Below are 72,089 nucleotides of genomic sequence, written 5' to 3' on the forward strand. Positions count from 1 at the left end.
AAGGCCAAATCTCTTTGGAAGGAAGACAATGCTCTGTGTTTGGTGGGATCAGGAAGGTGTGGTGGCATTATGCACTTCTAAAACCAGGTGAAACCATTAATACTGATCGCTACCAACAACAACTAATCTGTTTGTACCAGGCTTTGATCATGAAACGACCAGAATGTTTCAGAAGACACGGCAAAGTAATTTTGCTTCATGATGAAGCACCATCACACACTTCAAAAGCAGTTAAATACACGTTAAAAGATCTTGCCTGGGAAGTATTAACCCACCCGCCATATTCACCAGACCTTGCTCCTTCAGATTACCACTTGTTCTGATCGATGGCACAGCCACTTTCTGAGCAGCACTTCAAAACATACGAAAAAGTAGAAAAGTGGGTCTCTGAATGGTTTGCCTCAAAACAAGAAAAGTTCTATTGGGAAGGTATCCACAAATTACCTGAAAGATGGGGATATGTGTAGGTAGCAATGGACATTACTTTGAATAAAGCACTTTTGATGTTTCTCTTGAAATTATCATGGGTTTTTTTTATTACAAAATCTGGCATTATTAACTGCTACACCTAGTAGAAATAAAATACAGAAAAACTGCCTTAATAATCAATGGAAGACTCGCTAGAGAGAACCCTGATAATGGAGGACCAAAACTGGAGACTGCATAGAGACTGGTAGGAGGGGCAGAGTGGGGAAAGGGCTGGCCGGGCATCCACAGACAGCAACTGGAGTTCCCGAGAGATATCTCTGCTGTGGGGTTTGCCAATGAGAGCTCTGGGGTCTAATCACCAGGCTGTCTGCCCCCCTCCCTGTAAAGAGCACCAGAACTGAGAAGGGTACCCACATAACATCTGGGTTAAAAGCACTGGAGTTGCTGTCTGCCAGGAAGACATGCTGGAAATTCAGGCACCCTCTTAAAGGGCCAACACACAAAATTCCCTTTGGAGCCACCCACTTTGTGCTCAGGCAGAGGGAGGGCAGAGTGGACTGGAGCTGTGGGAGCAGAAGCCAGGATTGGGGGCTCTGGGGTTAGAGCTCAGAAGGCAGACACCATGGTTTCCTGTGCTGAGTCAGTCCCCTATGCAGCAGAGGACATCTTTCCTACACAGACATTTGCTGTACAGCAGGCTTTGCCTGGGGGCAAGACAGTTGACCCACCCTATTGGAAAACACCTTACCCCACAGTGCTGAGTTCCTGAGGTCACTTAAGAGGCTAAAAATAACAGTTAGCCTCCAAGTAGAAGCATCTGCCCCATCCCATTGAAAAAAACCTCTTGCCAAACCTGAGGACGATTGCCTGAGGGAAATTCAAGTCAGAATCCTTTCAGTCTGCAGGCAGAGGCAGTCTCTGGAGGCTTTAAGTCTTTGCCTGATCTAACTAGTCAGAAAAAGCATTTGACACAGTTCTGCACTAGAAGTTGAGAGGCGTAGCAGATGTACTTAATACACAGTGACAAACCCAAACACACAACCAAAAGGAGGAGACAAAGAAACCACCTCCCAAAGAAAGAACATGAGACTTCTTCAAAAGAAGAGATAAATGAAGCACAGATAAGAAATTTATCTGAAACAGTTCAGGGTAATGATGGTAAAGGAGCTGAACACCATGAAAAAAAAGATACAGTAACTCTGACTCTGAAAACAGAAATAATGAATGACATAGTACAAATAAATAACACCTTGGAAGGAACACACAGCAGATTTGGGGAAGCTGAGGATGGAATAGTGAATTAGAAGACAGAGTTGGAAAAAAAAATCACTCAATAAGAGAACCAATAAGAAAAACAATTAAAAAAACAATAGAACAGCTTAAGGGAACAGTGGGACAACATGAAACTGAAGCATAGTGGTCCCTCCTTTGGAGAAACTGCTGTTATTCTTAGTCTCTTATTCTGTTTGTCAACTCTGTTATTTTTAGACTGTAGAATAACTTTTTTTTGCTTGAATAATAGAAAAGATAAACTTAACTGTCTGACCTTGCAAGCTAGCCATCTGAAGGGACTGATACACTGATACTGATAATAATTCCCATATTCTCATGCCAAGTGTTTGTTCATCCAAGGTTACAGGTGTCTATATAGATATGTACTCAAGGTTACAAAATTGTCTGTACAGATATGACAGGTGTTTGTTAGATATGATATGTATTCAAGGTTACAAAATTGTCTGTACAGATATGACAGGTGTTTGTTAGATATGATATGTGCTCAAGGTTACAAATTGTCTGTGAAAATAACTTACACAAGGACCTAAAAGAATATAAAAAGAAAATGCTTCCTCCTTTGGGTGTTTAGAATTTGACAGAGGTAATCTGCTCTGAACCTGAGTGCAATAAAGATGCCTTCTAATTAATTGGCTTATTAAGGCATCTTGTCCAACTCACTATTTGCAATACAGCAAAATGTAGCAATGTTCACATAGTACGTGTGCCAGAAGAGGCAGAGAGGGAGGAAGGGATGGAGAACATGTTTGAAGAAATAATGGCAGACAACTTCCCTAACCTGGTAAAGGAAAAAATCACGCAAGTCCAGGAGGCACAGAGAACCCCAAGCAAGAAGAACCCAAACAGGCCCAAGACCAGACACATCATCATTAAAGTGTCAAAAATTAAAGACCAAGATAGAATCTTAAAGGCAGCAAGAGAAAACTGTTACCTACAAAGGAGTTCCAGTCAGGCTGACACCTGATTTCTCATCAGAAACTCTACAGGCCACACGGGAATGTCATGAAGTACTAAAGGTAATGGAAAGCTAGGATCTGAGACCAAGATTACTATATCCAGCAAAGGTTTTCATTCAAAATAGATGGTTAAATGAAGAGCTTCCCAGTGGGGGTCGGGGGGAGGCTGAAGGACTACATCACCCCTAAGCAGTACCTGTACATTTTGCTGTGAGTGTGTGTGTCTGTGCCCTCTTGCAAAGGGCTTTAGAGGGGATCTCCCTAAGAGTGACTCCCAGGAGTGAGGGAAAAGGAGACAATATGTGCTTCTTACCCACCCCCAGGCTGAGCCCCTTCTTCCCCTGCTCCTCCCAGCCTATGATGTGCCCCTGGGGGCCTGATCCGAAGGATGGATGAAGTGAAGGGTCAGTTCATAGAACCTCAGGACCAGGATTGGGGAGGGGGTGGGGAAGACTCTGGTGGCAGAAAGAACTTAAAGAATGTGGAGGGGGAGTTTATAGGGAGGACTCTGGGCCCTGGGAGAAGGGCTGGAAGACCCTGGATCCCTGGGAAGTAATGCGTGGGTGGGTGCACATGGGGGGAAGCTGAGGGGTACGACCTCTAGGCCCCTGGTCCCTCCTAGGAATGAGGATTGGGACACCTCTTGAGAAGTTGGGAGAGTCCTGTGGAACCCGGTCCCTGGAGAGCTGGTCACTCACTTGCCCACCCCGGGCCTAGGCTGGGACCCAGCTGAGGCAGGTGCCTGGGCTGCTCGGAGCATCACTCCCGGAACTCTGGGTCCTGGACATCTACTGGACGTGCAGGGCCACCTGGGAACACTGGGGTGTGTGCGGGAGGCAACAGGAGCGAGAATCAGGCCCTGTGCTCTCTCCAGGGGGAGGGGGGAGAGCAAGGAGGGACCGCATTCAGCACAGGTTCATGCACATGATGAAGGCACAACGCAGGATCACCCTGATGTCAATGTCAGCACTTTATTATCTTCAGCCCCGATCTGAGCGCCCGCCTGGGCATCCAAAGGAACAAGAGCCTTGGGGGCAGGGTACTGACTGATGTTCACTTAAAAGAACAGAAATGCGGGAATGCTGGCCGCCCTGGGCCCTTCCCCATCATCCCTCAGCATCGCCCCGCCATGTGGGGGCACCAAGGCAGCCAGGGGTGTGCCCAAGGTCACACCCAGAAGGGATGCTGAATTTACTGCCGTTTCATCTGACCAAACTCCTTTTCCCGAAGTTCACTCCTTTTGATCTTGCCAGTGACGGTTTTGGGCAGCTCGGGGACAAACTCCACCTGGGTGAGGAGAAAGCAAACCATCCTGAGTCCTGCTGTCACTTCCTACCAGTCCCCACTCCCCCCTTCATCCTTCATGTCCCCCAAACAGGCTATAGCAGGCGGTGGCCTCAGTGGTGGGGCCAAGTATGTCAGGTCCTCCTCCTGACCCCCCGAAGCTGGCTGCAGCCCTGTGACGTGCTCTGACCAATGAAATGTGGGGAGTGAAGCGTGCCACCTCTCACAGGAGAGTCAGAACCTCTGAGCCTGGCCACCCTCTCTGTCCATCCCTGACAGCACCTGGCAGGTTCCTACATGGTGGCTGCTTCAGGGTGGGCATGTGGCTGTGGGGTTCTTTGTTACAATAACATGGTTTTCAACATGGGGCACATGCCCCACAGGGGGTCAATTTGATTTTTAAGGGGAGCAATTGGAGAATGAGTTATCAACAGTGAATTTTTTCCATTTCTTATGGTTCTAGGGACCTCATATGCAGTATATAAATATATATATTATGTCATAGTTATGCATTTCAGTTCTTCATTATGTTTTAAAACTTTAGTTGCTATTTTTCAGGTCACTTCATATTATTATTATTATTATTATATTTTAAATATATTTTATTGATTTTTCACAGAGAGGAAGGGAGAGAGATAGAGAGTTAGAAACATCGATGTGAGAGAAACATCGATCAGCTGCCTCCTGCACATCTCCTACTGGGGATGTGCTCGCAACCCAAGTACATGCCCTTGACCGGAATCGAACCCGGGACCCCTCAGTCTGCAGGCCGATGCTCTATCCACTGAGCCAAACCTGCCCTGGCCATATTATTATTATTTTTAACAATTTCTTCTTCAGTACTTCAACTGTCCTTTTGTTCTTTTATTTCTCTTTCATGGGTGCCATGTTCTCTGGAAGCTTGTTTAGACCAGGTTAATGGCTTTTTAGGCTTCCTCCACATGAATAGGAGTTCACTTTTTGAATAATAAGAATTATATGTCACAAGGGTGGCCTCATGATTTTAGAGATGCTTAGATGGGGCATGGCCAAAAAAACGGTCCTAACTGGTACTCATCCCCTGTTGTATCTCTAGGAGGCAGCAGAGCCTGACATTAAAAGCAGGAACGCTGCTGCTGTTGGAGACACATGGTTTGAGGTCCAGCTCTGCCTGTATTAACTCTATTCTCTGAGCCTCAATTTCAACTCCGTAAAATACATGGTTAGACCATCACAGGCTGCGAAGAGGGTGAAATGAAATAATAATGCACGTGAAGCATTGAATCCAGGGCCTGGCACATGAAGTAAACATTCAGTAACAACAAAACAGTTTTACAAGATGCACTGACTATAAACATTCAGACAATGTAGGAAATGTTAACTGTTGGCATCGGTATCCTTTCAAACTTTGTTTTTAAACAAATACGATAATATTATGCATATTCTCTTATAGCCTGATTTTTGTCTTAATAATATATTGTGGTACTATTATGTTAAAAGTAAAAATCTACATCATTTTCAATTACAGGATAATATTACTTTTAACACATCATTCAATAATTTCTCTATTGGACATTTTTGTTATTTTCACACAATAGTTAAAACAAACGCAGCCCTGGCCAGCTGGCTCAGTGATTGGAGCGTCAGCCCACACAGTGAAGGGTCGCGGGTGTGATTCAGACCAAGGGCATGTACCTGGATTGCAGTTTCCGTCCAGGGCCCCAGTTGCGGGGTGTACAGGAGGCAGCCAATTGATGTGTCTCTCTGCATCAATGTTTCTCTCACTCTCTCTCCCGCCCTCTTTCTCTCCCTCCCTTCCTCCCTTCCTTCCACTCTTTTAAAAAATCAATGGAAAAAGTATCCTTGGGTGAGGATTGACAATAAATAAAGATGTAAACAGAAAAACAAATGCAGTAGAATAGAAAGAATAAGAATGAACTGCCACAGATGAGATTTAAAATGGCGGCAGAGGAAGTGGATGCTGCACAGATATGCTCCCAGGAGCAAACTGGTATTACAACTAAAATGCAGAAAAACTTCCTGAATAATCAACAGAAAACTCAAAGGAGAGAACCCTGATATCTGAGGATCGAAAGTGGAGACAGCATAGAGACTGGTAGGAGGGGCGGAGGCTCGAAAGGGCTGGCTGGGCGCCCAAGGACAGCAACTGAAGCCCTGGAGAGATAGGTATCTCAGCTGTGGGGGGTGCCACTGAGAATTCTGGGGTATCTTCCCCAAGCTGGGCTCCCCAGCAGAGAGATCCTAAACTGAGGAGGGTACCCACATAACATCTGGCTGTGAAAAGCAGTGGGGTGCTGTCTGCCAGGGAGTAACAGCTAAAAATTAAGGCACCCCCTTAAAGGGCCAACACACTAAATTCCCTGTGGAGCCACCCACCTTGTGCTGTGAGAGCAGAACCCAGGACTGGGGACTCAGGTGAAAGAGCTCAGAAGGCAGATATGCCAAGTTTCCTGGGCTGGTTCATTCCCTCAAGGGGACACCTTCCCCACATGGACATTTGCCTTGCCTGGAGGGATACAGTTGATACACCCTATTGGCAAACACCTTGTCCTCAGGGTAACGTGCAGCATGTTTTGGGGTTTCTGACCCAGAATAGAGGTTCCATCCCACTCAGTTGGCTGGATCCACCCCTAAGCTGAATTGCTTCTTCTGCAGAGAAAAATGCTCCTTCTATGTTCGGTTTCAGCATCTCCCGGCCACCCGACCAGACTTGGGGCAGCAGAGCAAGGAAGGGAGCGAGCATCAGCCCCACTCACCTTCCTCGGGTACTTGTACGGGGCTGTCACTGCCTTCACGTGCTCCTGCAGCTCCTTGGCGAGCTGGTCCGGGTCATGGGACAGAAACTGTGGGGTCAGGACAATGAAGGCCTTCACCACCTGCAACGCAGAACCAGAGCCCGGCCTCAGGGTGAGTGCCACCCAGTTCCCTGGTTTAAAAGTAAGTGTTAATGCAACGAATGGCAAAGCAAGCTGACACCTGAGCCTTTGGAAAAGGACAAGGCCAGGTTCAAATCCAAATACTTCCAATTTCTCCTCTTTCCCTTGCAAAATCACTTAACCTCAAATTCCTTCTCTGTGACATGCGCAGAGTACAGGCTCATCCCATGGAGCTGAACATGGTGGCCTTATGGTCAGATTCCATGAGATGATGCACACAAAACATGCACCCAGTGTAACTTTATTATTATCCCCAGCTTCATTGTTTTCATTATCATTTTTACCACTAATGTATGTACAGTTCTGTGCCTGGAACCTTGTGGGTATTTAATAATTGTTGGTAATTTATTGATCTTATTGTTTTTATTTTTTAAGTAGTTGTTGATTCTTGTTTTTAAAATACGTATTTATTGATTTCAGAGAGGAAAGGAGGGGGGAGATAGAAACATCAATGATGAGAGAGAATAATCAGTCTGTTTCCTCCCGCAGGCCCCTTACTGGGGATCTAGCCCTCAAACTGGCATGTGTCCTTTTCTTTTCTTTTCTTTTTTTTTTTTTTTAATATATTTTATTGATTTTTCACAGAGAGGAAAGGAGAGAGACAGAGAGAGTCAGAAACATCGATGAGAGAAAAACATCGATCAGCTGCCTCCTGCACATCCCCCACCGGGGACGCGCCCGCAACCCAGGCACATGCCCCCGACCGAATCGAACCCGGGACCTCTCAGTCCGCAGGCCGACGCTCTATCCACTGAGCCAAATCGGCTTCGGCCTGGCATGTGTCCTGACCAGGAATCACACCTGGTTCCTGAGTTGACACTCAACCACTGAGCCACATAGGCTGAGCTGAACTTATTGCTTTTATATTGTTTTTTATGTCCCCATTTAATTGCACAGGCCTTGTACATAGTAGGTGCTCAATAAATCCAATGAATGCATTGGAAACAGAGTGCTCAGATTTCCATCCTGGCTCCAGCACAGTGCAATCCGGGCAAGTTATTGAACTTCTGTATGCTGTCTCTTTGTCTATTAAAAGGGTATAATAAGGAAGAGTCTCTAACTCAATAGGTTGTGGTGAGGGTTAAATGAGCCAGCTCACCCAGTATCTAGTCAGGATGTCACGGATGATGCCACAGTGCCTCCTGCTGCCCACACGGTGTAAGTGCGCCGCGCACACCAACTGCTCTGGAAGTTTCTCCTGCACCAGCCTTCCAGTGCCAACAGGCAGACCCCATGACCTCCTGTCCTGCTCCTCACCTGCCCTCGGATCGGGTCCGGGCTGCTCACCACAGCTGACTCAGCCACCGCCGGATGCTCAGCCAGGGCGCTCTCCACCTCTGCCGGCCCAATGCGGTACCTGCGGGACCAAGGGTTCCTGCTCTGGGTCTGAGCAGATGCCAGGGCTGCAGTGACCCAGGCCCTCCAATCCCATGTGTGGGAGTCACAGCTCCCCTGGGCACAGAGGGCAACCTTCACGAGAGCCAGAGGCCTGTGAAAAGGCTCTGCAGTGGGACCAGGACGTGACGACCTGGGCGTTCCAGGCTCAGATGCTCCCAGGTCTCCCCTCACTGCCTCTGGAGGGCGGGTGGGGGTGGAAGGCTGTCCTCCTGGGCTGTGGGCTTCCCAGCAGGACTCTTACTGTACTCTTGGGAGCCTCAAACTTTGTCTTAAAGTTTAGGGAAATTCTATCTCACTACATCAGCATCTCATTTAGAAATTTAAAAAGTAAAACAAACTTAATTTCCCTGATGCATCCAAGGGAGGTTGTTACTTGTGTCACTTTTTCTCCCTACATCACCTAAGCGGTAGGAACAACAGATCGGGAGCCACACTACCTCGGTACAGATCTGGGCTTCTCCCTGCACTACCATGGAAACTTTCAGCAACTTAGTTCACTGGTCAGTGACTCAGTGTCCTCATCTGTAAAATAGGCACAATAATGGCATCTACTGGGTTAAGCAAAGCACAGAGGAGTGTACTTTCACACAGTAAGTACTCCACAAGCTTAGCTGCTATTGTTGTTGTTGTTGTTCTGTGACATGTGTCCCATTCATTAGAGGAACACAGAGAATAATTTCCCCCAACCAATGGGGACAAATAGGGGCTCAAATAAGGTCTCCCTTCCCAATCCTATATCCCCTCTTTAAATTGCACAATATCTTCTGTGGTTGCACTTCTAGGCCTTCTTGACATTTATTTTGATGGCAGGAGAGATGCACAGATACCTCCGGCCAGGGCCCTGTAGACATGGCTGCATCAGGAATAGGCTGAGGGTCCATCCCCAGTGCATGGAGGAATGGTGAAGCAAGCTAGAGCTGCCAGGCCCCAGGTCAGCCACACCTACCCCAAGGAGTTGATGATGTCATCGTCCCTCCCCAGGAACCAGATGTAGCCCTCTTCGTCAATAGTTGCTTTGTCCCCAGTGTTGTAAAAGTCCCCACACTCCACTTTGGCTGTCTTCACTGGGTCATTCTGCAAAGAGAAGGGCGCTCTTGTTAAAGGCAGTGAGATTAAAGATGTTGAGCTGCAACCTGGGGCTCAGATCTGGGTTTGAATCCTCCTTCTCACTCCACTAGGCACCTTTGCCCGTTTTGTTAATCTCTCTGAGTCTGTTTGCTGTACATGCAAACAGTCAATGCATGCTACTGGTCAAATAATGCACAAAACACACTGACAATTGATATTAATATAACACAGTAGCTGAATAGACGAAAGGTGTCAATAAACATTTGCTAAATGAATTTTCTTCCCCATGTGTGTCTCGTCTTATTCTCAAAGAAAGTCTATTGGGCCCTGGTCAGTGTGGCTCAGTTGGTTGAGCATCATCCCATGTACCGAAAGGTTGCCAGTCACTTCCTGATGAGGGCACATGCACAGGTTGTGGGCTCAGTCCCTATTAGGGGGCATGAAGGAACCAGCTGGTCAATGTTTAGGAAATAATGGCAGAAAATATCTGTAACTTGGTGGAGGAAAAAGTCACACAAATTCAGGAGACACAGAGAACCCCAAGCAAGAAGAACCCAAACAAGCCCATGCCCCGACATATCATAATTAAAATGCCAAAAATTATAAACCAAGAGAGAATCTTAAAGGCAGCAAAAGAAAAGCAAACTGTTACCTACAAAGGAGTTCCCATAAAGCTGACACCTGACTTCTCATTAAAATCTCTATAGGCCAGAAGGGAATAGCCTGAAGTACTCAAGGTAATTGAAAGCAAGGATCTGAAAGCAAGATTACTAAAGCCAGCCAGGCTATCGGTCAAAGGACTACATCACCACAAAGCCAGCATTACAAGAAATGTGATAGGCACTGCGGTAATGAGAAGGAGAAACCGAGAGAGAAACCTACACATACAGAATTAAAATGGCAATAAATAAGTACCTATCAATAACTCTAAATGTAAATGGGTTAAATGGTCCAAACAAAAGGCATAGGATAACTGAATGGATACAAAAATATGAGCCAACTACATACTGTCTATAAGATTCATACCTCAGAACAAAAGACATACACAGGATGAGAGTGAAGGAATGTAAAAAATGTTTTCCATGCAAGTGGAAAGGGTAAAAACAAGTGGGAGTAGCAATACTCATATCTGACAAAATAGAGTTAAAAATGAAGGCCCTCACAAAAGTCAACAAAGGTCACCACATAATACTAAAGGGATGGATCCACCAAGGGGATAGAACCCCGGTAAACATATATACACCCAATATAGGAGCACCTAAATATTTTCCAAAAGCTGCTAGAGGATTTTAATGGAGAGATTGACAACAATACAGTCATAGCAGGAGACTTTAACACCCTGATGACTTCACTGGATGGATCTTCCAGACAAAAACGTGACAAGGAAACAGTGACTCTAAAGGACACACTGGATCAGATGGATTTAATTGACATTTATAGACTATTTCACCGCAAAGCAGCAGGATATACATTCTTCTCAAGTGCACATGGATCATTCTCAAAGATAGACCACATGTTAGGACACAAAACAAGTCTCTACAAGTTCAAGAAGATAGAAATCATATCAAGCATCTTCTCAGATCACAGTGGAATGAAATTAGAAATCTACTACAGTAAAAGCCCCCCAACAACATTCAAACACATGGAGGCTAAATAGCATGTTATTAAACAAAGAATGGGTTACCAATGAAATCCCATATAATAAAGAGGTAATATGTAAATTAACCCTCATGCCCTCAGAAGATGGCTGCCTAGGACCAGGCCGGCAGGGGTGTTAATGAGAGACAACCAAGGACTCAACAAGAAGGCTGAGTCGGGCAACAAGGCTGGCAGGGGTTTAGTAAGGGATGACCAAACAACTGAGGAAGCAGGCTGCGTGGGGAGACCAGGCCGGCAGGAGGGGCAGTTGGGGGCAATTAGGCTGGCTGGGGAGGCAGTTAGGGAAAACCAGGCCAGCAGGAGAGGCAGTTAGTGGCGGTCAGTCTGGTGTGTGTGTGGGAGGAGTTAGGGGTGACTCAGTAGGCAGGCAGGTGAGTGATTAGGAACCAGCAGTCCAGGATCATGAGAGGGATGTCTGACTGCAGGTTTAGGCCCCATCCTGGGGATGGGACCTAAACCTGCAGTCAGACATCCCCCAAGGGGTCCCATATTGGAGAGGTTGTAGGCTGGACTTAGGGGACCACCCCCCCAACCTCCCCCTGCTGTGCACAAATTTTGTGCACGGGTCTCTAGCCAAGAAATAAATTTTAAAAAACTTACTGGAAACAAATGAAAATGAACACACAACAACCTAAAATCTCTGGGACACAGCAAAAGCAGTCCTGAGAGGGAAATTCATAGCCCTATAGGCATACCTCAAAAAAAAAAAAAAAAACCCCAAAATTAACAATAAACTATTTAACCCTTTAACTTAAAGAACTAGAAAGAGAACACCAAGAAAAACCAGAGTAAGTACAAAAAAGGAGATTATAAAGATTAGAGCAGAAATAAATAACATAGATAACATTAAAAAAATACAAAAAATTAAAGAAACCAAGAGCTGGTTCTTTGAAAGGATAAAGAAAATTGATGAATGGTTTAACCAGTGTTTTTTACTGTTGATTGACAGTATGAGGAGCAATGCCCCCTGGAGGCCAGAGTGATAACAACAGTGGCTCCAAAAGAGAGAACCTCTGATGGCTGTTCTTTGGGAGAAAGGAGGTGGAATCTGAGATCAATTTCAGGTGTGCCCACCCTTCCATGGCCCATCTTGGAAGCTGAGAATTTCCTCTTAGTGGCCTCTACTACCCTGGGAGGGCTAGGGGATATCTGGGCAGTTTCCTTAGAGCCCATCACAGGTTCTGTAATCCCTGGATTTCCCATTAGGCTTTGGGGCTGAAAGACATGGCTTTGAATCTTAGATCTGCCGTTTATTTGACATGGGGAAACGCATGGCTCCTATGGTCTGCAGGTGGTTGCTCTGAGAAGTGGGGGAGGGGAGGCCCCAGGAGGCTCAGGACAGTTACTAGGTTTGTTCACACCCTGTTGGTAAACTGGATGGTAGCATGTGAACCCAACTGAAGCCTGCCTTCTTAATCATCAGCCCCCAGGTTCGATGATTATGAAGCCAGTCTTCCCTACCCCATCAGTGCCACATGGGTTAGGAGAGGAAAGGCTGTGAGCTGTGGGTGAACTAAACCTGGCTTAATGGAACTGAACACATAACGGAGATGGGAGGAGTCTCAGGGTACAGAGTTGAGTCCCCTCCCTCTCGCTGCAGGGGTGCTCAGGCTAGGAAGCGGCAGGCAGGGCGCCCTCACCTCATACAACATGAACAGGCCGATGGGCTTGGTGGGCTTGATCCTGATGCCAAGGTTGCCCTCAGTGTTGGGCGGCAGGATGTTGCCCTCGTCGTCGATGACCTGGAGCAAGAGGTCTGTGAGTCCCCCTGCAGGGCTCCCAGCACCCTGCCCACCCAAGCTCTGCCTGGCTTATGCGTGTGACACCAGGGGGGACCATGGGGAGGTCCCTGGCAGAAAACAGGATGAAGCTGTCAAGTCTTTGAAATCAGCAAGTCATGGGTGTGTTTGTTTCCTGGTACGTGGACGTCACATGTGTCTTCAAGCTACAAAACAGGGTCAGGACAAGCTAAAAGCCCCGGCGGGTGGACAGAGCTGCCAGCGCTCCTCCAGGTCCCATGTGCCACGGCTGTGTGTGCGGCCTCGGCTGGCACTGTGAGCTGCACTGGGGCCCACAGTACTGAAACCTCCCAGGAAATCAGAGGGAACTAGGAGGAGAGGAGGAAGGACACCTCGGGCAGGGGGCACGGCTGCTTCTGCCGCCTGGTGTCACACGGGGTCCGATCCCAGCTGAGCCCTCAGTGCTCCCTGGCCCCGCCTTTAGCACCAAACCTGTAAGTCAAAGGGTGGGATGGCTTTCCCCATGGAACCGGGCTTGACCTGTGATCCCCGGGGAGTGCCGCAAGTCAATCCCTGTGCACAAAAGGAAGAGAATACCAGTGGTCAAAGGGTCCAGGCAGATCACAGAGCAGCAAGAATCCTACACAGCACCCCTGCTCATAGAGCCTGTGGGGAGCTGGAAGCTCTGCATCCTGGGCCACAGGGTCCGGTGGGGGAGGCCAAGAAAGGAGCCAAGAGCTGAGCTCGGGGCTGTGGGCGGGTTGTGGTTGGGGGAGTGCCCACTGCACACCAGGCTTGTGTTCATTTGACCAACACTTACTCAAAGCTGACAGGATCCCTGCCCCATCTGCCCTTGGGGCTGTGCTGAAATCACTTAGGTTGCTCCTCTGCCACCACACCCACCCCATTGCCCTCCTGGTGACCTCTGCCTCCTTCCTGGTTCTCTGAAGCTACCATCTGTCCTAGAGCGAAGCCTTCACAGTCAGAAGATGAGCTGATGCCCTGGGTCTCCTCTGTCAGAGGGGTCGGGCCCGCACCCCCTCTCAGAGCCTGGGGGGCGGGAAGCTGCACTGGCCGCACCCATGAGCTCACCTGGCTCCTCAGGCCAACCAGCCAGACTCAGGCCCCAGGAGAAGGCCTGGGCGACCCTCCTTCGGTGGTATTTCCCCGCATTTCTGTTGTCGCCAACAGGGCATTATACTGACTTTTGTGGGTGTTTCCCTCCATAGAAAACAAGCATCTGAGCATGGAGATGGCCCCTTGGGCTCTGCACCCCTGACACCTGGTGCACGACCCCCACATCAGTGAGGACAGCAGGCCAGCCCTGGGGGAAGTGCAGGCTGGGCACAGCCCAGGGGCCAGCACACCCCTTCCCCTCCCCTCGCCACCCCCCGCAGGGTCAGCATTCTGTTCCCATTTTGGACACTGGGAAGCCCAGCTTCTGGCAGGTCCCACCTATGCCTATGGGCTTGAAGCTGCCATGGGCGATGCTCAGAGGAACTGACACCTGAGCTCCTGGGAGAGGAAGGCCTCCCTCTCCAAGCTGCTGCTCACACTTCAGGACCCGGAATCGCCCACAGGTGAGCGAGCGGGTTGCAAGTGCTTTGGGAAACGAGGCTCCGGGCAGCGAGGAGGGAGTATTCTGTGGCTTCAAGCAGTCGATGCCAAGGGACTGGGGTTATGGGTGTAGCATGTGCTTCTCTGTTCAAAAGTGAACTGGCAGCCATGCAAGGTCAGGCCTCGAGCCCTCACATTTCTCAGGCTGGAATCAGACCACTTAGCTGACTAAAATAAAACATTTTTTTCAAAAAAACAACAACACACCATCAGACAAATATGTGAATTAGGACCAAAAGCACCTGCCCTACAGGTCCTGAAAGGAGTGACTCTGTGAGCTGAGGGGATAGTGGGAGGCGGGGAGAAAGGCTGTGTCAGATCAGGGGGTTGAAGAAGCTTTGGGAGAGAGGCAGCCCCTTCTCCTACCACTGAAGCCCTGCCCACTGCGTGCTCAGTGACACCCTTGGGGGTCACAGTGTGTGTGTGTGTGTGTGTGTGTGTGTGTGTGTGTGTGTGTGATGCCTGAGCTCCCTCCTCCCCTCCTGCTCGTGCCCCACAATCAAATGTGTGTGCTGCCCTCATACACACCCAGAGGTGAGCTTCCAGGGCCAGCTCCTGCCTGGCCCTGTGGCTGCTGCTCTAGGGAGGAAGGGTGACGTGGGCAGCACTCTCAGGCGGGGCCTCCGTGAGGCAAGAGGTGCCTCAATTGCCATAGCTCCTCCTGGCTCCCCTGATCCCAGAGACATAGCCCCTGTCCTCAGATGCCTTTGAAAGGTTTTGTCCAATAGTTGTCAGCACACTGAGGCCTTGACAAGTCAAAGACTGTGTGTGAATTGTCTCTCTGCAAACATTTGGGGCCAATCAGCCTGGAACTCCAGAGCCGCCCTCTGCTGGCTGTGGGGACAGTGGGGCCTGTGCACAGGCTCTGGCAGATTCAGCTCCTCTGCTGGGCTAAGTGGCCCAGAGGTTCCCATCCACCTACCGTTTCTGATTGTCCATAGAGCTGGTAGAGCAGAAGGCCCGTCCGTTGTCTCCACTTCTCTTGCTCCTCGGGCAGCAAGGCCTCCCCGCCAGTAGAGCAATGCTCCAGAGTGGGGAACCTGAGGCTTGGGGGAGACAAGGTGTCCACAGAGCTTCAGAGCTCCTACCCAGGCCCAGGAGTTAGGTGGCCACCCACCTTTCTGCTTCCTCATTTTCTTACTTGCCTTCCAGGTGGACGTCATTCACTTCCTGTCTGTCAGTCCCTATGAACTGTTCTTCAGGCGGGGAGGGAGAGGGAGGGGTGGTGATGGTGGTCGTGATAAGGCTATGGGTTCAGTTTAAGGATCCAACTAATTTTGGACATTGAGACCTCGTCTGAGGGAAGCTTCTATGTGGAAAGAGTTATGTTTTATAAACCATGAGGGGGTAAAGGCTAGGACTTTGGGAACACACAGGGATGGTTCTTGGACTGTTCTTCCTCCCTTGGAGGACATGGGTTATGTGAACTGAAGGGCTTTTGTGTTCCCAAGTGGAGAATGCAAGTTAGGGATTGTCAATCAATTGCTTTGGTCATCAAGGAAAATTGGGCTGAGTGTTGGAAACAGGACAGGGGTCACAGGTAGCAGCCCTTTAAGAAGGAATTTTGGAGACAACAGAAAAGTCTGCTGTGAGCGTGTAGCAGGTATATCCTGTACTAGGCACTCCGTATGCTGTACATTATTTCTCCTCTATTTTCCTCAGGGAAATTCCAGAAATGATACAAAAACAATCACACAATCATAATGGACTCCCTGAAGGAAATGAGAAGTGACAAAGGTCTGAGCATCAGCAGGCTGAGCCGGACCAGTTCTTGGCGATGAGGGAAGGAGCAGACCTCTGGCTCCCCTCCCCAGCCCCGCCCAAACCCACTCCCCCCACCCCCCCAACACCTCTCCTGGGACGCAGACTCAGGAGTGGTGGACAGGGGGCTGGTTTCATTAGGGGTGTCTTCCTCGCTCGTCTGGAGCTTTCTCCAAAGTAGGTAAAATTAGCAGAGGCTGCAGTGGAGTCAGTGATGCCCTGATTGGATTTTTACTGGGTTTGGACCAAGTTCGTCATCTGAGGAATGTTGCAAAGAGTGGCTGTCATATGAGCTTTGAAATACAGATCGAGGCAGACTCCAAGGGCATGCTGGGATGGAGGCTTTGTGAATAAAAGCAAGTTGTATTTCAGAGTTAGCTTCGTAAGGGTACTTGTTCAACTCCTTGACATTTTAACTCTGTGCCTAAAAGTTATTCGGTCTGATTTTTGAAGCAGCCATTTGCATTTTAGAGTCTCTAAAATATACATAAGTGCCCATTAGGTTCAAAGACAAGATTAGCTCAAAATTAATCTACAAACACAGGGAAATACAAAATAAAACTATAGCAAAATAACACTACATCCATCAGATTGGTAAAAATTAAAGACTCTGACAAGAACAAATGTTGCCAAAGATGTGGAACAAGGGAATCCTGCCTCCCTGCTGGTGGGCGCACAGGACGATGGGATACTTTGGAAAATAGGTGGTAGGATGCCGTGTCACTGTGACTCAGCAATTTCTCCTAGAAAGACCCCACACAAATGAGTGCTGATGTGCACAGGGTGAGTGTGCAAGAACAGTGCGAGTCATCAGCAGCCCTCGAATGCAAACCACCCAGATGTCCATTAGTGGTAGAGCAGATTGATAAAAATGTCGACTTTTTATAAAATGGGATATTATATAGCAATAAACGTTAGCTACAGCAACATGATGCAACATGGGCACATCTTAGAAATATAACGTTGTAAAAAGAAGCCAGACATTACAGAATAATATGATTACAAAGCTCACAAGCAAGTAAAAGAGACTAATATTTCCTTAGGAGGTAAACTACAAGGGAGAGAGGGGGAGAAAAACACACACCAATGAGTGAACACCATAAAAGTCAAGACAGTGAGTTCCTTTAAGGAGTTGGAGAGGTCTGAGTAGGTCACTGGGGGCTGGCGATGTTCTCTTATTGGGACTTGAATGAGTGGTTACATATTGGTTTAATTTTCAACAATTTCTTAATCTACAAATTTATGTCTTATGTTTGTTATTTCACATTAAAAAGTTTAAAAATGAAAACATTTCATTTTTTCATTTGGATCTGAGGTCCTTCTTAGTAAACTAATTAGACTGGCTGATAATTATCGCCACCAGCATTTCTCTCTCTCTCTCTCTCTCTCTCACACACACACACACACACACACACACACACACACACACACCAGCTCTCACTGTCCTCAAAGAACCAGAGTTAGAACAGTCAGACTGTTACCATTCTTGGCTGGTGAATGAAAGAAACAGAGCCAGGGGAGAGGCTGACAGTGTTGAGCACAGGCAGCTGGAAGCAGAGGCCTGTTTGCTTCACCAGGAAGCTCCAGTTTCACACCCAAGAAATGGCAGCACAGTCCCCCCAAGGGGATTAACACCCTCCCTTCCCTCTGGGTTGGAATTGTGTGTGGGAGGGGGATGGGGCAGGTCAGGAACTGCCCAGTGAAGTCAAAATGGCGCAGGGGGAGGTGTGGGACCACAGAGGCTGTCAGTCTAACCTGGGAAAAGATCGTTGGCCAGGGGTGGGCCCAGTGCATGCCCCTGGAATCTTGGGAAGTTAGTGGGTTGTTTTGAAAAAGCTCCTGGTTGAGACCCAGGCAGTAATGCTGTCTCTCTCTCTTGCCTGGGACCCCACTGGCCCAATTTGGCCCTCTCCCCTCCCGCCCAGGAGCAAAGGACCATGCAGGTCTGGAGACCACCTGGGCCGGGGGAGAGACTTCCAGGCCTAAAGGATCATGAAGCAGAAACTCCGGGCATTGGCCTTTGCGTTGGCTGTTGAAGAGGAGACTGGACTTTTTCCAGGGCAGGGCCCAGAGAGATGGGGCATTGGGAAGCCGGGAGGAGAACTCTATTGATGTTACCTAACAAATACACCACACTGCACATCAATCCTTACAATTCTTTCCTCCCAACCCCATGGAAGAGCCTGTTCCCCAACAACAACAAGACCACAGTGAAATAGAATCCTTAAAGTCCTACCCAAAGATTGTGAATACAACAAGCCACTTCTACATACCTGCGAAAATTCTCCTGCAGAATCATTCGAAATACGCAGGGCGCAGTAATGTACTGGGTGATGGGATATTTAAAGAGTGTCTACAAGGTGAACAGAGAAAAATTTTATATTTATAGTTAAGATGAAAAATACTGGCCAAAACAACAACAACAAAATACTGGCCAATTATTCCATTTTAATTCTGATCTCCCTTCTGAGACAGCCCATTTATTCATTTAATTCCTCCAGTATCTATATATTGAACATGCATGTGTTTATGGACTGAGGGACTAGAGTTGATGAGAAGTGAGAGACTGATAACACAGAAGAAAGGGTATAATGGATTAAAGATGAGCAGTGAGGGCTCCAATGGAAGGGCCTGGAGAAGAACTGGCCCCGCAGTGGTGAGGGGATGGGCTTGGACTTGAGTGGCGGGGAGGCAGGTCTGCGGAAGGAAAGCAAGGGTGCAGTGAGTGGGGACACAAACAGCATGTTCAGGAGCAGGGAAGGCATTTGAAAGGGTTTATGGAGGCAACTTCAATCGTCACCATGATGTGCTCATAACAGTAACAGCAACTGCTACCAGTCCCTGAGTGTTTTCAGGTGCAGGCCTCAGGGCTACCACTTTACACACTTTGCCGGTATCATCTCAATATGGCCAACAATTTTATGAGGTAGTGATTATTAAAACTCCCATCTTACAGGTGAGGAGACTGAGCTCAGAGAGGTAAGGTTACCCCTAACAAATGTTAAAGGTGTGAAAAGGAGCTAGAACCATCCTATTCCAAGGGCTCTGGTTTTAAACACTCAATAAATTCACACACACACACACCAGCTACCTGGCCCTGGAGGAGCCAGGAGACCTGAGATTGTTCTGGTTGCTTTAATTTCTCAAAATGTGTATTCTGGGAGTCTCACTGACTGATTCAGCGCCTCACATTTGAGACACCCAGAGCCCAGGTTCTATCACCCTAATGGGCTTCTTTGTTACACACACTCTTCTCAGGAGGGGCCAGCTTTTGAACCTGAAACATGAGTTTCTCTGGGAGTTTGTTGACACTGAGAGATTAGTCCTCTTACCTCCACAATGACCTTAGGGTCAAACTGGGGCAGATGGTGGATGAAGACTGTAGACCCTGCTGTCCATGGTTCAAACAGGGTCCCCACGGAAGCCATAATCCAGCCTGGATCTGACAGGCACCACAGGACATCAGAGGCCTTCAGCTGCAGTAATTTCCTGCTGACTCCAAAATACAGTGGCCTCAGCTTTGTAACCACAGGAGGATGTGATCCAGGGCTTGAGAATCTGGTTCTCAGACAGCGAGCCACCCCTCTCACTCTCAAATCATGTGGTTTGTGTGGGGCTCCAGACTCACTCCCACCCCAGTCCCAAAGCACCCCAATCAGATTTCCTGGTCACATGCCACTTCAACTGGTCCAATCAGAATGATCCTTAAGGCTGGGAATACTGGGATGAAGTCTGTTGCTCTTTTTCTGGATTCACATCTGTTATTGGTAGGTTTGGGCAATGCTGGCAGCCATCGGAGATAATAAGGGAGGGGCCTTTCTGAGAACAGCATCAAAACATAACAGAAACATCCCGAGCCGGGTTGACTCAGTGTTTAGAACGTTGGCCCATGGACTGAAGGGTCTTGGGTTTGATTCTGGTCAAGGGCATGTGCCTCAGTTGCAGGCAGCCCTGGCTGTGGTGCGTGTGGGAGGCAACCAATTGATGTGTCTCTCTTACATCAATGCTTCTCTCTCTCTCTGTCTCTCCCCCTCCCACAATCTCTAAAAATCAATGAAAAACAAATATCCTCATGTGAGGATTAACTACAAAATAATAATAATAAGAAAACAGGGGGTGGGGTATGCTAGAGTGAGGGAATGGGGGGAAAAGGGAACCTATGTAATACTTTGAACAATATACATTTAATATTTAGAAACACACACACACACACACACACACACACACACACACACACACAACAGAAACACTTGGTAGATAGAGAGACAGAAAATTGAATCCAGGGGCTACTCAGCTAGGTCTGAAGCATTTCTCCACCTTACACTTACTGCTTCTGAGGGACCTCTGTGTACATAACTCCTTGAGAAAAACTCAACTCTCCCATGAGGAGCTATGGCTTTGAAGAGCTCTTCTATTAGTAGGGAGGGTCCTGGAGAGCCATTCACACTCCCTGTTCCCATCTCTCTGAGGGCGGTGGCACACCCACAGGAAATTACAAGCCAGGGACCTCTGTTCTGAGCTTCAGACCCAACTGCCCACTGAGCATCTCTTCTGGGACGTCTCTCGGGCATCTCACACCCAGAGCATCCTAATCTCTCCTGCCTCCCGGGACTCATTCTTCTCCAGGGCTCTCTGTGTTTCAGTGACTGTCATTACCGTGCAAGCTCCAAACCTGGGAGGCCACCTTGACTCCCCAGCCCCTCCTCCCTCCCACACTAGGCAGCACACCCTCCCATTCTGTCTCCTAAAATCTCAGACTTCTTAACTTTCTTTGTGTCCCCAGCACCTTGTCCAAGCCACCACCATCTTGCACCTAAATTATTCTAAGACCCTCTAACAGGTCGTTCTAAATCTATTCTTTGTCCAAACCATTCTCCATCCTGCAGCCACAGTGATCTTTTCAAAATACAAATTGGATTAGGTCTCTCCCTTGTTAACAACCTTTCAATACCGCCCAGTGTTTTCCCAATAAGCTCAATCTCTGCACCAAAGTCCCCACGACCCCGTGTGCTCTGGCCCCACTCACTCTCTCAGCTCCTCCCATCTGTGCCTCCCGGACACCTGCAGCAGTAGCTCCTCTCAAATCTCTGTCGTTCTATGAGTGCTACTTTTTAAAATATATATTTTTATTGATTTCAGAGAGGAAGAGACAGGGAAAGAGAGATAGAAACATCAATGGTGAAGAGAATCATTGATTGACTGCCTCCTGCATGCCCTACTCCAGGGATGGATCCCACAACCTGGACACGTGCCCTGACCTGCCTTTGAGCCATCACCTCCTGGTTCATAGGCCGATGCTCAATCACTGATCCACACCAGCTGGGCTATGAACACTTCTTTTTATATCTTTGTGCCTTTGCTTGTGTTATTCTAATTACACAGAAAACTCTCCCCTTACTTCCACCCCATTCCTCCAGGGTTTTGCTGATCAAGTGATAGCATCAGCACAGATACCCAGTGTCCAAAAGACACCTTCTCTGCCCCCTGGTCTGCTTAATAAGGTACAAAATGCATAGAACTTGGCTTGGGCTGAGCAGTAGATTCTGAGAGATGGATGGACAGATTACTTTGACACATGTGTCTGTGAGAGAGAAGACTAAGGGTCTTGTTTGGCTTTAGGAACCCAAACAGCCCTGATTGCCTTCCCTGTTAGCCTTTTATTGTAACAACCGCTTGAACTAAATTTAACCTCTAAATACAATCAGCAGGGTAAATATCCTTGAGAAAACACATGCTTCTTCAAGGTCGGGTCTTAAAGGCTAAACATAGAGATTCCAGCAAAACACCCAGGGGATTGGCCTTGTTTGGAAAAGTCAAGGCAGGGGCTGCTGCCTTCAGCAAGGTCCCCCCCAGAGGCTCCCAACCTTTTCAAATTCCTCCTTACAGACTTGCCAACCGAGGCTCATACTTCCCCACAGAACCTGGTCTGGTCTGAATATTACTAGTTGGGGAGGAGGAAGTAGGAGGGAAACGATGTTTGGTTTAAAATTGATTACGTGGTTAATCCAAGGCTATGTCTTCAGCCTCTACAATTATTTATTTTAGGTTGAAGGCAGTGGCCTGGATCCAGGTATTACTTCCCCCTAATGGCTCATGATTGGGAAACTCCACCTCTGTATCTGTACAGTTCACATAGCTAGAACTTTCTGTCCTCCTCCCAGCAAACCTGGAACCAGTGACAGAGACACATGGCTTGTCATTTGTGCAGCTTGCAGAATGCCTGCTGCCTGCACCCACGTTCCCTCCACACCTGTGAAGGTGCTCAGGCAGGACCCCCTTGACATTGGGAGGCTTCTGTGAACACACACTTAGAAGTCCAGACCTTCGCCTCGGAGACCCTCAGTGATCTGAACCAGAGAGAGCAGAAGGGAGAAGCAGGATGGACTCGGTTCTACTTAGAGCACCTTTCCCAACACACACACTCACACACACACACACACACACACATGGACACACACACACACACACACACACACCCCACACACACACACCCCACACCCCTTGCTCCAGACTGTGACCCAGCCTGTAAGTTGATGCCCTCTTTCTTACCATGAAGGGTAGGAGTATCGCAAGGCAAGTCCATGGCTGTGTTTTGCCATCTTGGGGAAGCCGGTGGTGCCACTGGTAAAGAAGATGACCATTGGGTCCGTGGTCTTTGACTTAATACAGGTGTGATCTGGGGATGCTGATCTACAAAGGGATTGAACACAAAAGGAGAGAAGTCAAGTCTCCTGGCTCCACCCTCAGGGTCAGCAAAAGACACACATGAGGCTCAAAGTCAGAAACCTGGTTCGCTTGTATAGATTTTAGAGAGAGGAAGGGAGAGAGAAGGAGAAAGAGACAGACAGAGAGAGAGGAACATGGATTTTCTGTTCCACTTATTTATTCATTCATTGGTGGATTCTTGTATGTGCCCTGACCAGGGACCAAACCCACAACCTTTGCACTCTAACCAACTGAGTTCCTGGCCAGTGCAGAAGCTGGGGTTTTGCAACACTGGAGGAAGAACTGATCTCCAGGTCTGAAGCATCAAACAGAGTTTATGGGTGACTTCGGTAAGAAGACTGACATTTCTTCATTTAAAATTGGGAAAACACCGCCAATTATTTTAATATTTAACAAACATTAAAATAGAACTTCCTGTTTCTGAAAATGCTCTAAATGACTTACAAATAAGAGCTCATTCAACCTTCAGAGCAATCCTAAGAGGTGACTATGCCCAACTTGTCATGCTCCCTTGGTGGATGAGGAAACTGGGGCTCAGAGAGGTTAGGTAACTTGCCTGAAGACACACAGCCAGCAAATTGGCAGAGCCAGGATTCAAACCCAGTGTGATGCATAGACTGCCCTCATACTCACACTGCTAAGCTTCTTTTCACACAAACTAACTTTACAGGAATTTCACCCCATAACCTTGGTGATAAGGGGTGGCGAAGAGAGAGTGAGGGAGAGGGAGAGTGAAAGAAATATATGTGTACATCTGGTGTACCCTCGAGCCTGCAGAGGAAAACTGCATGCCCCTCAGTGGGCCTTTATTCCTGGGAGTTTCTACACCCAGTCTGCTGGGCCTGTGATGATTAGATGCTAGGGTGATTGGACGTAAGATATGAGCTTGCTATGTTGTTCAGATAAACTGCAGATCATCCAAATGCTGGAAGGAACACTGGCTCTTGTGGAGATATGGTACCGCAGTGACTCAGGGCAACATCAGGGAATTAAACAGTATTATTTATTTAGGTTTTTATTCACTCTCTGGCTTCATTTTTCATTCAAATTATAAAAGAAAGTTTATCTAGAAAAGCACAGAAACTGGGGTTTTGCAACACTAGAGGAAGAACTGGCCTCCATGCCCAAGAACAATGGACAGGCTTGCTTAAGGCAAAGATAAACCTTGCACCAGAGAAGTTATGTGTCAGGGGCCTGACTCCCCGCCATGCCCTGTCCGGTCAGGAGTTTATGATCAGATCGCCTGCGAGGTTAGTTCCACTGAGCCAGCTGGGCTGCACTGGCTCAGGAAACAAGTTTGGGGCAGAAGAAAGGCCCTTGGAGTTGAGGAGAGAGAAAGGCAAAGGTAGCGCCAGGGGACGGTGAGGGCGTGCTCCCTGGAGGGAGAGCCCAACTCTCGGACCTTAGAGTCCAATACAAGGTGTGACTTCACTGTGTTTGCCTTTTGGGGTTGAATAACATTTTACTTTAAAAACAGAAGGGTTACTTCAAGAAAACAAACCCAGTGCAACTTACACGTTATAAACCAATGTTACCTCAGAAAAACAAAAGAGACAAAGAAAAGAAACCCAGCAAGGTTTGAGCTGTGGGTGGAACAGGGGCCTCAGTGGAACTAACCTCACAGGTGATCTGATCATAAACTCCTGACCGGGCAGGGCATGGCGGGGAGTCAGGCCCCTGACACATAACTTCTCTGGTGAAAGGCTTATCTTTGCCTTAAGCAAGCCTGTCCATTGTTCTTGTGCAGGTAGGATAACACGCCCTTGAAACACGCCCTTGAAACACGGAAAGTGATATCCCCTGAAGGGGGTGTTACCCCTCCAGAGAGCACTTAATCTTAACTATCCTGTCATCCCAGCCCCACCTGGCTTTCTCCCACCTTCCTGTAATCTTTCTTGCGTCACCTCCTGAATGTCAAATGCATGAAAGAAGCGACAAAATGGTTTTTCTCTGGAGCATTTCAGATCTTGCTCCCCAGCATATGTTGTCAGTTTGGCTCAAATAAACTCATAAAAATTTTCTACCGGTCTGGGCGTTTCTTAGGTCGACTGTGTAAAAAGCCCCTGAAGGCTCACAGAATTAAAGGATTGGAGGTGGAGGGTCTTTCTGACCTCCTGGCATTTCCCTAACTTTCTAAGGGCACCCAGACCCTGGGAGATGTTTGCCCCCAAAACCCTCTGCCAGTCACAGCCTCATTTTTTTCCTGCAGTCTCAACTTTCACCTTAAAGATCCAATTTAACTTGTCATTCAAATTATTCATATATATATGTGTTTATATTTATGTGTGAATAATCTTTTCAATTCCCACCTACAAGAAGCTTGAAACACAGTAATCCTCTGAAGTTACAACTCCTTTAACATCCCAGGGGTGATCAAACTTTAGGGAGAGAAGCATAGAAGTGCAATGTCCTGATGTTACAGATGAAGCAACCTTGGCTAAGAGAGGGGCAGGAAGTAGCTCAGGGTCACACAGCAGGTCAGGGACACAGCTGGGAAGAGGTTTCTGGAGCCAGGCCTGGTGAGCTTCCTACCACCAGCTGTCTGTCTACAGCGCTTGGGTGCGGAGGGCCTTCTCCCACCGTTCCTCAGAGAGCACCTCCATCAGACCCGAAACTCACTGAATCAGGGATCGGAAGTCCAGCCACCCCTCACGGCTGTGGTCAGACACCAGGAGCTTGGTTTTCAGAGCGGGACACTCAGAAGCCACAGAGTCCACCTCCGGGGCAAGGGCATCTGTGGTCACGATGCTCTGGGCATTAGACTGCTTTAGTCGGTAGACAATGTCCTTGGCCTTCATCTGGGTTGTCCCTGGCATGAAGATAATCCCTGGGGATGAGAAAGAAATTATTTGTTTCATTTCCTGTTTCACAACCATGGGCTTCAGGCCTGGCTTATCTGCATAGTAATCCCCTAACCTCTTGCTAAGCAAAGACCTGCAGTGTCAGCACCACCGGGCCACACCCAAACCTACCGAATCAGAACCTGCATTTTTTAAAATTTTGTTTAAAATAAATTTTCATTGATTTCAGAGAGGAAGGGAGAGGGAGAGAGATAGAAACATCAGTGATCAGAGAGAATCCTTGATCAGCTGCCTCCTGCACACCCCCACACTGCAACCTGGGCACGTGCCCCAACCAGGAATTGAACCATGACCTCCTGGTTCATAGGTCAATACACAACCACTGAGCCAAGGGGACAGGGCCAGAAACTGCATTTTGACAGGACCTCCAAGTGATTCCCACGCACATTCATGTTTGAAACGCTTGCCCTAACCTGTCTACTCTAGATGGGTGCAGCCAGTGGACAGGTGGGTCCTACTTTGCAAGAGTTTACATAGGACCTGGGAGCACAGATGCAAGGAGGACAGAGTCTCTGACATCAGGAATAACTGCATCCCAGCCCTGACTTTTCTTCTCCCACCCCCTTCTCTCATCCCTGTGTCACTGGGAATCCCTGCTTTCCTTCATCCCTCACATCCAAATTAACCACATTGTCCCTGGAACTTTCCTATCCTCCCTCCCATCTTCTCTCGCCAACAATTAATTCCAGTATCTGTGTGCACCCACTGGATTCTAATCGCCCCACCAAATGCCTTGCCTTGAACTTCTGTGTTATTACCTGGGTAAGTCCCCCGGGGCATCGATGTTCCCCCAGCATTTCCTGTTGTTAGGACTAGAAGGCAATACAACCCTTGACAGCCATTTGTAAGCTTCCGGCCACAGGAGAACAAAGACCAGGAAATGCTTGCTGGACACCAGGAATCAGTCCATGTAAGGAACTGGAACTATCCTGAAGACGCCTGATCGCACACCTGCACTCTATCCCCATTCCAATCCCACCAGCTCAGCCCCCAAACCCACTGACAACAAGAGATTCCCACTCGTGACTACACATCGGGATGAAACTGCAGCTCCTCGGTGCCCATCAGCCCCTTGGCTCCTGGCTGTGCAGCCCTTCCCTTTGGATATCCCACCCCCACCCCAACTTCTTTTCCTTAAATAAACTCAGTTTTCTTTAATCACTTCTGAGATGGCCATTTAGCCTGCCTGCCCACCACGTTCACCTTCACTTCTCTTCACTAACACCTGTGTCCTCTCTCCAGGAAAACAGCTCGCTCCCCATTGTGGCACTGAAGACGCTGCCCACGCTCCACCTTCCTCCCCACACCTCTATTCTCTAATTCAAAATGGACATTCACGTAGCCAACTCCTGACTCTAAGCCTTTGCATGTGCTAAGCCCGTTCTTGGAATTCCCTTTCTCTGCTTCTACTCCTCTTTAGTTATGCTTTTCCCAGAGGGCTCAGCTCATGTCTTGAGTTTCTCATGGGCCATCTCTTAGCTCTACAGGTGTCCTGGCTTCTTCATGCTCCCTCTGCTGTTGCTATCAAAGTTTGATTCCAAAGGAACTAGATGGGTTAATCAACTATTTTATGAGGAAAAAAGAGAGAGGAATATATAAGCAAGAGCATGAACAGACTGTGTGATTAAAAAAATCCATGAGTCCCATTGTAATTCTAAATTAGATAGGTAGATAGATAGATAGATCGATAAATGGATAGGTAAGCAATAAAAAGGGAAAAGGAAATTTCTACAGAAGAATGCTAACTAATAAATGTAGAGTGGGTGATATAAACAGAAAATCCTCATATAAAACCACCATAATAATATTCAACTCAGTCAAGAATCATCAGGGGATACTCAAACCATGGGGTGAAAGACAGTGGGGGAGCAGGATAGTCACTAGTCTCATAACTGTCACCCCACAGACTACTTACTAGGCAGGAAGAGATAAGGTGCCTTGACAAAGTTGAATACCACCCTTCTATTGAGATTAACAATATCACTGATAGAAGACAAAACAGCTGCTGAGACCCCTCATGTGATGCACCGACAAAGACACAACACAGTCCCCCCAGCACTCCTGCTAAGATGTTTTAAGATGAATATAATCATGAAGCAAGAGTCAGAAATACCAATTTGGGTGCACCTTCTGCAAAGCAACTGGCTTAGACACTTCAAAAATGTCATTGCCATGCAGAAAAGGCTAGAGAGCCCTTCAGATTAAAGGAGACTGAGAGACATGACAAGTAAATGCAATGCATGATCCTCAATTGGATTTTGGACTTAAAGAAAGAAATGGCTGTCAGGGACATGATGAAGGCAATTGGGGACTGTTGGCTATGGGTAGCTATCAGGTAACACATATTGTACCAATGTCAGCCTTCTTGTTTGATAAGCCTGCTCTGGTGATGGTGAAGGAAATGTCTGGGACCCAGAGTTTATGGGTATTTACATGGTATTTATGGGTGTCACAGTGAGTGCAACTGACTCTTTACTAACTCAGTGGGAGCTCCAATATGGCAAAAGGTTCACAGTTGATGAATTTCGAAAAAGTAATAATGTCTGAGACTGTGCAAGAAAAAGTGTGTGTGTGTGTGTGTGTGTGTGTGTGTGTGTGAGACATTGTGTTTGAGGGTATGTGAGGGTGAGGGAGAGAGTGGGGGATAAGGGGTAATATATGTGAGGGAGTCTGAGAAAGAGAAAAACTGTGAAGAAGAAAGAATGTAGGGAAGAGGAAGCACCTAGTGTTCCTGGACCAGTTGGCTCTAAGACATCCCTAAGGTCTCTACGGGTCTCTCTGAGTCACTGACCTGTTCGGATGCAGCCCATGGCCACCAGCCACCACTCAGGCAGTCGAGGCAGAATCAAGGCGAGACGGTCTCCCTGCTGCAGGCCACAGGTCTGTGTGAAGACGTTGGCTGCGCGGCAGGTGAAGTCTGTCAGCTCTCTGAAACTCCACTTCACTTCGTCTCCTTGGCTGTTCACCCACCACAGGGCTGGGTTGGGGCCTCTCTTGCCTTCCTGGTCAAGATCACACACCATGTGTTACTTCCTGCTTCAGAGGAAAAGGGCACTTATTTCCCCAATCCACTGTCACAGTCACATTCCAGTGTGAGCATAGCTCAGCGCCTAAGACCCCATTTTAAATCATTAAAAGAGTCCAGAAAAGTTAGGGGCGGGGTGTGATCCAGCCACCTTCTTCTGGTCTACTGTAGCCACCTCCTCCCAAGTCACATAAAACCATGAATAGTTTCATGTCTCCAACTGAAGACTTAAATCTCCATCCCCACGTGTCTTAGTTCCATGTAGACAGTGCATTCCTCTGTGTAACCCACCTTTCTCATCTACGAAGTGGGGACAACAATATTACCTAGAAGGTCATAAAGTCCTAAGGAGTTATTTAAACGAGTAAAGTGTACATAACAGTGCTTGGCACAGTAGGTGCTCAATAAATATGACTATTATCATAATTGCTACGCAATAAAAGAGGCAAATTTAGGTTTTGAATATTTGGGGAAATTAATTTTTAAAATTAAGTGCCCTTTAATGGTGAAATTTGGAAGAAGCAGACTGGGAAGGTCCAGGCCCTATTCCTTCAGAGAAACATCAAGTAAACAGACTAAAATGGCTTTGTTGGGGCTCTTGAAACAGTCAAGGATCTGCAGCAACCAACAAATGCCCAAACAGCTAAAGCCACGCTCAGAACAGTAGGGCATGTTGTGATGTTCTGCTCACTTTTGCATGCCCTTCTCTGATGTGGTGCCCCAGGGTTGGGAGGAGGTATTGCTGGAGTCTCAGCCCCTCTTTGGGACAGAAGGAAAAGAGTCAAACTTGTTGGCAACATTCAGTGGGGGGTGAGATGTAGCTGGAAAGGAATTTGTTTATTTATTTATCGATTCCCTAATAACAAGTAATGTTGACTACCTTTTTGTACTTCTTTGCTAACTGTGAGTCTCTCAAGGAAACTGTTTAGATCTTTTCCCAGTTTTTCAAGTGGGTTGTTTCCTTTTTATTGATTTTGAGACCTTTGTATGTTGTGGAAGCAAATCTCTACTTTTTTACTTCCTTTATATATCTTTATTATTTCTTAAATTTATCAAGAAATAGGGTTTTATAAGCAATTAAAGCTAAGTTCTTATTAGTTTAAAATATATTGTTATAACTTTAAGACATTGTATGTAGTACTAGAGCCCAGGTGCACGGATCGTGTCGCAGTGGGGTCCCTCGGTCTGGCCTGCACCCTCTCACATTTCGGGATCCCTCGGGGGATGTGAGACTGTGAGTTTCGGCCCAATCCCCGCAGGCTAGGCCGAGGGACCCCACTGGAGCATGAATCTGTGCACCAGGCCTCTAGTATGCATATAAGATGTTTGTTTAATCTCTTCACACCCTCCAACCTCCCCATTCCCTCTCAGATTCATTAGTCTGTTCCATGTTTCCATGCCTGTGCTTTGTGCGTCTGCCCCCTGATGGTCAATGCATGGCATAGCTACCGGTGGAACGGTCGAATGGTCAGACACTTAGTATATTAGCCTTTTATAATTATAGATATGCAATTCAAAGTATATACACAGACGGAAATGAGAAGAGAATCAAAACATATCACTACAAAAAAACCACACACACACACACACAACACCAACCAAACACAAAAGAAAGCTTTAAAAGTGTAAATGAAGGTCAAAAAGAAAAGGTATGATACCAAGGAAACAATGAACAAAATGGCAGTAATAAGTCTTTCACTATCAGTAATTACTTTAAATGTAAGCAAACTACATTTCCCAAAAACAAAGATTGGCAGGATATAACTATATGCTTTCTACAAAATTATCCTATATAATAAAAGGCTAATATGCAAATTGACCAAACAGCAGAAAGACTGGTTGCTATGACATGCACTGACCACCAGGGGGCAGATGCTCAACACAGGAGCTGCCCCTGGTGGTCAGTGTGCTCCCACAGAGAGAGTGCTGCTCAGCCAGAAGCCGGGCGCACAGCTGGCCAACGCAGTGGTGGCGGCGGGAGCCTTTCCCACTTCTGCTGCAGGTGGGCAGTAAGGAGTGAAGGGTCCCAGACTGCAAGAGGGATGTCTGACTGCCAGATGAGGTACATCCCCCGAAGGGTCCCAGACTGTGAGAAGGTGCAGGCCAGGCTGAGGGATACCCCCCACCCCAGTGCACGAATGTCATGCACCGTGTCTCTAGTAGAATTAATAAAACCAATTTCAAAATTCAGATTTTTTACAATAAAATGCTAACAATATAATATCAATTTATATAAGCAAAGCCATCTTTACATTATAATTCAAATCCTATATTAAAAAAAGCCTAAGTGGCCTCACGTGCGACATCACAAGATGCCACTACAATATGGCCGGCAGGGGAGGGCAGTTGGGGTGACCAGGCCTGCAGGGGAGGGTAGTTGGGGGCAATCAAGCCAGCATGGGAGCGGTAAGGAGGCGATCAGGCTGGCAGGCAGAAGTGGTTAGGGGCAATCAGGCAGGCAGGCAGGCGAGTGGTTAGGAGCCAGCAGTCCCAGAGTGTGAGAGGGATGTCCGACTGCTGGGTTTATGCCTGATCCCACAGGGATTGGGCCTAACCCGGCAGTCAGACATTCCCCAAGGGGTCCAGATTGGAGAGGTTGCAGGCCGGGCTGAGGGACACCCCACCCTGTGCATGAATTTCATGTACCAGGCCTCTGGCATAATAACAATTATTCACTTATTCATTCAATATTAGTTAGATCTTATTATTTCTTAGGCACTGTTCTTAGACCAAAAGGTTATCATGGTAAACAAGGCACACACATGTGCCCATATGTAAAAGTTTTAAATATTTATGGCCAATTTTCTTGTTTAACTCAACTATCTTCTTTTCCCCAAATATTTTATAATAAACATGGTTTTTTAAAAAAATATTTTTTTATTCCCCAAACAAAACATGTTCAGCGTAAAAATTCAGGCAATACAGAAACTTATGAGCAGAAAAGGTTCTTATAAACAAAAGGATTTCTTCAAATTTCTCATCACATTTTTACTCCCTGAATGTTAGCACTGAAAATGGCTTAGTGTATATATTTTCCAGCAATCCCCGCCCCCTCCCCCCCAGATGCACAAACATGATCCTTTGACTCAGATGATTGGAACCAAAGAATGTATCTCATCTGAGATAAGATTAATACATGTGCATATACATGTGTGTCTTTACAGCTATAAAAAGAATCAGTGCTGTGAAAAAAATTCTTGACCAACAGGATAAAGAATATTAACAAATATTGATGACAAGTGGTACACTGCTCATGTACAGGGAGCCTAGTACAGTACACAAGATTTCTGCAGGATTTTAAAAATGATGGAGAAGCTGGTATATTAAGTAGAAAACAATTGTTGCTCAGAATTCTGACTGTGTTAGATCCTAATTCCTGCACCTTGAAGAAGATATCACTTTAGTAGTTATGTATTTTGTGCAAAAGATTAATTTGATAATGTGATATTGACATGAAGCTTTTTTTGAGAGGATAAAATACAACCCTTACACTGGATTTGAAACTTAAAGTTTAATGGGGTGAGATCTGACACCAAGGGATATTGAGAAATAGTTTTAAAAGATAAAACACTGAGTAAGTAACTCAGCAGTAGAAAGAAATGAACAGCCCTGGCCACTGTGGTTATAGTGTCTGCCCTTGCTCCGAAGGGTTTCGGGTTTGATTCCTGGTTAAGGGCAAGTACCAGGGTTGCAGGTTCGATCCCGGCTGGATATCAACTAATGGATGTGTCTCTCACATGTCCATGTTCATCTCTCTTTCTCTCTTTCTCCTTCTCTTTTCTCCCACCCCCCTCCCACTCTCTCTCTAAAACAAACAAACAAAAACAATGAAAAAATATCTTCTGGTGAGGACTAACAAAAAAAGAACAAGAAAAAAGGACACAAACAACTAATCCACAAAAACATTACACTGAGTAAAAGAAACCAGACACAAAAGGGTGCAAGAGCAGGTCAGTGGTTGCCTGGGGCCCAGGGTGGGGTGGGCGGGGATTGGCTGAGAACTGACAAAAGAAAGCTTTTGCGGTGATAAGAATAGTCTAGAACTCAGTTTCAGGTGTACAACCTAATGAGTAGACATTTATATAACTTATGAATATAACATTGTATGTCAATTGTAATTGAAAGATTTTAAAAATGATTGAAAAAATAAAGCTCTGGCTGGTTTGCCTCAGCGATTAGAGCATTGGCCCTTGGAACAAAGGGTCACAAGTTCGATTCCCAGACAAAGGCATGTAGCTTGGTTGCAGATTCATCGCTGGCCCCTGTCAGGGCACCTGCAGGAGGCCACCAACCAAAGTGTCTCTCTCACATTCATGTTTCTCTCTCTCTCTCTCTCCCAATGCCTTCCACCCTTCCCCTCCCTTTCTCTAAAAATTCAATGGAAAAAATATCCTTGGGTGAGGATTAAAAAAAAAAAGATAAAAAATAAATAAAGGCATCCAAGTCACAATAAAACAAACAAAACTCCCCCATGCATTAAGTTTATTGCTTGTAGAAAAGGTTAGCTTCAGTATTTAAAAATGTTTTCATTTATTGATTGGTTTAGAGAGAGGGAAAGTGACAGAGAAACATTAATTTTTTGGTTCCCCTTATGTATGCTTTCATTGGATTTGATTCCTGGAAATCAAACACACACACACACACACACACACACACACACACACACATTGCTCAGCTGGTGTGGCTCAGTGGTTGAGCATCAACCTATGAATCAGGAGGTCCCGGTTCAATTTCTGGTTAGGGAACATGACCAGGTTGCTGGCTTGATCCCCAGTCTGGGGTGTGCAGGAGGCAGACGATTAGTGATTCTCCCTCATCATTGATGTTTCTATCTCTCCCTACCTCTCCCTTCCTCTCTGAAATCATGAAAACATATCTATAATAATAAAAGGGTAATATGCTAATTAGACCGGACTTCCTTGTGGACATCCTTCGGGACAAAGCTGAGGCTGGAGGGAAGCCAGCCCAGGTCCCCTGTGCCAGAGGGAAGCCAGTGCTGGCAGCCGGGGAAAGGAAGGCCTACTCTTGCACAAATTTCATGCATTGAGCCTATAGTTTAAAATAAAAAGAAGAGGGCACATAAAAATGTTGGATTTCTAACTTAAGGGAGCTTCACTTTAAGAGAGGTTCAGGGAGCAGAGTGGACCCCAGTGGCGTGCCCTCTGCAGAGTCTTTAATAGCAGCAGCACCAAGATCTGTAGATTGTAAGGCAGCTTTCAAAATTAATTTACTCCACAAATGTTTATTGAGAAACTTCTAGGTGTCAGACACCGCACATCACTAGAAAGACACTGACCATGGTTAAGGCAATTGGAAAAGTGGAAACAGATCAGAAGTGTTGTGAGAGTGAAAATTAATGGAATGAGGGTGCTGGGGGGACAGTGGGAGATACGGAGGAATTGACAGTGACTGATAACAATGATATAAAACCCAACAAGAAGAGGTATTCCATGGGGAATCCTAATTACTTGGTTATTTCCATGGGTGGATGTGAGAATTAATGAATGAGAATTTTATGAAGATAAATGCGAAAATGAAGTGCTGGGCCCCTTTCCTCCTCTCCAGCCCATCTCATGGTCCACAAGGTCTCCATCAGATTTTTGGTCTGGACAGTAATGGAAGTCAATTTATAGTCTGAAGGAAAAGATTTGGGGTCTTGAGATCATGGGACCAGGTTTAAAAAAATATATTTTAGAACTAGACAACCTGGACCCAAATTCTGCTCCTCTACTTAAGCATGTAATTTCTGTAGGTTATGTAAAACTCAGATCCTCAGTTTTCTCATCTGGGAAATGTGGGTCACAAAAGTGCTCCTCATAACCAAGGCTCTATTTTCCTGGAAGTTCTTATGGAAACTCAGAGAAAGGAAAAAGAAAGAGGGAGAAGAAGCCCCGTGAAAGGCATATAAGCCTTGAACACTAACACGTGAATGCATATGTCAAATTCATGGGAAACTTAAACTCTCTGACATCGCCCTGACTGGTTTGGCTCAGTGGATAGAGCGTCGGCCTGTGGACCGAAGGGTCCCGGGTTCGATTCCAGTCAAGGGCATGTACCGTGGTTGTGGGCATATTCCCAGTGGGGGGTGTGCAAGAGGCAGCTGATCAATGTTCCTCTGTCATCGATGTTTCTAACTCTCTATCCCTATCCCTTCCTCGCTGTAAAAAATCAATAAAATATATTTAAAAAAACAAACAAAAGAAAACTCTCTGACATCAACTCTCTGACTGCATTGTAGGTGGATTCTCTCTTTGTACAAAGATAATGTTGGGTAACTTTTCACACTGTGATCATCACCAGCTAGGACTTAGTAGCTGGGACACCACCCATTGTCCACTCCATCCCCTGGGGTAGACATCACGGCTCCCCTTTTGGTTTCAAGCACTTGGTTTCTTCTGAAGAGACCTGTAAACTCTAGAGGCTGCAGGGACTGGTTTCTCTGGACAGACCCCAATGCTACACCCAAGTAGTCGCTGGTGGCCAGGCCTGCAGTGGCCTTCCTCTCCCCACAGGGGGACGGCTGACTGAGCTCTAGGTGACAGGTTCGCAGGGGCACCAGCAGGGGGCCTGTCCCCTCCCTCTGAGTGCAGCCTGAACTTAAGCCCAAGTTTGATGAGCTGAATCCCAGTTAGGCTCACAGTCCCATTAGTGGAAGGCCAGAATTCACATTACCATCAAGTTAGAACTTTGCATTTGGTCACAATGATCTGACTGTGTACCCGATATTTTTACCTGCTATCATGTTTCTTAAGTGAGATTGTCCCCATTTCACAGATAGAACGACTGAGGCTCAAGAAGTGCGGAAGTGGCCAGGGTGAGAATTGAGAATTGAACCCCAAAACATAAGCTTTTCCCATGACACTGGTAAGGTGAGGTTGGCCTGTATCGGCTGCATCGGGTCTGTGCCCTTCAGCCTCTGAGGAGCAAGATAAGCCAGAGAGATCAACCTATCCTCACCCCATCACAGGCGCCTCCTCACCTTCTCCATTTGAGTCCAGTAGTCCAGGACATCACTTGCAAAGTTAAATTTCTCAGGTCTATCATGGTCATTCCATCTCGGGGCGCCAGTTGCTGATACAGCCTGGGAGTGCGAGTGCCTTGGGACAGGATGGAAGGTGTGTCAGTATTTGTTAGTGCCCCAAAGGACCCGGAGCCTCATCAGCCACTGCATGGTGGAGCAGTCCTCAGGAAGCAGGCACCGACTTCTCAGTCACCACCTGCTTCGGGAACAGATGGCTAATAGGTCAGTCGTGGAGCAGGACTTTCCTCCACAAGACGAGGCACATTCTGGTTCATGGCTGGAGTTCTGTTTTAGCTGACCAGTATTTGGAGGCACAACTTAGTGACTTAGGATTTAAGGTTTCTCTTCCCAGCTCAGGAACCACAGGCAGAGCATGATGGGGAGGGATTACAGCTACTAGATGAGATTGGTGCACCTTCCTGAGGGTCTTCTCCTTCTCTCTCACCCCCTGGGAGTTAAGCTCAGGTTGGCAGCCATGGGACCCGCCCCTTTGTGGGTAACTCACCATTTGAAAGTCCTGTTCTCCATGCTAGCCTGGCTCTAAGACCTCCCTTCCTGCTGAGCCCAACTGTGCGGTTCTCATGGAACCTGTTATATTTATAGATGATCCCAACCCCTGTGCAAAGTTCAGGGTTGAGCAATCATCCTTACGATTTTTTAATCCACTGAGGTACCCACAATCCCTTTCTCAAATGTGTGTGTGTGTGCTTGTTACCGAGGCACACTCTCTAACACTCTAACCACTGAGCAAGCCAGCCAGGGCTGGAGGAAGAATCTTTAATTAAGTTAAAATGAGGTCACTAGGTGGACCCTAATCTGATATAACCGACATCCTTATAAGAAGAGATGGGGACACAGACACATAGAGGGAGAATGTGGTGTGAACATGAAGACGGACAACTTCATGGCCAGAGCTAAGCCCAAGAAGAGACCCCCCTGTCGACACCTTGATCTCAGACTTCTTGCCTCCTGAACAGTGAGAAATAAATTCCTGAGGTTTAAGCCCCTCAGGCTGTTGTACTTTGCTATAGCAAACCTAGGTATCCAATACACTTCTCTTAATCAAATAACAAAGAAATGACTTTGGCGTTATCTTATCCTGTATGTGTTTGAAATTCTGATTTAATCTTCATCATGTGAGGGAGCCAAGCACCTCAAGCACCCAACTGGGAGGACTGTGGGAGTTGAGAGCGTGCCCTTAGGAGCCAATCTGCACAGGTTCAAACCCAGCCCCCGCACTCCTCACCTACACAGCTTTGGGAGATTTTCTTAACCTCCTTCTAAAATATGGAAATATTAGCAACACCTGGAGTAGTGAATGAATGACTTCCTGTGTGAAGCATGTGAGCACAGACTGAGCACAGGTGAATAGTCCAGGTATGGGGGTTTCTGCTAACAAACACTCTGTCTGAGGAAACTCAATGAACAATCAGGCTTCAAAAAAGATGGCTGCTTGAGCTTTGGGATTAGCGTCTAATGAGAAGGAACAGGGATACGTTGCTGAGCAGACAGCACAGCGTCCAGCTTCTGCATTAATAGGTTAAGAAGGCTAAACATGGAGAAATCTATACTTACATGTCCATCTCTATCTTCATGTATATCTGTCTTAACTGTCAATAACTATATCTATATCTATGTCAATATCTGCTGTCACTATCTGTAGCTTTATCATATCTATACCTATAACTACATTGATAGTTGTATTTATATCTATATCCATGTTGATATTGATATGTCTCACTATGAAGTACTATAGTGATATTTATAACTACATTTGTATCTGTGAGTGGGTCTGTGACTAGACTATGCCAGATGTTTGAGGCTAATTTGGTATATGTATGTGCAGAGGCATCGAGACAGTAGTTTTACTGTACGCACTGGGAAGGTGCACCATTATCTTATATAACGAATCTCACTATTTGGCAAAAGGTCTCTCTTGTCTGAGTTGGTATAAGAATGTGTTGCTGGGGGAAGAACCAAGATGGCAGCATAGCTACACACATGTCCTTGCTGCCTTGCACAACCACACCAAAACTACAACTAAAAGACGATTTCAAACAGATATCAACCAGAACCACAGGAAGGCTGCTGAGTGGAAGTTCTACAAAGAGAAGGAAAGAGAAAAGCACATTGAAGCTGGTAGGAGGTGCGAAGGTGCGGAGTGCGGAGGTACAGAAGCGTGCACAGAAATGGGCTGGCACCTGGGTACGCTGTTGTCTTTTTCAATCAGAAGGGAGATATGAGCTCCCAATTGCTCTAAACTCCAGTTCTGGGTGAGACTCTGGGGAATCAGACTCATATGGAGAGAAACTGGACTGTCTGGCATCGGGACAGGAACGCGAGGGTGGCTTTCTGGCAGAGGTGCTTGCAGGGATCGTTGATCCTGCATGGGGCTGTGGGACACAGAGACTTGGGAGCCATTCTGAGGTGGGACTGACTAGCAGCCATTGCTGGTTGCTCTGCCTTGTGATTTCATGAGACCCTGCCCCACCCAATTTACAACCCCACCAAAGCTGGGTGCAGAGGCTTTTGCATATGAATGGCCTGTCCCTCTTGCAACCTAAAACCTAATAAACTGCACCTGGGTCAGAGAGCTTCAGAGCTTCCAACAGAAGGCCTAAGGCTTTACCGCAGCCTGCATTGCTTCACAGCTGGGCCTCATCTGGGCACCTCCAAACCCCAAACAAAGAGGAGGTATCTGCAGATCTCTCTGTAGCTCCTGCTGGGTGGCCTCAGGCAGTGGCTGACTCTGCACCTCCTTGGAGATCCAAGAGCCAGTGTAACCAGTGGTCAGAGTGAGACCATAACAGAGTACAACTCTTCACATCCATAAGCGACACACTCAGGGGGCAGACTCAGTGAGCACCAAAGCCCCGCTGAAGCAAGTCCTGCCCCATAAGGGTGTCTCCAGCACAATTCCTTCCAGTGATACCAACAGAAATTAAGGCTTAACTACAAGATGTGTACACAGTCCACAAAGGCGTGCACGAAGAGTGTCCACCTCAGGTAAGTAGGGAGGCTGAGCCACTAGGCCCTATAGGACACCTAGCACACAAAGCCACTCTGTCACCACAGGGAAGCAGTCAAAATGCAGAGACAAAGAAACAGGTCACAAACGAAAGAAATGGAGGAAAGCAAACTACTGGATATAGAGTTCAAACCCATGGTTGTAAGGTTACTCAAGAATCTTCTAGAAAGCTCCGAGAAATTTAGTGAGACCCTCAAGGATATGAAAAAAGACTGATTAGAAATTAAGCATACACTGACTGAAATAATACTATACAGAGATCCAACAGCTAACCAGAGGTTCCCAAGAATCAAGCAAAAGATTTGAAATACAAAGCAGCAAAAACACCTAACCAGAAAAGCCAAAAAAAAAAAAAAAAAGAATGAAAAAATATGACTCCCAAAGGTGTCGCGACCCACAGGTTGAGAACCACTGCCTTTGAGTGTCAATTTTCAAAACTGACAACAGCCAACACAACAATAGCCAGCTAGTGTGGATGAATAAAATTAAAATATAGACACTGGGGGGTAAGGGAGGGTAGGGGTTTGTCAAGGGGGGGGGGGGAAAGGATACTTATGTAATACCCTTTGTAATACTTTAAGCGAAAAATAAAAAAAAAAAAAAAAAAAAAAAAAAAAAAAATAAAATTAAAATATAGTATACTTTTTGGTGTGCCCCCGAGTTGTAATAATTAGTTGATGTGTGCTATCGGATAAAAATGATGAAAAATCACTGGTGAAAGGTCATCCTACAAAAGAGTTTTAAAGAACAATCATTTGAACCTGGCTGGCATGGCTCAGTGGTTGAGCATCGACCTATGTATGAACCAGGAGTTTGAGGTTTGATTCCCGGTCAGGGCACATGCCCAGGTTGCGGGCAGAAACTTCAGTGTGGGGCGTGCACAAGCAGCCCATCAATGAGTTTCTCGCATCATTAATGTTTCTATCTCTCTTTCCCTCTCCCTTCCTCTCTGAAATGCTTTAAGGTGGATTTCAATTTGGTATTGGGTTTTGAGAGGTGGCTCGGTCCACTACTCTGTGCTCAGGCCCACAGTGCCTTGAGTTCCAGCAACAGAGCTTCTGATTTTATGAGACTTTAGTCTGAAAAAACTATTTATTTTATCAGATAACAGACTTAGTGAGTCCCAGGGGATCTTAGAGTTACCCAGCCAGGTTTGGTTCCACTGCCTACCAGCTGAGTGATTTTGGCCACTATGTGTGTCTCTGAACTTGAGGGCATAGTAACAATACCTACCACCCAGCTGCCCACAGGATTAGTGAGATAATCTACAAAAATCTCTTTGCCAGTACTGTGTCTAATAAGGGTAAGGGCTCAATGAATGTTGAGGTGCTCTATAGCACCCAGCAAATTCTAAAGCCCACCCCGTGTTAGGCATGAAAATATTTTAGAAAACGAAAGCCACGCCCTTTATATAATGTGAACCCACTACTGCATGGTGCAGTCTTATTCCAGGTGTTCACCTTCTGGGTCTTTGTTATTCCCCTCTGCACCTCCACCCCAAGCACAGCTGTCTTACATAACATTGATCACCTGCTATGTGCCAGCCACAGTGCAAGGTACAGCCTGCCCATATCTCCTACTCAATATCACCACCTTCATTTTGCAGTTAAAGAAATGAAGTCTCAGAGAGGTTGCTGCTCAGATGTGTCCCCTGGGCACACCTAATCTCCTATGTGTTTTTTAATTAATGAGGGAGAGAGAGAGAGAGAGAGAGAGAGAGAGAGAGTTAGAGAGAGAGAGAGTTGTTGTTCCACTTATTTATGCATTTATTGAGTGCTTCTTGTATGTGCCCAAACTGGGCATCAAATCCACAACCTTGGCATGTCTGGATGACACTCTAACCAACTGAGCTACCCAGTCAGGGAATGGTTGTTTCATTGAGGTTCTGATTAGATGGAATAATTTGTGGAAGCATATAGCACAGTGCTTGGCATAATCGGTGTTGGTTGGTTGTATTAGTTTCGGATTTGAAGTATAACATTGGTGTACTAGCAAAATGCAGGGTCTTTGGAATCTCACAGCTAAAATTCTGGCTCAGCCACTTACAAGATGGCCCGTGTGCAGGCCATTTGCTATTCTAACCTTGGTCTTCTGGTCTGAAAAATGGAGAGGTAAGGGCTGCTACTCAGATGTGTCCCTGGGCTCTCTGAAAGGACTGCATGAGGTAATGCCTGGGAAGCAGCTGGCGCAGGCATGCAGATGGGAGTGGGTACTGTCACAGGTAGTGGCTTGAATTGTTAGTTCTCTCCTAGAGCCATTTGTGGGTGTTGTGGGTGTATTGTTGGGGGGTAGGCACATCTCCACTGTTCTGGCCCAACTTTCCCATTCCATTTTCCCACCCATCCTCCATTGAAGCAGGAGAGAAATACCACTGTTCAAAGTCACCACCAAAGATTGCTGGAAACACCTAGAACACCTGTGCTCTGAGCATGGGTCTTGTTCTTCCTGAGTGATTCATTAATGATGAACTGTTTGCTCACACAGACTTTTATTTCATGGAACGAGTGAACGAGAAGGCAGGGCTAGTAAAGGTTAAACACCAAAACTATCAAAGTACAAAAACAACAACAACAACAACAACAACAAACCCCTGTCATTCAAGCAGAAAAATCAGTCACTCATCACTTTTGAGAAGAGAATGGGGACAGGAAGGAAAGTCCATGGGATCCTCTCTGGATCTCAGTGGATCTCCTGTGGGGAACTTAACAACAGTGTTGAGGTCAAGGAGACAGGGGCCAGGAAGACTGGGTTTCAATCAGTTGCCTGTTGCCAGCTCTGTTACATTGAGAAGGTTTCTTGTCCTTTGGTGCCTCAGTTTTCTCACCTTTGACAATGGGTGTATGGTAGAGATGTAGAACTCTCTGAAGACTGCATGCACACGTTTCTCTCATTGCCAAGCCTCTCTTGCAGTGAGAATGAGGCCACTGAATTCCAGTTCTGGTTCGTGAACCCCAGTTGGAGGTGTCACAACTCCCTGGTCTCGGGCATTTCAGGCCAGGTCTGAGTCTCGACACTCTCTTCCCTGACTCACTTGTCCTGGAAACCATGTGTGAAGATGGTAACATCAAAACATGGCAGAGACTCGATCAGCCCAGTTCTCCGAGTAACTGTGCAGCCCTCTCCTGTCAACCTGAACACGTTACACCCATTAACTTTCTTTCTTTTTTTTAATCTTTTTTTTTATTGATTTTTTAGAGAGGAAGGGAGAGAGATAGAGAGTTAGAAACATCGATGAGAGAGAAACATCGATCAGCTGCCTCCTGCACATCTCCTACTGGGGATGTGCCCGCAACCCAGGTACATGCCCTTGGCCGGAATCGAACCTGGGACCTTTCAGTCCGCAGGCCGACGCTCTATCCACTGAGCCAAACCGGTTTTGGCCCATTAACTTTCTTTACCTTATGACAAACCTATGGAGCATTCGTTCATGCAATAGACATATAATGGACACCCTCCAGGTATGGATATAGCTTTGGACATGTCAATCAAAGTTACTGCTCTCTAGTTTATATTCCCATGAGAGGGAGGCAGAAGACTGCAAACAAAAAATCAATCAGAAAGAGAGGAAACAAGATGGCAGAATAGGTAAACACCTGAACTTGCTGCCTCACACAACCACATCAAAACTACAACTAAAAGACAAAACAGATATCGTCCAGAACCATGGGAAGGCTGACTAAGTGGAAGTTATACAACTAGAAGGAAAGAGAAAAGCATATTGAAGCTGGTAGGAGGTGTGGTGGTGCGGAGTGCGGAGGTACAGAGGCGTGCACAGAAATGGGCTGGCACCTGGGTACGCTGTTGTATTTTTCAATCAGGAGGGAGATACAAGCTCCCGACTGCTCTGAACTTCAATTTAAGGTGGGACTCTGGGGACCCAGATTCATACGGGGAGAAACTGGTCTGTCTGGCATCTGGCCGGAACACGAGGGCAGCTTTTTCTCACAGGTGCTTGCAGTGATCATTGTTCCTGCAAAGTGCCGTGGGAAACAGAGACCCAGGGACCTATCCAGGGCAAGGCCAACGGGCAACCATTGCTGTTTGCTGTGCCCTGGTGATTCCCTGAGACCCTGCCCCACGCAATTTACAACCCCACCAAAGCTGGGTGCAGAGGCTTTTGCATATGAATGGCCTGACCTTTTGCAGTCTAAAACCTAACAAACTGCAGCTGGGTCAGAGAGCTCCTGAGTTTCCATAAGAAGGCCTAAAGCTCATCAGCAGTCTGCATTGCTTCACAGCTGGGCCTCATCTGGGCACCTCCAAACCCCAAACAAAGAAAAGAAATCTACAGATCTCTTTGTAGCTCCTGCTGGGTGGCCTCAGGCAGTGGCTGACTCTGCACCTCCTTGGAGATCTAAGAACCAGTGTAACCAGTGGTCAGAGTGAGACCATACCAGAGTATAACTCTTCACATCCATAGGAGACACACACATGGGGCAGACTCAGTGAGCACCAAAGCCCCACTGAAGCAAGTCCTGCCCTATAAGGGTGTCTCCAACACAGCAGTTCTCTCATTGTAGATACAACTGTTCCTCACAGCCAATTGGTCCAGAGGTCAATTCCTTCTAGTGATACCAACAGCAATTAAGACTTAACTACAACAAGACTGTGCACACAGCACACAAAGGGGTGCACCAAGAGTGTCTACCTCAGGTAATTAGGAAGGTTGAATCACTGGGCCCTATAGGGCACCTAGCACACAAAGCCACTCTATCACCACAGGGAAGTAGTCAAAATGCAGAGACAAAGACACAGGTTACAAATGAAAGAAATGGAGGAAAGCAAATTACTAGGAATAGAGTTCAAACCTAAGGTTGTAAGGTTACTCAAGAATCTTCTAGAAAGCTACAAGAAATTTGGTGAGACCCTCAAGGATATGAAAAAGGATCAATTAGAAATTAAGCATACACTGACTGAAATAAACAATAATATACAGAGATCCAACAGCAGACTAGAGGATCCCAAGAACCAAGTCAAAGATTTGAAATACAAAGAAGCAAAAAACACCCAGCAGGAGCTACAAAAAGAAAAAAAATCCAAAAATATGAAGATAGTGTAAGGAGCCTCAGGGACAACTTCAAGCATACCAACATCTGAATTATGGGGGTGCCAGAAGAAGAGAGAGAGCAAGATCTTGAAAACCTATTTGAAGAAATAATGACAGAAAACTTCCCCTACCTGGTGAAAGAAATAGACTTACAAGTCCAGGAAGCACAGAGAATCCCAAATAAAAGAAATCCATAGAGGACCACACCAAGACACATCATAATTAAAATGCCAAGGGCAAAAGACAAAGGGAGAATATTAAAAGCAGCAAGAGAAAAACAGTTAGTTAACTACAAGGGAGTACCCATACGACTGTCAGCTGATTTCTCAACAGAAACTATGCAGATCAGAAGGGAGTGGTAAGCAATATTCAGTGATGAATAGTAAGGACCTACAACCAAGATCATTCTACCCAGCAAAGCTATAATTGAGAATTGAATATCAGATAAAGAGCTTCACAGATAAAAAAAAAAAAAGCTAAAGGAGTTCATCACTGCCAAACCAGTATTATATGAAATGCTGAGAGGTACTCTTTAAGAAGAGGAGGAAGAAGAAAAATATAAAGATAAAAATTATGAACAACAAAGTGACAAGTACATATCTATCAACAAGTGAATCTAAAAATCATGTGAATAAATAATCTGATGAACAGAATAAACTGGTGAATATAATAGAATCAGGGGCAAAGAAAGGGAGGGGACTGAAAATTCTCAGAGGGAAGGGGGTCTGGGGGGGTTGTGGGATGAGACTGGACAGAAATCATACACCTATGGATGAGGATAGTGGGGGGGGGGGGGAGTAAGGGCATGGGTTGGGGTAGGAACCGGGTGTAGTGGAGCTATGTGGGGAGAAAAAGAGGAACAGCTATAATAATCTGAACAATAGAGATTTATTTTAAAAAATCAATTGAATTAACAAGAGAATCCCAAATGGTAATAGGTGTCCAGAAGAAAATAGAACAAGATAATATAGCAGTGTGACATGGCGGGAGTGGTGTGCGGAGGGTGACGAAGGATATCCTCTCTAAGGAAGTGACCTTTTGAGACCTGAAGGAGGAGAAGGAGCCAGCCATGCGAAGACCATGGGAAAAGCGTTCCAGGCAGGAGGAGCAGCAAGTACACAGGCAGGAGGATGAGCTTTCCAAGGACTAGATCGAGGCTGGGTGGCTGATTAGTGAGTGAGGAAGATGAGTCTGGGGTCAGAGACACAGGCAGGAGACACAGCACAAAGGAGACACTTTTGGGGCATCATAAGGAGTTTGGGTTCTGTGTGAAGTGTGATGGGGTGTCTTGAGAGGATTTTAAGAGAAAAGAGACATGATTCACTATTCAATTAAGTGGCTGATGTCCTTGGATACTTAATTTTGAAATAAAATATCATGGGAAAGAGGTAATTCGGAAGTGACATGATCAGGTTTGTATTGTAGAGAGCTCGCTGTCAGTTCTGTGAGAAGGGCTTTCGAAGTGAGGAGGATGCTGGATGGCCTAAGCTGTGATGGTGGCTTGGGCAAGCTTGACACAATGACCACGGAGAAGTGGCGGGTGCAGGGTGGCATTTTGAGACACCATCAGGAGGACGTACTAGTACTGATGGTTTGGATAGAGGAAATGAAGAAAAGAGGGATGAGGTGACTCTCCAGCTTTTGGCTTCTGCAATGACCCGTGTAGTCGGTCATGTTATACCTCTGTAGAAGCACGCTGAAGAGATTGCCTAACATGGCCAAGGACTTGAGGCCTGCCTTTCTTTAAGGCGGTCAGCCGTGCCCAGGTCTCCCGACAATATTCTGCTTCTATCCTACCTGCCACACGTCTCCATCTCTGATTTCTGGCTTCTTTGATCAAAAACAATAGATATGAGCTGTTCAACTGAGAAACTGGGTACTGGGTGAGAGGGACTCCCACTCTCTTTACATTTTCTGATCAAACCTATCTGCTCTGGAAGGAAAAAAATTTTTGACTCTGGAATTTATGACACTGCACAAACTGGGTTGGTTTTATGTTTGGCCAAGCCATCGGAATTCACCAATGCCTTCCTCAGCCATTTCAGATCCAATATTGCATCGACTTGTGTCCTGGAGAGGAAGCCATTTGAGATAATGTTTGCAAAACACTCAAAGTGGCCCAGCATATGGAGCAATGGAAAATACTTTTCAAATGGCAGCTGTTGTTGTTTTAATAACAGACTCCAGTGCCAAATAGGCAAAGCTGAGATCCTGTTTACCAGTTACCATATCACACAGATCCTGAGAAAGTCATTGCAATGCTGTGCTTCAGTTTCCTCACCCGAAAATAAGAATAATAACACCTACCTGACAGAATTGATATGAGAATTAAAGGAGACAATACATGCAGACTGCTTGGAACAATTCCTGGCACATAGTAAGAATAGTAGTAGTAGTAGTGGTAGTACTGTTAGAGTGGAAGGGCAGTGGGAAGAGAGAAGATATAATTAGTCCTTTAGGACCTCTTGCTGAAAGGAACTCATAAACATAACCACATTTACACATAGACTAGTGACCTGGTGCACGAAATTCATTCACTTTTAAAGGGAATTAATTAGAGAAAATATTTTAATTTTGTTATTTGCCCTTTCTTTATAATAGAAGTGTCAGAGATGAAAGAAAATTAGTAAAATGTATATGAAAATATTCCTCCTGTCAGAGTCTGGTCTATGCCACAGGAACCAGAGTCAAGTCCCTGTCCACCCATGTGTGCTTTGAAATTGCCCGAGATCCAGAACTGGCCGGCCCAACCTCCATTGGGCTAGATCAAGACCTGGCCGGCCCCACCTGCCAAGCCCCGCTGGGTGGGGGGCATGGCCTCAAGTGGCCTGGCTCGGTGCCAGGGTGGAGGGCACAGCATGAGGTCCCCTGGCCCGGGCCGGGGGGCGCAACCTGAGGTCCCCTGTCAAGTCCCACTAGGCAGGCGGTGGGGCGGGGGAGCAGCCTTAGGCCCCTGCTGATTGCTCCTTAAGGCTCGTTACTGGAACTCAGCCTCCACTGTGGGCACAGCCATCTTGTGTTACAGGATCTCCGTCTGTGCTGTGGGCACAGCCATTTTGTGACAGCATGACAGATAATTTGCATATTTCCTCTTTATTAGATAGGACTAGAGGCGCCATGCACAAAATTTGTCCAAAGGGACTGCCTCAGTCTTCCAGGCCCTGGCTACCTCAGCTCTCATGGCCCCGTGGCCCCGCCCACTGGTTGTTCTGGAAGGTTGTTCTGCTGGCCTGTCTAATTAGCATTTTAGCTCTTTATTATATAGGATTAGTACCTTGTATTTCTTTTCATTAAAGAAATGAATTAATTGAGACTCAAATTTTTCATGACTAAAAAATATTGACTCAAATTTATTGAAAATTGATTATGTTACAGGCACTGTAACAAACCATTTAGATGTCATCTATAATAATAAAAGCATTATATTCTAATTAGACTGGACAGCCTAACAACCATCTGGACATCCTTCCAGACGACCTTCCAGACTACGTTCAGATGAAGCTGGGGCTGCGAAGGCCGAGGCAAACAGCCAAGGTTGCAAGGGGCTGTGAGGGCTGGCCGAGGCTGTGAGGGGCTGCGAGGGCCAGCCGAGGCAGCTGGGGATGCAAGGACCAAGGTCCTTGCATAAATTTAATTCATCAGGCCTCTAGTATAACAAATATTATTTGGAAATTACAATTATTGAATCAGAGGAGATTAAAATGTGGGTGGAGTAAGTGGATGCTGCACAGACACCCTCCCAGTAACAAACTGAAATAGCTAGGTGTACTGGTTAATTACTAGGTTTAACAGATTTTTTTCAATAGATGGAGTTACACATATGGGGATATATATGCGATTTGATATGTATGCTATTTTATTGTATTGACAACAAGCTTCAGAACTTCATATGTCAAATTTGCTGAAGGTGTTAACATCATAGATATTTTCATGCTTAAAAATGTTGAATTTTGTGCCAAAAAAAGAGCACTTGCGGGAAGTTATAATTCATTAATTTATTTTGAAGAAAAATGCTGCTGAATACTTTGGGAAGTTTATGGTGAACATGCTCCATCTCAAGATACTTGTGAACGCTGGTTTAAAAGCTTTAAAAGTAATGGTTTTGATGTGAAAGACAAAGAATGTCCAGGTCAACCGTCAAAGTTTGAAGACCAACAATTACAAGTATTATTGGATGAATATGCGTGTCAAACTCAAAAACAACTTGCAGAAAGACTAAATATTGCTCAGCAAACAATTTCTGATCATTTACAAGCAATGGGAAAAATATTAAAGGAAGGAAAATGGGTGTCACATCAACTGAACGAAAGATAAATGGAAAACCGAAAAGTCATCAGTACAATGTTGCTGCAGTGGTGAGAAGAAGGTCTTTTTTGCATGGAATTGTGACTGGTGATGAAAAGTGGATGTATTTTGAGAATCCCAAACACACAAAATCACGGGTTGATCCAGTTAAACCATCAATATCAACTGCAAGGCCAAATCTCTTTGGAAGGAAGACAATGCTCTGTGTTTGGTGGGATCAGGAAGGTGTGGTGTATTATGCGCTTCAAAAACCAGGTGAAACCATTAATACTGATAGCTACTAACAACAAATAATCCCTTTGGACCACCCTTTGACTGTGAAATGACCAGAATGTTCCAGAAGACACAGCAAAGTAATTTTGTTTCATGATGACGCATCATCACACACTTCAAAACCAGTTAAAGACACGTTAAAAGATCTTGCCTGGGAAGTATTAACCCACCCACTGAATTCACCAGACCTTGCTCCTTCAGATTACCACTTCTTCTGATTGATGGCATACACACTTTCTGAGCAGCACTTCAAAACATACAAAGAAGTGGAAAAGTGGGTCTCTGAATGGTTTGCCTCAAAACAAGAAAAGTTCTATTGGGACGGTATCTACAAATTACCTGAAAGATGGGGGAAATGTGTAGCTAGCGATGGACATTACTTTGAATACAGCACTTTTGATGTTTCTCTTGAAATTATCATGGGGTTTTTTTTTTTATTACAAATTCCGCATTATTAACTGCTACACCTAGTAGAAATAAAATACAGAAAAACTGCCTTAGTAATCGATGGAAGACTCTCTAGATGCAGCAGATTTCAACCTGTGGGTTGTGATCCCTTGGGGGTCGAATGACCCTTTCACAGGGGTCATCTAAGACCATCCTGCATATCGTATATTTACATTATGATTCATAACAGTAGCAACATTACAGTTATGAAGTAGCAACGAAAATAATTTTATGGTTGGGTCACAACATGAAGAACTGTATTTAAAGGGCCAGAAGGTTGAGAACCAGTGCGCTAGAGTGAACCCTGATAATGGAGGACCAAAAGTGGAGACTGCATAAAGACTGGTAGGAGGGGCAGAGTGGGGAAGGGCTGGCTGGGCATCCACATACAGCAACTGGAGTTCTGAAGAGATATCTCAGCTGATTTGCCATTGAGAAGTCAGGGGTCTAATCCCCAAGCTGGGCTCCCCAGTAAAGAGCACCAGAACTGAGAAAGGTGTCCACATAACATCTGTGTGAAAAGCACTGGGGTTGCTGTCTACCAGGGAAACATGCTGGAAATTCAGGCACCCTTTTAAAAGCCCAACCCACAAAATTCCCTGTGGAGTCACCCACTTTGTGCTCAGGCAGAGAGGGGGCAGAGTGGACTGGAGCTGTGGGAACAGAAGCCAGGATTGGGGGCTCTGGGGTTAGAGCTCAGAAGGCAGACACCATGGTTTCCTGTGCTGATTCAGTCCCCTATGCAGCGGAGGACATCTTTCCCACACAGACATTTACTGTACAGCAGGCTTTGCCTGGGGGGGAGGACAGTTGACCCACCCTATTGGAAAACACCTTGCCCTGCAGTGCTCAGTTCCTGAGCCACTTAAGAGACTAAAAATAACAGTTAGCCTCCAGGTAGAAGCAACTGCCCTACATTCTTGAAAAAAAAACTCTTGCCACACCTGAGGATGATAGCCTGAGGGCAATTCAAGTCAGAATCCTTTCAGTCTGCAGGCAGAGGCAGTCTCTGGAGGCTTTAAGTCTTTGCCTGATCTAATTAGTCAGAAACAGCGTTTGACACTGTTGTGCACTAGAAATTGAGAGACGTAGCAGATCTACTTAATACACAGTCACAAATCCAGACACACAGTCAAAATGAGGAGGCAAAGAAACCGCCCCCAAAAGAAAGAACAAGAGAATTCTTCAAAAGAAGAGATAAATGAAGCACAGATAAGATATTTATCTGAAACAGTTCAGGGTAATGATGGTAAAGATGCTCAACAGCATGAAAAAAAGATATACTGACTCTGACTCTGAAAACAGAAGTAGAGAATGACATAGAACAAACAAATAACACATTGGAAGGAATACACAGCAGATTAGGGGAAGCTGAGGATCGAATCAGTGAATTAGAAGACAGAATTGAAAAAAATCACTCAATCAGAGAACCAAAAAGAAAAACAATTAAAAAACAGGAGGACAGCTTAAGGGAACACTGGGACAACATGAAACGTAAGAATTTTCACACAGTAGGTGTGCCGAAAGAGGCAGAAAGGGCAGAAGGGACAGAGAACATGTTTGATAATGGCAGAAAACTTCCCTAACCTGGTAAAGGAAAAATCACACAAGTCTAGGAGGCACAGAGATCACCAAGCAAGAATAACCCAAACAGGCCTATGACCAGACATGTCATAATTAAAATGCCAAAAATTAAAGACCAAGAGAGAATCTTAAAGGCAGCAAGAGACAAGCAAATTGTTACCTACAAAGAAGTTCCCATAATGCTGACACCTGATTTCTCATCTGAAACTCTACAGGCCAGACAAAAATGGCATGAAGTACTCAAGGTAATGGAAGGCAAGGATCTGAGACAAAGATCACTATATCCAGCAAGGCTATCATTCAAAATAGACGGTTAAATAAAGAGCGTCCCAGCAGAAAAAAAAAAAAAGGCTAAAGGACTACATCACCCACAAGCGGTATCGGTATCGGTACATTTATCTGTGAGTGTGTGTGTCTGTGCCTCCTGGCAAAGGGTTTTAGAGACAATCTCCCTAAGAGTGACTCCCGGGAGTGAGGGAACAGGAGACAATATGTGCTTCCTCCCCACCCCCAGGCTGAGCCCCTTCTGCCCCTGCTGCTCCCAGCCTGTGATGTGCCCCTGGAGGTCTCATCCGAAGGTGGATGAAGTGAAGGGTCAGTTCATAGAACCCCACGCCCAGGTTGGGGGAGGGAGTGGGCAGATTCTGATGGCAGAAAGTACTGAAAGAATGTGGAGGGGGAGTTTATAGGGAGGGCTCTGGGCCCTGAGAGAAGGGCTGGAAGACCCTGGATCCTGGGGAAGAATGTGGGTGGGTGCACATCGGGGAAAGCTGAGGGGTAAGACCCCTAGGCCACTGGGCCCTCCTAGGAATGAGGGACTGGGCACCTCTGGAGAAGTTGGGAGAGTCCTGTGGAACCCGGTCCCTGGAGAGCTGGTCACTCACTTGCCCACCCCGGGCCTAGGCTGGGACCCGGCGGAGGCAGGTACCTGGGCTGCTTGGAGCATCACTCCCGGAACTCTGGGTCCTGGACATCTACTGGACGTGCAGGGTCACCTGGGTACACTGGGGTGTGTGCGGGAGGCAACAGGAGCGAGAACCAGGCCCTGTGCTCTCTCCAGGGGGAGGGGGGAGTGCAAGGAGGGACCGCATTCAGCACAGGTTCATGCACACGATGAAGGCACAACGCAGGAGCACCCTGATATCGATGTCAGCACTTTATTATCTTCAGCCCCGATCTGAGCGCCCGCCTGGGCATCCAAAGGAACAAGAGCCTTGGAGGCAGGGTAGTGACTGATGTTCACTTAAAAGAACAGAAATGCAGGAATGCTGGCCGCCCTGGGCCCTTCCCCATCAGCTCAACATCCCCCCTCGCCCCGCCATGTGGGGGCACAGAGGCAGCCAGGGGTCTGCCCAAGGTCACACCCAGAAGGGATGCTGAATTACTGCCGTTGCTTCTGACCAAACTCCTTTTCCCGAAGTTCACTCCTTTTGATCTTGCCAGTGACGGTTTTGGGCAGCTCGGGGACAAACTCCACCTGGGTGAGGAGAAAGCAAACCATCCTGAGTCCTGCTGTCACTTCCTACCAGTCCCCACCCCCCCCCTTCGCCCTGCATGTCCCCCAAACAGGCTACAGCAGGCGGTGGCCTCAATGGTGGGGGCCAAGTATGTCAGGTCCTCCTCCTGACCCCCTGAAGCTGGCTGCAGCCCTGTGACGTGCTCTGACCAATGAAATGTGGGGAGTGAAGCGTGCCACCTCTCACAGGAGAGTCAGAACCTCTGAGCCTGGCCACCCTCTCTGTCCATCTCTGACAGCACCTGGCAGGTTCCTACGTGGTGGCTGCTTCAGGGTGAGCATGTGGCTGTGGGGTTCTTTGTTACAATAACATGGTTTCCCACATGGGGCACATGCCCCACAGGGGGTCAATTTGATTTTTAAGGGGAGCAATTGGAGAATGACTTATCAACAGTGAATTTTTTCCATTTCTTATGGTTCTAGGGGCCTCATATACAGTATATAAATATATATTGTGTCATAGTTATGCATTTCAGTTCTCCATTATGTTTTAAAACTTTAGTTGCTATTTTTCCCACATCACTTCATATTATTATTATTTTTAACAATTTCTTCTTCAGTACTTCAACTGTCCTTTTGTTCTTTTATTTTTCTCTTTCATGGGTGCCATGTTCTTTGGAAGCTTGTTTAGACCAGGTTAATGGCCTTTTAGGCTTCCTCCACATGAATAGGAGTTCACTTTTTGAATAATAAGAATTATATGTCACAAGGGTGGCCTCATGGTTTTAGAGATGCTTAGATGGGGCATGGCCAAAAACGGTCCTAACTGGTACTCATCCCCTGTTCTATCTCTAGGAGGCAGCAGAGCCTGACATTAAAAGCAGGAACGCTGCTGCTGTTGGAGACACGTGGTTTGAGGTCCAGCTCTGCCTGTATTAACTCTATTCTCTGAGCCTCAATTTCAACTCCGTAAAATACTTGGTTAGACCATCACAGGCTGCAGAGAGGATGAAATGAAATAATAATGCACATGAAGCATTGAATCCAGGGCCTGGCACATGAAGTAAACATTCAGTAACAACAAAACAGTTTTACAAGATGCACTGACTATAAACATTCAGACAATGTAGGAAATGTTAACTGTTGGCATCGGTATCCTTTCAAACTTTGTTTTTAAACAAATACGATAATATTATGCATATTCTCTCACAGCCTGCTTTTTGTCTTAATAATATATTGTGGTACTATTATGTTAAAAGTAAAAATCTACATCATTTTCAATTACAGGATAATATTACTTTTAACACATCATTCAATACTTTATTGGACATTTTTGTTATTTTCACACAATAGTTAAAACAAACGCAGCCCTGGCCAGCTGCCTCAGTGGTTGGAGCGTCAGCCCACACAGTGAAGGGTCGCGGGTTTGATTCAGACCAAGGGCATGTACCCGGATTGCAGTTTCCGTCCAGGGCCCCAGTTGCGGGGTGTACAGGAGGCAGCCAATTGATGTGTCTCTCTGCATCAATGTTTCTCTCACTCTCTCTCCCGCCCTCTTTCTCTCCGTCCCTTCCTCCCTTCCTTCCAGTCTTTTAAAAAATCAATGGAAAAAGTATCCTTGGGTGAGGATTGACAATAAATAAAGATGTAAACAGAAAAACAAATGCAGTAGAATAGAAAGAATAAGAATGAACTGCCACAGATGAGATTTAAAATGGCGGCAGAGGAAGTGGATGCTGCACAGATATGCTCCCAGGAGCAAACTGGTATTACAACTAAAATGCAGAAAAACTTCTGGAATAATCAACAGAAAACTCGCAGGAGAGAACCCTGATATCTGAGGATCGAAAGTGGAGACCGCATAGAGACTGGTAGGAGGGGCGGAGGCTCAAAAAGGCTGCCTGGACACCCTAGGACAGCAACTGAGGCCCCAGAGAGATAGATATCTCAGCTTTAGGGGGTGCCACTGAGAACTCTGGGGTATCTTCCCCAAGCTGGGTTCCCCAGCAGAGAGATCCTAAACTGAGGAGGGTACCCACATAACATCTGGCTGTGAAAAGCAGTGGAGTGCTATCTGCCTCACAGCTGAAAATTCAGGCACCCCCTTAAAGGGCCAATGCACAAAATTCACTGTGGAGCCACCCACCTTGTGCTCTGGCAGAGGGAGGGTGAAGTGGACTGGAGCTGTGAGAGCAGAACCCAGGACTGGGGACTCAGGGAATAGAGCTCAGAAGGCAGGCACCCTAAGTTTCCTGGGCTGGTTCATTCCCTCAAGGGGTCATCTTCCCCACATAGACATTTGCCTTGCCTGGGGGGAGACAGTTGATATACCCTATTGGCAAACACCTTGCTCTGAGGCCACTTAAGAGATTTAAAGTAGCAATTAGCCTCCAGGCAGAATCAACTGCCCCACCCTGTTGATAAAACTCTTGCCACAACTGAGGACAATCACCTGGGGGCAATTCAAGTTGGAATCCTATCAGTCTGTAGGTGGAAGCAGCCTTTGGAGGCTTTGAGTCTTTGCCTGATTGAATTAGTCAGAAATAGCCTTTAACACTGTCCTGCACTAGAGATTGAGAGGTGTAGAGGGTCTAACCCATACCTAGTCACAAATCCAAACAGACAACCAAAATGAGGAGACAAAGAAACAACCCTCAAATGAAAGAACTAGAGAATGCTTCAGAAGAAGAGATAAATGAAGCAGAGATGAGAAATTTATCTGAATTAGAGTTCAGAGTGATTATGGTAAAAAAATAAAAAGCTCAACAGCATGAAAAATATATAGTAACTATAAAAAAAGAACAGTCTGAGATAAAGAATGACATAACACAAATAAAGAACACATTGGAAGGAATACACAGAAGATTAGGGGAAGCTGAGGATCAAATAAGTGAATTAGAAGACACTCAATCACAGAACCAAAAAGAAAAACCATTAAAAAAACAGGAGGACAGCTTAAGGGAGCTGTGGGAGAACATGAAACATAACAATATTAGAATAACAGGTGTGCCAGAAGAGGCATAAAGGGAGAAAGGAATAGAGGTTTTTGAAGAAATAATGGCAGAAAACTTCCCTAACCTGGTAAAGGAAAAATCACACAAGTTCAGGAAACACAGAGAACCCCAAACCAAAAGAATCCAAACAGGCCACGGCCAGATACATCATCATTAAAATGTCAAAAATTAAAGACCAAGAGAGAATCTTAAAGGCAGCCAAGGGAAGAAAACTGTTACCTACAAAGGAGTTCCCACAAGACTGACACCTGATTTCTCATCAGAAACTCCATAGGACAGACGGGAATGGCATGAAGTGCTCAAGGTAATGGAAAGCAAAGATTTGAGACCAAGATTACTATATCCAGCAAGGCTATCATTCAAAATAGATGGTCAAATAAAGAGCTTCCCAGACCAAAAAAACCCTAAATGTAAATGGATTAAATGCTTCAATCAAAAGGTGTGGGGGCCCGTCTGGCATGGCTTAGTGTTTGAGTGTCCACCAATGAACCAGGAGGTCACAGTTTGATTCCTGGTCAGGCCATATGCCTGGGTTGCAGGCTTAATCCCCAGTGGGGGCCAGGCAGGAGGCAGCTGATCAATGATTCTCTCTCATTATTGATGTTTCTATCTCTCTATCTCTCTCCCTCTCTCTTCCTCTCTGAAATCAATAAAAATATATTTATTTTTTAAAAGGCGTAGGATAGCTGAATGGATACAAAAACATGACCCAACTTTACACTGTCTACAAGAGACCCATCACAAAACCAAAGGCACATACAGGATGAGAGTGAAGGGATGGAAAAAAAAACTTTCCATGCAAGTGGAAAAGAATAAAAAGCTGGAGTAGCAATACTCATATCCGAAAAGATAGACTTCAAAATGAAGGCCATCACAAGAGACAGCAAAGGTCACTACTTAATACTAAAGGGATGGATCCAACAAGAGGATAGAACCCTGGTAAACATCAATGCACCCAATGTAGGTGCACCAAATTATATATATATATATATATATATATATATATATATTCCAGAGTACTTTCATATAGAGATCTACAACAATACAGTCATAGCAGGGGACTTTAACACCCATCTGCTTCACCGAATAGATATTCCAGACAAAAACGTAACAAGGAAACAGAGACTCTAAAGAACACACTGGATCAGATGGATTTAATTGACATTTATAGAACATTTCAACCCAACGCAGCAGAATATACATTCTTCTCAAGTGCACATGGATCATTCACAAAGATAGACCACATGTTAGGACACAAAACAAGTCTCTACAAGTTCAAGAAAATTAAAATCCTATCAGGCATCTTCTCATATCACAGTATAATGAAATTAGTAATCAACTACAGCCAAAACCGGTTTGGCTCAGTGGATAGAGCGTCGGCCTGCGGACTGAAAGGTCCCAGGTTCGATTCCGGTCAAGGGCATGTACCTGGGTTGCGGGCATATCCCCAGTAGGAGATGTGCAGGAGGCAGCTGATCGATGTTTCTCTCTCATTGATGTTTCTAACTCTCTATCTCTCTCCCTTCCTCTCTGTGAAAAATCAATAAAATATATTAAAAAAAAAAAAAAAGAAATCAACTACAATAAAAATGCCCCAAAACATTCAAACACATGGAGGCTAAATAGCATGTTATTAAACAAAGAATTGGTTATCAATGACATCAAGAAATTTAAAAAAAACCTTCCTGGAAACAAATGAAAATGAACACACAACAACCCAAAATCTCTGGGACACAGCAAAAGCAGTCCTGAGAGGGAAATTCATAGCACTACAGGCATACCTCAAAAAACAAGAAAAATTAACAATAAACTATTCAACCCTTAAACTTAAAGAACTATAAAGAGGACAACAAGAAAAGCCCAGAGTAAGTAGAAGAAAGGAAATAATAAATATTAGAGCAAAAATAAATAACATAGATACTAAAAAAAATACAAAAAAAACCCAACGAAACCAAGAGCTGGTTCTTTGAAAGGATAAACAAAATTGATAAACCATTAGCCAGACTCATCAAGAAACAAGGAGAGAGGACCCAAGTAAAAAAAATCAGAAACAAATGTGGAGAAGTAACCACTGACACCACAGAAATACAAAGGATTGTAAGAAAATACCATGAACAACTATATGCCAAAAAGCTGGACAATGTGGATGAAATAGACAAATTCCTAGAAAAATACAATCTCCCAAAACTAAATCAGGAAGATTCAAAAAACCCTAATAGGCCAATAACAACTGATGAATTGAAGCAATAATAAAAATACTCCCACCAAACAAAAGCCCAGGTCCGGATGGCTTTACAGGGGAGTTTTACCAAACATTCAAAGAACAGCTAACACCTATAATCCTCAAACTATTTCAGAAAATCTAAGAGGGAGGAACACTTTCAAACTCCTTTTATGAGGCCTACATTATCCTAATTCTAAAACCAGGTAAAGACACTAAAAGAAAGCGAATTACAGGCCAATATTCCTGATAAACATAGATGCTAAAATCCTCAATAAAATATTAGCAAATGCATCCAGCAATAATTAAAAAGATCATACACCATGGTCAAGTGGGATTTATTCCAGGGTTGCAAGGCTGGCATAATATTGGCAAATCAATAAATGTGATACATCATATAAACAAATTGAAAGACAAATATAACACGATCAGATCAATAGATGCAGAAAAAGCATTTGACAAAAATCCAATGCACATCTATCTATCTATCTATCTAGAGAGAGAGAAAGGTAATATGCAAATTAGCCAGGATGCCTTAGGCGTCATGACCGGCTCAAGAGAAGGCTACATCACGACCAGCTCAGGAGGAGCTGCGTGCGCAGATGGGCGGGAGGAAACTGCGAGCCGCCCGCAGCCCCAGTGGCTGTGGGGAGGCTGGGGCTGGGGGGGGGGGGGGGGCCCGGAGCAGAGACACAGCACAGGGGGGCGCCTGCTACAAGCCTCCGTGGCTCCGAGCATGCCCCCAGCCCAGCGGACACACACCAGGTGGGGGTCTGCTCCGAGTGGCATATAATGAACAACATAAACTGATGAACACAAATAGAGCCAGAGCCAAAAGTTGGCGGCTGGCAGGACGGAGGTGAGGGAGAGGAAGTGAGTGAGTGAGGGGGTGAATGGAGAGTGTGTGGATGTGTGTGGTGTGTGTGTGAGGGAGGGAGGGACAGTTAAATCCGGCAGGAGCAGCAGAGGCTGGCAGACCAGGCTCTCGGGGACACCACCTCCGCGGCACTCCCCGGACTGCGGGACTCCGGCAGGGAGCCCACACCATCTTAAAGGGGAGAGCGGCCTCTTCCAGGAACTCAGCAGCACCGCCACCCAGACAGGCCTTGGACACTGCCCGGCAGCCACTCCAGCCAAAATCCTGCAGCCACACCCGCAGACTCGCGGACCCTGGGACCTCCACCGCCAAAGGAGCACAGCGCCGCCCGCAGCAGTAAGTGCAGCCTCTCCCTCCCCAGCGGCAGACCTCCGACATTGCGCGTTCATGCGTCTCCAGTGTCAGGTCTCCAAGGCACACCACTCCACAGACTTCTCTTAGGAGTCACTGGGAGCCTCGGCTGGGTGTGATTTTGTACAGACACAGGCGCACTGCCACCCAGTAGAAATCTGAATTCCCTCTGCCTGAATAACTGCCCACACACACCCAGCTGCGCAACTTAAGCGCCAGGGCCCCTCAGCGCCAGGGCCCCTCAGAGTGCATCAGAGCTCAGCGCTGGCGAACTGAACGGCCACAGTTCCTCACTCCCCCTGAGCCCATCTATCCACAGGGCACTTTGGGGAAGCCGCGGTGAGCCTCTGCTGGGTCCGATCTTGGACTAATAGGGTCGCACTCCCCTGGGAAGTAGAAATTCTGAATTCACCCATCCTGGATACCTGCCCAAAGCTTGCCAGGGCCCTTCAGAGTGCTTCAGTGCGCCTGCGCTAGCAAACTCACTGCGGGTGCTCCAGTGTGCCGCCACGGGAACGCAAGCCTATTCACCACAAGTGCACCAGCAAAATCTGAGTTTCCCCACCCCACAGCTGCAGAACTCTGGACACTGCATGTGCATGCTTTTCCAGCGTGCAGGTCTCCCAAGACCACCGCTCCACAGGCAGCCCTGGGGCCCCGCTGGGAGCCCTGCTGGTCCTGCATTTAAACAAGCAGGGGTGCACTGCTGGGCTGTAGAAATGCTGAATTCCCTCTTCTGGGATACCTGCCCACAGACACTGCAATCCAGTGGCTTCAGTGCCAGGGCCCTTCAGAGTATGTCAGTACACCCTGCTGGCAAACACAGGTGCCTCTGTGAGCTGCCGCTGGAATCGCGTGTATCCAACCACAGAGGCAGCAGCAAGAGCTGAGTCTACCCACCCCACAACTACAGAACTCTGGACACCACAGTCACGCTTTGCCAGAATGCAGGCTTCCTGAGCCCCACCACCCCAATAGACGGTTCCTGGGTGCCACTGTGAGTCCCTGCGGGGCATGCGTGATTTCAACCAAGAGCATAAGACAGCAAAAATTGGAACACCCCCTCCACGGCTGCTGACTTCTAGACACCTCAGTTGCACCTTTCCAGCTCGCTGGCCTACATCAAGAGAACCCAAATAGCCCAAGTAGGGAGCTACACTAGACTACCAAATCCAGGAGACCTGAGAGGTCACACCAGTAGCATCATACCCTAAAGAAACTGGGTAGCAAAGCAATCGAAGCTACAATTTAAAACATTACAGCAAAACATGGGAAGACAAAATAGCAACCCACAAAGGAAAGAAAAAGAGGATCACCAGAAAGGGAGTTAAATGAAATTGAGGCTACTAACTTATCAGAGAAAGAATTCAGAGTAATGGTTATAAAGATGCTCAAACGGCTGGATAACAAATACACACAACTCAATGAGAATTATAAGGAGCTGAATGAGAATGTTACCAACATGAAAAGGAATAAAGAGGAAATGAAGAACGACATGGCTGCAATAAAGAACACAATGGAAGGCTTAAACAGCAGACTGGAAGAGGCTGAGGACCGCATCAGCGAATTAGAAGACAAGGTAGGAAAAAACACACAAACACAGGGGCAACTGGAAAAAAACCTTTAAAAAGCAAGAGGAGAGCCTAAGGGAGCTTTGGGACAACGCAAAATGAAACAACATTCGCTTAATAGGGGTACCAGAAGGAGAGGAGGAGAAGCAAGGAATAGAAAACCTGTTTGAAGAAATAATGACAGAAAACTTCCTTGATACTGGCAAGAAAAAAACTACACAAGTCCAAGAAACACATAGAGTGCCAAACAAGATGAACCCCAAAAGACCAACACCAAGACACATCATAATTAAATTGGCAAACACCAACGACAAAGTAAGAATCTTTTTTTTTTTAAAATATATTTTATTGATTTTTTACAGAGAGGAAGGGAGAGAGATAGAGAGTCAGAAACATCGATGAGAGAGAAACATCGATCAGCTGCCTCCTGCACATCTCCTACTGGGGATGTGCCCACAACCCAGGTACATGCCCTTGACCGGAATCAAACCTGGGACCTTTCGGTCTGCAGGCCGATGCTCTATCCACTGAGCCAAACCGGTTTCGGCCAAAGTAAGAATCTTAAAGGCTGCCAGAGAGAGACAGAAAGTTACTTACAAGGGATCTCCTATTAGAATATCAGCTGACTTCTCAACAGAAACACAGCAGGCAAGAAGGGAATGGAATGAAATATACAAAGTGATGTAAAGCAAGGGAATGAATCTAAGAATACTATACCCAGCAAGGGTATCATTCAAAATTGAAGGTGGAATCAGGAGCTTCACAGACAAAAAAGGGCTAAGAGAGTTTATTACCACCAAACCAGCAATGCAAAAAATGCTAAAGGGACTGCTGTAAAAAAAAGAAACAGAAAGACAAGAAGAAACACTAACATTAAGAATAAAAATGACCATAAACAAGTACTTTTCAATAATAACATTAAATGTAAATGTATTAAATGCTCCAATCAAAAGACATAGGGTAGCTGAATGGATAAGAAAACATGACCTATATATCTGCTGTCTGCAAGAGACTCACCTCAGAACAAAGGATTCACACAGACTAAGAGTGAAGGGATGGAAAAAATTTTTTCAGGCAAATGGAAATGAGAAAAAAGCTGGGGTTGTGATACTTATATCTGACAAAATAGACCTCAAAGTAAAGGCCATAACAAGAGATAAGGAAGGCCACTACATAATACTAAAGGGAGCAATTCAACAAGAAGATATAACTTTGGTAAACATATATGCACCCAATACAGGAACACCCAAATACATAAAACAACTTCTGGAAGGTATCAAGGGAAGGGAGAGATCGATAGCAATACAGTCAGAGTAGGGGACTTTAATACCCTACTGACACCACTGGATAAATCCTCTAAACAAAAAATCAGCAAAGAAACAGCAATCCTAAATGACTCACTAGATCAGATGGACTTAATTGACATCTTCAGAATATTTCACACCAAAGCTAAAGAATATACATTCTTCTCCAGTGCACATGGGACATTTTCAAAGATAGACCATATATTAGGACACAGGCAAAGTCTCTTCAAATTCAAGAGAATAGAAATCATAACAAGCATCTTCTCAGATCACAATGGCATAAAATTAGAAATCAGCTACAATAAAAACATTGGAAAAAATCAAACAATTGGAGGCTAAATAACATGCTATTAAGCAATGACTGGGTTACCAGAGAGATCAAAGAAGAAGTAAAAAGCATCCTGGAAACAAATGACAATGAAAACACAACAATCCAAAATCTATGGGACACAATGAAAGCAGTCCTGAGAGGGAAGTTCATAGCTCTACAGGCCTACCTCAAAAAACAAGAAAAACTGGCAATAAATGATCTAACCCTACACAACTCAAAGAGTTAGAAAGAGAGTAACAAGAAAAGCCCACAGTATCCAGAAGGAAGGAAATAATAAAGGTCAGAGCAGAAATAAACAACATAGAGACCAAAAAAAACACAAACAAAAACAATACAAAAGATCAATGAAACCAAGAGCTGGTTCTTTGAAAGGATAAACAAGATTGATGACCTTTAGCCAGGCTCACCAAAAAACAAAGAGAGAGGACCCAAATAAACAAAATCAGAAATGAAAGAGGTGAAGTAACAACTGACCCTACTGATATACAAAGGATTGTCAAAAAAACTACGAACAACTCTACTCCAATAAACTGGACAACCTTGACGAAATGGACACATTCCTAGAAAAATACAAGCTACCAAAACTCAATCGGGAAGAATAAAAAAACCTGAATAGGCCAATAACTACTGATGAAATTGAAACAGTAATCAACAAGCTTCCAGCAAACAAAAGCCCTGGACCAGATGGCTTCACAGGGGAGTTTCACCGAACATTCAAAGAAGAACTAAAGCCAATCCTTCTCAGAATATTCCAAAAAATTCAAGAGGAAGGCACACTTCCAAGCTCTTTCTATGAAGCCAGTATTACCCTAATCCCAAAGCCAGATAAAGACACCACAAAGAAAGAGAATTACAGGCCAATATCCCTGATGAACATAGATGCTAAAATCCTCAACGAAATTCTAACAAACTGGATCCAGCATTACATTAGAAAGATCATACACCATGACCAAGTGGGATTTATTCCAGGAATTCAAGGCTGGTACAATATCCACAAATCAATAAACATGATACATCACATAAACAAGTTAAGAGACAAAAATCACATAATCATATCGATTGATGCAGAAAATGCATTTGACAAAGTCCAACACCCTTTTCTGATAAAAACACTCAGCAAAGTGGGAACAGAGGGATCATACCTCAACATAATAAAAGCCTTATATGACAAACCTACAGCCAACATCATACTCAATGGGCAAAAACTAAAACCATTTCCCTTAAGAACAGGAACAAGACAGGGATGCCCACTTTCACCACTCCTGTTCAACATAGTACTGGAAGTGCTAGCCAAAGCAATCAGACAAGAAGAAGAAATAAAAGGCATCCAAATTGGAAAAGAAGAAGTAAAATTGTCATTATTCGCAGATGACATGATACTATACTTAGAAAACCCTAAAGACTCCATCAAAAAATTATTAGATGTAATAAATGAATTTGGCAATGTAGCAGGATACAAAATTAATGCCAAGAAATCTATGGCATTTTTATACACCAATAGTGAATTTACAGAAAGAGAAATTAAGAAAAAAATCCCATTTACCATCACACCAAAAAAATTAAGATACCTAGGAATAAACTTAACCAAGGAGGTAAAAGACCTCTACACCTCTACCCAGAAAACTACAGGACATTGAAAAAAGAGATATAGGAAGAAATAAACAGATGGAAGAACATACCGTGTTCATGGATTGGTAGAATCAACATCATTAAAATGTTTATTACCCAAAGCAATCTATAGATTCAATGCACTCCCCATTAAAATACCAACAGCATATTTCACAGATCTAGAACGAACACTCCAAAAATTCATCTGGAATAAAAAAAAAACCCCGAATAGCTGTTGCGATCCTGAGAAAGAAGAACAAAGTAGGAGGGATTTCAATACCAGATATCAAGATGTATTACAAAGCCACTGTTCTCAAAACTGCCTGGTACTGGCACAAGAACAGACATACAGACCAATGGAATAGAATAGAGAACCCAGAAATCGACCCAAACCATTATGCTCAATTAATATTTGACAAAGGAGGCAAGAACATACAATGGAGCCAAGACAGTCTCTTCAATAAATGGTGCTGGGAAATTTGGTCAGACACATGCAAAAAAATGAAACTAGACCACCGACTTACACCATACACACAAAAAACTCAAAATGGATAAAGGACTTAAATGTAAGATGGGAAACCATAAGATTATTAGAGGAATCCACAGGTAGCAAAATCTCAGATATATGCTGAAGGAATTTCTTCACTGACACAGCTCCTAGGGAAATGGAAACTGAAGGGAAAATAAACAAATGGGACTGTATCAAAATAAAAAGCTTCTGCACAGCAAAAGAAACCATCAACAAAACAACAAGAAAACCCACTGTATGGGAGAACATATTTGCCAATGATATCTCCAATAAAGGTTTAATCTCCAACATTTATAGGGAACTCATACAACTTAACAAAAGGAAGATAAACAACCCAATTAAAAAATGGGCAACGGACCTAAATAGACACTTTTTGAAAGAGGGCATACATAAGGCTGAGAGACATGAAAACATGCTCAAAGTCACTAATCATCTGAGAGATGCAAATCAAAACCACAATGAGGTACCATCTCACACCTGTCAGAATTGCTATCAACAAATCAACAAATGACAAATGCTGGCGAGGATGCGGAGAAAAAGGAACCCTCGTTCACTGCTGGTGGGAATGCAAACTGGTGCAGCCACTGTGGAAAACAGTATGGAATTTCCTCAAAAAACTAAAAATGGAACTTCTATTTGACCCAGAAACCAGAAACACCAATCAGAAAGGATATATGCATCCCTATGTTCATAGCAGCACAATTTACAATAGCTAAGATCTGGAAACAGCCAAAGTGCCCATCAGCAGATGAATGGATTAAAAAACTCTGGCACATCTACACAATGGAATACTGTGCAGCTGTAAAAAGGAAGGAACTCCTACCATTTGCAACAGCATGGATGGAGCTAGAGAGCATTATGCTAAGTGAAATAAGCCAGTCAGAGAAAGATAAATAGCACATGCTCTCACTCATTTGTGGATTATAATGACCAACATAAACCGATGAACAAAAACAGATGTAGAGACAGAGAAGCATCTATCAGATGCTCAAAACTCAGAGGGGAAGCAGGGGAGGGTAGGGCTGATGGGGAAAGATCAACCAAAGGACTTGTATGCATGCACATAAGCATAAGTGATGGGTGTGGACAACAGGGGGTGAGGGAGAGGGCAGGATTGGGGGGATGAGGAGACATTGGGGGGATAAGGACACATTTGTAATATCTTATTCAATAAAGGGGGAAAAATAGAGCCAGAGAAAAGAAATATTTTAGAAGATAATAGAAGTAATCCTGTTATTGGCAGATTTTTAATATTGCCTACAACTTTTGTGATATTATACTATGTTAGCACAGTTTTGGTAATATTATTATGTTTAAAATCTTTTTTCTCTGGAAATAATAATGTTTTTTCACATAATATATTATATTTAAAATTATGTTTCTTGAAACGTTGTTTATTGCATATAACATTATTATATTTAAAATCGTCTTCCTTGAAATATTAATTTATTGCATGTAAAGGGCTAATTATTTTGTATCTAAAAAAAAGAATCGACTGCATGTTCTAAGAATAAATATAATTTTGTTAACACTTGTTTATTGTGTACATAAGTATTAACTGACAGTATCGAATGTATTTCTTAGTATGAATCACACTTAGGAATAGTTAGAAAGCTGCTGATTTGGATGTCTTTTTCAAATTTTGAAGGATGTTAAATAGCCTCCTTGGATAGCTTTGGGCACTAGTCTGATATTTTTTGCCCTCAGGGTAATGTGCAGCACGTTTTGGGGTCCGACCCAGAATAGAGGTTCCATCCTATTCAGTTGGCTGGATCCACCCCTAAGCTGAATTGCTTCTTCTGCAGAGAAAAATGCTCCTTCTATGTTCTGTTTCAGCATCTCCCGGACACCTGACCAGACTTGGGGCAGCAGAGCAAGGAAGGGAGCGAGCATCGGCCCCACTCACCTTCCTCGGGTACTTGTACGGGGCTGTCACTGCCTTCACGTGCTCCTGCAGTTCCTTGGCGAGCTGGTCCGGGTCATGGGACAGAAACTGTGGGGTCAGGACAATGAAGGCCTTCACCACCTGCAACGCAGAACCAGAGCCCGGCCTCAGGGTGAGTGCCACCCAGTTCCCTGGTTTAAAAGTAAGTGTTTATGCAACGAATGGCAAAGCAAGCTAACACCTGAGCCTTTGGAAAAGCTCAAGGCCAGGTTCAAATCCAAATGCTTCCAATTTCTCCTCTTTCCCTTGCGAAATCACTTAACCTCAAATTCCTTCTCCGTAACATGCGCAGAGTACAGGTTCATCCCATGGAGCTGAACATGGTGGCCTTATGTTCAGATTCCATGAGATGATGCACATAAAACATGCACCCAGTGTAACTTTATTATTCTCCCCAGCATCATTGTTTTCATCATCATTTTTACCACTAATGTATGTACAGTTCTGTGCCTGGAACCTTGTGGGTATTTAATAATTGTTGGTAATTTATTGATCTTATTATTTTTATTTTTTCAGTAGTTGTTGATTATTTTTTAAAAAAATACGTTTTTATTGATTTCAGAGAGGAAAGGAGGGGGAGAGATAGAAGCATCAATGATGAGAGAGAATAATCAGTCTGCTGCCTTCTGCACCCCCCCGCCCCCCACTGGGGATCTAGCCTGCAACCTGGCATGTGTCCTGACCAGGAATCACACCTGGTTCCTGAGTTGACACTCAACCACTGAGCCACACAGGCTGGGCTGCATTTATTGCTTTTATATTGTTATTTATGTCCCCATTTAATTGCACAGGTCTTGTACATAGTAGATGCTCAATAAATCCATTGAATGCATTGGAAACAGAGTGCTCAGATTTCCATCCTGGCTCCAGCACAGTGCAATCCGGGCAAGTTATTTAACTTCTGTATGCTGTCTCTTTGTCTATTAAAAGGTATAATAAGTTAGAGTCTCTAACTCAGTAGGTTGTGGTGAGGGTTAAATGAGCCAGCTCACCCAGTATCTAGTCAGGATGTCACGGATGATGCCACAGTGCCTCCTGCTGCCCACACGGTGTAAGTGCGCCGCGCACACCAACTGCTCTGGAAGTTTCTCCTGCACCAGCCTTCCAGTGCCCACAGGCAGACCCCATGACCTCCTGTCCTGCTCCTCACCTGCCCTCGGATCGGGTCCGGGCTGCTCACCACAGCTGACTCAGCCACCGCTGGATGCTCAGCCAGGGCGTTCTCCACCTCTGCCGGCCCAATGCGGTACCTGCGGGACCAAGGGTTCCTGCTCTGGGTCTGAGCAGATGCCAGGGCTGCAGTGACCCAGGCCTCCAATCCCATGTTTGGGAGTCACAGCTCCCCTGGGCACAGAGGGCAACCTTCACGAGAGCCAGAGGCCTGTGAAAAGGCGCTGCAGTGGGACCAGGATGTGAAGACCTGGGCGTTCCAGGCTCAGATGCTCCCAGGTCTCCCCTCACTGCCTCTGGAGGGCGGGTGGGGGTGGAAGGCTGTCCTCCTGGGCTGTGGGCGTGGCACCAGGAGCTTCCCAGCAGGACTCTTACTGTACTCTTGGAAGCCTCAGACTTTGTCTTAAACGTTTGGGTAAATTCTGTCCCACTACATCAGCATCTCATTTAGAAATTTAAAAAGTAAAACTAACTTAATTTCCCTAATGCATCCAAGGGAAGTTATTACTTGTGTCACTTTTTCTCCCTACATCACCTAAGCGGTAGGGACAACAGATTGGGGGCCAGACTATGTCAGTTCAGATCTGGGCTTCTCCCTGCAGTACCTTGGAAACTTTCAGCAACTTAGTTCACTTATCAGTGACTCAGTGTTCTCATCTGTAAAATAGGCACAATAATGGCATCTACTGGGTTAAGCAAAGCACAGAGGAGTGTACTTTCACACAGTAAGTACTCCACAAGCTTAGCTGCTATTGTTGTTGTTCTGTGACATGTGTCCCATTAATTAGAGGAACACAGAGAATGATTTCCCCCAACCAATGGGGACAGATAAGGGCTCAAATAAGGCCTCCCTTCCCAATCCTATATCCCCTCTTTAAATTGCACGATGTCTACTGTGGTTGCACTTCCAGGCCTTCTGGACCTTTATTTTGATGTTGGGGGAGATGCACAGATACCCCCGGCCAGGGCCCTGTAGACATGGCTGCGTCAGGAATAGGCTGAGGGTCCATCCCCAGTGCATGGAGGAATGGTGAAGCAAGCTAGAGCTGCCAGGCCCCAGGTCAGCCACACCTACCCAGAGGCGTTGATGATGTCATCGTCCCTCCCCAGGAACCAGATGTAGCCCTCTTCGTCAATAGTTGCTTTGTCCCCAGTGTTGTAAAAGTCCCCACACTCCACTTTGGCTGTCTTCACTGGGTCATTCTGCAAAGAGAACGTCGCTCTTATTGAAGGCTGTGAGATTAGAGATGTTTAGCTGCAACCTGGGGCTCAGATCTGCGTTTGAATCCTGCTTCTCACTCCACCAGGCACCTGTGCAACTTTTGTAATCTCTCTGAGTCTGTTTGCTGTATATGCAAACACTCAATGCATGCTACTGGTCAATTAATGCACAAAACACATTGACAATTGATATCAATATAACACAGTAGCTGAACAGATGGAAGGTGTCAATAAACATTTGCTAAATGAATTTTCTTCCCTAAGTACTATCTCATCTCATCCTCAAAGAAAGCTTGTGGCCTTGGCCAGTGTGGCTCAGTTGATTGAGCATCATCCCATGTACCAAAATGTTGCCAGTTCACTTCCTGGTCAGGGCACATGCACAGGTTGTGGTCTCCGTCCCTAGTACGGGGTGTGCAGGAGCCAGCTGGTCAATGTTTGATGAAATAATGGTAGAAAACTTCTCTAACCTGGTGGAGGAAAAAGTCACACAGGTTCAGAAGGCACAGAGAACCCCAAGCAAGAAGAACCCAAACAGGCCCATGCCCCGACACATCTTAATAAAATGCCAAAAATTAAAGACTGAGAGAATCTTTTTTAAAAAAAAAAAAAAGAATATATATATATATATATATATATATATATATGTGTGTGTGTGTGTGTGTGTGTTTGTTTGTGTGTATATATATATGTGTGTGTGTGTTTGTGTGTATATATATATGTGTGTATATATATATATATATATATATATATATATATATATATTTTGCCCTGACCAGTTTAGCTCAGTGGCTAGAGCGTCGAACTGTGGACTTAAGAGTCCCAGGTTTGAGTCCGGCCAAGGGCATGTACCTTGGTTGCGGGCACATCCCCAGTAGGGGGTGTGCAGGAGGCAGCTAATCCATGTTTCTCTCTCATGGATGTTTCTAACTCTCTATCCCTCTCCCTTCCTCTCTGTAAAAAATCAATAAAATATATTTAAATATATATATATATTTTTTATTGGTTTCAGAGGGAAGGGAGAGGAAGAGAGAGATAGAAACATCAATGATGAGAGATAATCATTGATGGGCTGCCTCCTGCATGCCCCCCACGGGGGATTGAGCCCACAACACGGGCATGTGCCCCTTGACAGGAATCAAACCTGGGACCCTTCAGTCCACTGGCTGACGCTCTATCTACTGAGCCAAACCAGCCAGGGCAAGACTGAGAGAATCTTATAGGCAGCAAGAGGAAAGCAAACTGTTACCTACAAAGGAGCTTCCATAAGGCTGACACCTGACTTCTCATCAGAAACTCTATAAGCCAGAAGCGAATGGGATGAAGTCCTCAAGGTAATGGAAAACAAGGATCTGAAACCAAGATCACTATATGCAGCAAGGCTATCATTCAAAATAGATGGTCAAATAAAGAGCTTCCCAGACAAAAAAAAAAAAAAGCCAGAGGAGTACATCACCACCAAGCCAGCAATAGGGCAGTGGTTCTCAACCCTCTGGCCCTTTAAATACAGCTCCTCATGTTGTGACCCAACCATAAAATTATTTTCATTGCTACTTCATAACTGTAATGTTGCTACTGTTATGAATCGTAATGTAAATATCTGATATGCAGGATGGTCTTAGGCGACCCCTGTGAAAGGGTCGTTCGATCGCCACAGGGGTCGCGACCCACAGGTTGAGAACCGACGCTATAAGGACTGCTCTATTGAGAAGGAGAAACAGAGAGAAACCTACACATACAGAATTAAAATGGTAATAAATAAATACCTATCAATAACCCTAAATATAAATGAATTAAATGGTCTAATCAAAAGGGATAGGATAACTGAATGGATACAAAAATATGAGCCAACTACGTACTGTCTATAAGATTCCCATCTCAGAACAAAAGACATACACAGAATGAGAGTGAAGGAATGGAAAAAAAGTTTTCCATGCAAATGGAAAGGGTGAAAAAAAAGCTGGAGTAGCAATACTGATATCTGACAAAATAGACTTCAAAATGAAGGCCATCACAAAAGACAACAAAGATCACTACATAATACTAAAGGGATGGATCCAACAAGAGGATAGAACCCTGTTAAACATATACGCACCCAATACAGGAGCACCTAAATATATTTAAAAAACTGCTAGAAGACTTTAACGGAGAGATTGACGACAATACAGTCATAGCAGGGGACTTTAACACCCTGTTGACTTCACTGGATAGATTTTTTAGACAAAAACGTAACAAGGAAACAGTGACTCTAAAGGACATACTGGATCAGATGGATTTAATTGACATTTCTAGAACATTTCACCGAAAAGCAACAGAATATACATTCTTCTCAAATGCACATGAATCATTCACAAAGATAGACCACATGTTAGGACACAAAACAAATCTCTATAAGTTTAAGAAGCTAGAAATCATATCAAGCAACTTCTCATATCACAGTGGAATGAAATTAGAAATCTACTACAGTAAAAACACCCCAAAACATTGAAACACATGGAGGCTAAATAGCATGTTATTAAACAAAGAATGGGTTACCAACGACATCAAGAAATAAATTTTTAAAAAACCTTCCTGGAAACAAATGAAAGTGAACACACAACAACCCAAAACCTCTGGGACACAGCAAAAGCTGTCCTGAGAGGGAAGTTCATAGCACTACAGGCACACCTCAAAAAACAAGAAAAATCAGCAATAAACTATTTAACCCTTCAACTTAAAGAACTATAAAGAGGACAACAAGAAAAGCCCAGAGTAAGTAGAAGGAAGGAAATAATAAAGATTAGAGTAGAAATAAATAACATAGAGACTAAAAAAAAAAAATACAAAAAAATCAATGAAACCAAGAGCTGCTTCTTTGAAAGGATAAAGAAAATTGATGAAGGGACTAGAAAATGGCGACCAGCAGGAAGGTAGGGAGGGAGAGAGTGTGAGAGTGCAAGGAAGTGATAGAGGAGTGTGTGGATGTGTGTGGTGTGTGTGTATGAGCTAGGGACAGTTAGACTCTGCAGGTCTTCTAAGGGGCTGCTAAATCGGGCAGTCTTAGGCGGCGGAGTCCCGCTCCCTGCGCAGACACTCCTGGGCAGCAAGCCCAGGCACAGCGACCACGCCATCTTGGGAAACAGAGCTGCTTGAGACTAGGATCCTGGCCTCAGCACCACCCAGTCTGATCTCAGACGCATACCAGGACCCTGCAGCCACTGGGGACAGAGACCAGCGACCACAGCAACAGACCTGAGGACACCAAAAGTTCAGAAATCCCTGCAGCAGATCCTTGAGTAACAGAGCCCATCCCCCCTTCCCACAGGCTTGCTGGCAGCGCCAGAGTAACTGATAGACCCACCCCTTGCTGGGGCTTCAGCTGTGCAGGAACTTTGGCCTGGAAGTGCGCGAGCACCTTGGAACTGATCCTACGCGCAGTGCCAGCTTTGGAGCCCTGGGCTGGGAGCGCGCACTGTCGGCTTCGGAGCCCTGGGCTGAGAGCAAAAGCTCGCGCGCACCACCAGGAACTGATCCTACGTGCACTGCGGCTTCGGAGCTCTGGGCTGGGAGCAATCGCGCAAACGGGAATTTGTCCACATAGTACAGGCCCAGGGGCCCGTTTCTCTGGGCAGGAGGCAGCACCAAGCACCAGTGACTTGACTGTGTATCTTATCACCTGCGCCTGAGATCCTGATTCCCTGTGCATTCATACTAAGAGCCAGTGAATCCAATTCCTGGTGCAAGGGCACACAGGGACCCTGATTCTCAAGGCGAGGTCGCGCGAAGCAACAGAGGCTCTGATACTGGACTCTTGGGGAACTCTGACTCCTGGCGCATGCTAGGGGGCTCTGGTTTTCAACACGCTCCAGGGAGGTCTCTATTTCAGCACAGTGCAGGCAGGGTCCCTAATTCTAAGAGCACATACGAGGCCACATTGAGCACTGGCAACACTGACACAGAGCGAGCCTGGTTCCCACCAACCAACAACAACCACACATCTTAGTGTCAGAGCTCTTCAGTGACACTAGGGTGGTGGGAGGCTCCCACTGCACACA

General features: G+C 45.5%; 2 protein-coding genes across 4 annotated transcripts in view; both read right to left on the bottom strand.

Moving 5' to 3' along the window:
• Positions 1-3,633: 3,633 nt before the first annotated feature.
• On the bottom strand, positions 3,634-36,331 carry LOC139009267 (acyl-coenzyme A synthetase ACSM1, mitochondrial-like). Its single transcript, XM_070413464.1, has 14 exons — positions 36,279-36,331; positions 35,732-35,849; positions 28,519-28,729; positions 25,486-25,693; positions 22,690-22,830; positions 19,473-19,632; positions 18,414-18,493; positions 15,302-15,425; positions 13,255-13,335; positions 12,664-12,765; positions 9,243-9,370; positions 8,156-8,255; positions 6,719-6,838; positions 3,634-3,965 (listed from the first exon to the last, which is right to left on the bottom strand). Exons 1-14 carry the CDS (start codon positions 36,299-36,301, stop codon positions 3,870-3,872), a joined length of 1,692 nt encoding a protein of 563 aa, XP_070269565.1. The 5' UTR covers positions 36,302-36,331; the 3' UTR covers positions 3,634-3,869.
• Positions 36,332-51,600: 15,269 nt separating this feature from the next.
• LOC139008327 (acyl-coenzyme A synthetase ACSM1, mitochondrial-like) overlaps positions 51,601-72,089 on the bottom strand; it is a 50,730-nt gene continuing 30,241 nt past the window's right edge. For all 3 annotated transcript variants that reach the window (XM_070411642.1, XM_070411643.1, XM_070411641.1), the window contains 4 exons: positions 67,910-68,037; positions 66,815-66,914; positions 65,626-65,745; positions 51,601-51,934 (listed from right to left, as the gene is read on the bottom strand). In XM_070411642.1, coding sequence (XP_070267743.1) covers positions 51,839-51,934; positions 65,626-65,745; positions 66,815-66,914; positions 67,910-68,037 — 444 coding nt within the window. In that variant the 3' untranslated portion in view covers positions 51,601-51,838. The remainder of the gene's footprint in view (positions 51,935-65,625; positions 65,746-66,814; positions 66,915-67,909; positions 68,038-72,089) is intronic.

The sequence above is a fragment of the Myotis yumanensis genome, unplaced genomic scaffold, assembly GCF_028538775.1.
Source record: "Myotis yumanensis isolate MYYU_CA2020_CCGP unplaced genomic scaffold, mMyoYum1.0.hap1 SCAF_4, whole genome shotgun sequence".
Lineage (NCBI taxonomy): Eukaryota > Metazoa > Chordata > Mammalia > Chiroptera > Vespertilionidae > Myotis > Myotis yumanensis.

Bases quoted from the DNA above. Each gene is read 5' to 3' on its own strand.
- LOC139009267 (XM_070413464.1), bottom strand. From the start codon at position 36,301: ATGGAGAACAGGACTTTCAAATG. The intron at 35,850-36,278 runs GTGAGTTACCCA...TCCTGTCCCAAG, and splicing joins GAGAACAGGACTTTCAAATG to GCACTCGCACTCCCAGGCTG. The intron at 6,839-8,155 runs GTGAGGAGCAGG...TCTGCGTTGCAG, and splicing joins CGGACCCGATCCGAGGGCAG to GTGGTGAAGGCCTTCATTGT.